The 52268-nt window shown below is 46.2% G+C and overlaps 7 protein-coding genes across 7 annotated transcripts; 2 read left to right on the top strand and 5 right to left on the bottom strand.

Moving 5' to 3' along the window:
- Window positions 1-6299: 6299 nt before the first annotated feature.
- Window positions 6300-7946, bottom strand: LOC128298271 (solute carrier family 25 member 45). The gene is made up of 6 exons (XM_053034017.1): window positions 7862-7946; window positions 7670-7782; window positions 7186-7292; window positions 6979-7112; window positions 6544-6905; window positions 6300-6466 (listed from the first exon to the last, which is right to left on the bottom strand). Exons 1-6 carry the CDS (start codon window positions 7902-7904, stop codon window positions 6335-6337), a joined length of 891 nt encoding a protein of 296 aa, XP_052889977.1. The 5' UTR covers window positions 7905-7946; the 3' UTR covers window positions 6300-6334.
- A 1537-nt stretch (window positions 7947-9483) lies between these two features.
- Window positions 9484-10185, bottom strand: LOC128299734 (uncharacterized). The gene is made up of 2 exons (XM_053035779.1): window positions 9923-10185; window positions 9484-9805 (listed from the first exon to the last, which is right to left on the bottom strand). The coding sequence occupies exons 1-2, from the start codon at window positions 10047-10049 to the stop codon at window positions 9615-9617; spliced, it is 318 nt and encodes a 105-aa protein (XP_052891739.1). The 5' UTR covers window positions 10050-10185; the 3' UTR covers window positions 9484-9614.
- LOC128299732 (autophagy-related protein 2 homolog A) lies at window positions 10090-39723 on the bottom strand. Its single transcript, XM_053035777.1, has 10 exons — window positions 39399-39723; window positions 26170-26554; window positions 25410-25512; window positions 22769-25342; window positions 22471-22691; window positions 18996-22391; window positions 18763-18917; window positions 18538-18684; window positions 17160-18467; window positions 10090-10195 (listed from the first exon to the last, which is right to left on the bottom strand). The coding sequence occupies exons 1-9, from the start codon at window positions 39564-39566 to the stop codon at window positions 18237-18239; spliced, it is 7380 nt and encodes a 2459-aa protein (XP_052891737.1). The 5' UTR covers window positions 39567-39723; the 3' UTR covers window positions 10090-10195; window positions 17160-18236.
- LOC128299735 (uncharacterized) lies at window positions 11303-11705 on the bottom strand. Its single transcript, XM_053035780.1, has 2 exons — window positions 11579-11705; window positions 11303-11502 (listed from the first exon to the last, which is right to left on the bottom strand). The coding sequence occupies exons 1-2, from the start codon at window positions 11703-11705 to the stop codon at window positions 11312-11314; spliced, it is 318 nt and encodes a 105-aa protein (XP_052891740.1). The 3' UTR covers window positions 11303-11311.
- LOC128299736 (uncharacterized) lies at window positions 12287-12680 on the top strand. Its single transcript, XM_053035781.1, has 2 exons — window positions 12287-12413; window positions 12490-12680. The coding sequence occupies exons 1-2, from the start codon at window positions 12287-12289 to the stop codon at window positions 12678-12680; spliced, it is 318 nt and encodes a 105-aa protein (XP_052891741.1).
- On the top strand, window positions 15200-17818 carry LOC128299733 (uncharacterized). The gene is made up of 2 exons (XM_053035778.1): window positions 15200-15341; window positions 17210-17818. Exons 1-2 carry the CDS (start codon window positions 15200-15202, stop codon window positions 17704-17706), a joined length of 639 nt encoding a protein of 212 aa, XP_052891738.1. The 3' UTR covers window positions 17707-17818.
- Window positions 39724-41714: 1991 nt separating the features above from the next.
- On the bottom strand, window positions 41715-43322 carry LOC128296691 (28S ribosomal protein S5, mitochondrial). The gene is made up of 2 exons (XM_053032155.1): window positions 43050-43322; window positions 41715-42974 (listed from the first exon to the last, which is right to left on the bottom strand). Exons 1-2 carry the CDS (start codon window positions 43258-43260, stop codon window positions 41824-41826), a joined length of 1362 nt encoding a protein of 453 aa, XP_052888115.1. The 5' UTR covers window positions 43261-43322; the 3' UTR covers window positions 41715-41823.
- Between the last annotated feature and the right edge of the window lie 8946 nt (window positions 43323-52268).

Genomic DNA, 52268 nt, shown 5'->3' with positions numbered 1-52268 from the left:
GTGAGGGCAGATCTTCTACCATATAGGCTATCGATATCACACACTATCAAACTCATGAGAACGATCGCTAGAGGAAGTGCGACACGGGTGGAATGGAAAGTGTTCTTGATCTCTCTCAAATTCCTCGTCGACGGATATGAAATTCCATACAAACAGCCCGTTTTCAGATTTGCGCTACCAAGAGAGCATCCAAAACAAGAGATAACATCACTTCCCCTCCAGCGTGCACATGGTATCACGTGAGGGCAGATCTTCTACCATATAGGCTATCGATATCACACACTATCAAGCTCATGAGAACGATCGCTAGAGGAAGTGCGACACGGCTGGAATGGAAAATGTTCTTCATCTCTCTCAAACTCCTCGTCGACGGATACGAAATTCCATACAAACAAGCCGTTTTCAGATTTTCGCTACTAAGAGAGCATCCAAAACAAGCGGTAACATCACTTCCCCTCCAGCGTGCACATGGTATCACTGAACGTGAGGGCAGATCTTCTACCATATAAGCTATCGATATCACACACTATCAAGCTCATGAGAACGATCGCTAGAGGAAGTGCGACACGGGTGGAATGGAAAGTGTTCTTCATCTCTCTCAAACTCCTCGTCGACGGATACGAAATTCCATACAAACAAGCCGTTTTCAGATTTTCGCTACTAAGAGAGCATCCAAAACAAGCGGTAACATCAATTCCCCTCCAGCGGGCCAACAGCTGTTCCAAAACAAGCGGTAACATCACTTCCCCTCCAGCGTGCACATGGTATCACGTGAGGGCAGATCTTCTACCATATAGGCTATCGATATCACACACTATCAAACTCATGAGAACGATCGCTAGAGGAAGTGCGACACGGGTGGAATGGAAAGTGTTCTTCATCTCTCTCAAACTCCTCGTCGACGGATACGAAATTCCATACAAACAGCCCGTTTTCAGATTTTCGCTACCAAGAGAGCATCCAAAACAAGAGATAACATCAATTCCCCTCCAGCGGGCCAACAGCTGTTCCAAAACAAGCGGTAACATCACTTCCCCTCCAGCGTGCACATGGTATCACTGAACGTGAGGGCAGATCTTCTACCATATAGGCTATCGATATCACACACTATCAAGCTCATGAGAACGATCGCTAGAGGAAGTGCGACACGGGTGGAATGGAAAGTGTTCTTGATCTCTCTCAAATTCCTCGTCGACGGATACGAAATTCCATACAAACAGCCCGTTTTCAGATTCGCGCTACTAAGAGAGCATCCAAAACAAGAGATAACATCACTTCCCCTCCAGCGTGCACATGGTATCACTGAACGTGAGGGCAGATCTTCTACCATATAGACTATCGATATCACACACTATCAAGCTCATGAGAACGATCGCTAGAGGAAGTGCGACACGGGTGGAATGGAAAGTGTTCTTCATCTCTCTCAAATTCCTCGTCGACGGATACGAAATTCCATACAAACAGCCCGTTTTCAGATTCGCGCTACTAAGAGAGCATCCAAAACAAGAGATAACATCACTTCCCCTCCAGCGTGCACATGGTATCACTGAACGTGAGGGCAGATCTTCTACCATATAGACTATCGATATCACACACTATCAAGCTCATGAGAACGATCGCTAGAGGAAGTGCGACACGGGTGGAATGGAAAGTGTTCTTCATCTCTCTCAAATTCCTCGTCGACGGATACGAAATTCCATACAAACAGCCCGTTTTCAGATTCGCGCTACCAAGAGAGCATCCAAAACAAGAGATAACATCACTTCCCCTCCAGCGTGCACATGGTATCACTGAACGTGAGGGCAGATCTTCTACCATATAGACTATCGATATCACACACTATCAAGCTCATGAGAACGATCGCTAGAGGAAGTGCGACACGGGTGGAATGGAAAGTGTTCTTGATCTCTCTCAAATTCCTCGTCGACGGATACGAAATTCCATACAAACAGCCCGTTTTCAGATTTTCGCTACCAAGAGAGCATCCAAAACAAGCGGTAACATCAATTCCCCTCCAGCGGGCCAACAGCTGTTCCAAAACAAGCGGTAACATCACTTCCCCTCCAGCGTGCACATAGTATCACGTGAGGGCAGATCTTCTACCATATAGGCTATCGATATCACACACTATCAAGCTCATGAGAACGATCGCTAGAGGAAGTGCGACACGGGTGGAATGGAAAGTGTTCTTCATCTCTCTCAAATTCCTCGTCGACGGATACGAAATTCCATACAAACAGCCCGTTTTCAGATTCGCGCTACCAAGAGAGCATCCAAAACAAGAGATAACATCACTTCCCCTCCAGCGTGCACATGGTATCACTGAACGTGAGGGCAGATCTTCTACCATATAGACTATCGATATCACACACTATCAAGCTCATGAGAACGATCGCTAGAGGAAGTGCGACACGGGTGGAATGGAAAGTGTTCTTGATCTCTCTCAAATTCCTCGTCGACGGATACGAAATTCCATACAAACAGCCCGTTTTCAGATTTTCGCTACCAAGAGAGCATCCAAAACAAGCGGTAACATCAATTCCCCTCCAGCGGGCCAACAGCTGTTCCAAAACAAGCGGTAACATCACTTCCCCTCCAGCGTGCACATGGTATCACTGAACGTGAGGGCAGATCTTCTACCATATAGGCTATCGATATCACACACTATCAAGCTCATGAGAACGATCGCTAGAGGAAGTGCGACACGGGTGGAATGGAAAGTGTTCTTCATCTCTCTCAAACTCCTCGTCGACGGATACGAAATTCCATACAAACAGCCCGTTTTCAGATTTTCGCTACCAAGAGAGCATCCAAAACAAGAGATAACATCACTTCCCCTCCAGCGTGCACATGGTATCACTGAACGTGAGGGCAGATCTTCTACCATATAGGCTATCGATATCACACACTATCAAGCTCATGAGAACGATCGCTAGAGGAAGTGCGACACGGGTGGAATGGAAAGTGTTCTTCATCTCTCTCAAATTCCTCGTCGACGGATACGAAATTCCATACAAACAGCCCGTTTTCAGATTCGCGCTACTAAGAGAGCATCCAAAACAAGAGATAACATCACTTCCCCTCCAGCGTGCACATGGTATCACTGAACGTGAGGGCAGATCTTCTACCATATAGACTATCGATATCACACACTATCAAGCTCATGAGAACGATCGCTAGAGGAAGTGCGACACGGGTGGAATGGAAAGTGTTCTTCATCTCTCTCAAATTCCTCGTCGACGGATACGAAATTCCATACAAACAGCCCGTTTTCAGATTCGCGCTACCAAGAGAGCATCCAAAACAAGAGATAACATCACTTCCCCTCCAGCGTGCACATGGTATCACTGAACGTGAGGGCAGATCTTCTACCATATAGACTATCGATATCACACACTATCAAGCTCATGAGAACGATCGCTAGAGGAAGTGCGACACGGGTGGAATGGAAAGTGTTCTTGATCTCTCTCAAATTCCTCGTCGACGGATACGAAATTCCATACAAACAGCCCGTTTTCAGATTCGCGCTACCAAGAGAGCATCCAAAACAAGAGATAACATCACTTCCCCTCCAGCGTGCACATGGTATCACTGAACGTGAGGGCAGATCTTCTACCATATAGACTATCGATATCACACACTATCAAGCTCATGAGAACGATCGCTAGAAGAAGTGCGACACGGGTGGAATGGAAAGTGTTCTTCATCTCTCTCAAATTCCTCGTCGACGGATACGAAATTCCATACAAACAGCCCGTTTTCAGATTCGCGCTACTAAGAGAGCATCCAAAACAAGAGATAACATCACTTCCCCTCCAGCGTGCACATGGTATCACTGAACGTGAGGGCAGATCTTCTACCATATAGGCTATCGATATCACACACTATCAAGCTCATGAGAACGATCGCTAGAGGAAGTGCGACACGGGTGGAATGGAAAGTGTTCTTCATCTCTCTCAAATTCCTCGTCGACGGATACGAAATTCCATACAAACAGCCCGTTTTCAGATTCGCGCTACTAAGAGAGCATCCAAAACAAGAGATAACATCACTTCCCCTCCAGCGTGCACATGGTATCACTGAACGTGAGGGCAGATCTTCTACCATATAGGCTATCGATATCACACACTATCAAGCTCATGAGAACGATCGCTAGAGGAAGTGCGACACGGGTGGAATGGAAAGTGTTCTTCATCTCTCTCAAATTCCTCGTCGACGGATACGAAATTCCATACAAACAGGTCGTTTTCAGATTTTCGCTACCAAGAGAGCATCCAAAACAAGAGATAACATCACTTCCCCTCCAGCGTGCACATGGTATCACTGAACGTGAGGGCAGATCTTCTACCATATAGACTATCGATATCACACACTATCAAGCTCATGAGAACGATCGCTAGAGGAAGTGCGACACGGGTGGAATGGAAAGTGTTCTTCATCTCTCTCAAATTCCTCGTCGACGGATACGAAATTCCATACAAACAGCCCGTTTTCAGATTCGCGCTACCAAGAGAGCATCCAAAACAAGAGATAACATCACTTCCCCTCCAGCGTGCACATGGTATCACTGAACGTGAGGGCAGATCTTCTACCATATAGGCTATCGATATCACACACTATCAAGCTCATGAGAACGATCGCAAGAGGAAGTGCGACACGGGTGGAATGGAAAGTGTTCTTGATCTCTCTCAAATTCCTCGTCGACGGATACGAAATTCCATACAAACAGCCCGTTTTCAGATTCGCGCTACTAAGAGAGCATCCAAAACAAGAGATAACATCACTTCCCCTCCAGCGTGCACATGGTATCACTGAACGTGAGGGCAGATCTTCTACCATATAGGCTATCGATATCACACACTATCAAGCTCATGAGAACGATCGCAAGAGGAAGTGCGACACGGGTGGAATGGAAAGTGTTCTTGATCTCTCTCAAATTCCTCGTCGACGGATACGAAATTCCATACAAACAGCCCGTTTTCAGATTCGCGCTACTAAGAGAGCATCCAAAACAAGAGATAACATCACTTCCCCTCCAGCGTGCACATGGTATCACTGAACGTGAGGGCAGATCTTCTACCATATAGGCTATCGATATCACACACTATCAAGCTCATGAGAACGATCGCAAGAGGAAGTGCGACACGGGTGGAATGGAAAGTGTTCTTCATCTCTCTCAAACTCCTCGTCGACGGATACGAAATTCCATACAAACAGCCCGTTTTCAGATTTTCGCTACCAAGAGAGCATCTAAAACAAGAGATAACATCACTTCCCCTCCAGCGTGCACATGGTATCACTGAACGTGAGGGCAGATCTTCTACCATATAGGCTATCGATATCACACACTATCAAGCTCATGAGAACGATCGCAAGAGGAAGTGCGACACGGGTGGAATGGAAAGTGTTCTTGATCTCTCTCAAATTCCTCGTCGACGGATACGAAATTCCATACAAACAGCCCGTTTTCAGATTTTCGCTACTAAGAGAGCATCCAAAACAAGAGATAACATCACTTCCCCTCCAGCGTGCACATGGTATCACTGAACGTGAGGGCAGATCTTCTACCATATAGGCTATCGATATCACACACTATCAAGCTCATGAGAACGATCGCTAGAGGAAGTGCGACACGGGTGGAATGGAAAGTGTTCTTCATCTCTCTCAAACTCCTCGTAGCTTTCGCATGTTCCGTGTTCCGCTCTCGCATATTATCACTGAACGTGAAAGCAAATGTTCTACCATATTGGCTATCAATAGCTCATACTCAAGCTCAAGTTAAAAAATTCAAAGTTTCTATGAGCCAACCTAAGAAGAAGAGAAAATTAAAACAACAAAAATTATTCGAATTTGTAGATAATGATTCCATTTATGTAGTAAATAATGTGGTTCCCAATTGCATGTTATATTGTTTCGGATTTCGTTTACCAATTGTCGTCATGACAGATGCGGATTAGGTTCAGGATATTTCTGAAGGATTGTTTTGGATACAAATCCGTATGATCCTGGAGTAAGGATTGAATCCTGGTTTGATCCGATTAATCCGCCGAACACTAGTCTCAACACTACAACGAGGAAAGAACACCTGAGTACACTGTTCGTTCAGCGTTAGCGCCAAATATCGAGCGCTGTATGATTTATTACACAGACTTAATAGTAGATTATTGGATATTAAGGTACAAATATTATACATCATGTAGATAACCGTAAATTTCTATCCACTCTATATACAACCTTGATATTATTCGACACTGTAAACCTTTCCATTCACGCAACATATTAGCATATGTAGAGGGGGGAGCTGGGGATGATCGATATCGATCGGCGTATCTATTCACTTCTCATCTAGCAAGTGGTGACACTTCTCCAAACAGTACTCATACCCGAGAAAGGTGGCCGAATTGACGGGTGCCGCACGGGCAATAATGACCAGGCTGCCCCGAAACAGTGAGCGCCATCCATGTTTCTACAAGTGGTATGAACATTCTAGTGAGCAAAACCCTACTTCCCGGCAAGTACTGATGCTCCCATCCTACTACTTACCTTGATCATCGATCGGAAACAGTGCATCATGCTCTTGTGCACGGAAGGATCCGTTTCTGCCTGCATGACCGTTTTCACCACGTCGAACGGCACGATGAACATCCACGAGGCAACACCGGCAACGGCACCGGCCGTCGCTATCAACGATGCTTGGAGAGCACCACCGATCGGTACCCCGGTAAGCCGTTCCTTGCTGAGTCGGTGCAACCGTTCCTCAATTTCCAGCATGTACTCATACACGTACATATACACGCCGTACGGTAGCACGTCACGGAACATCATCGGCGTGATGCCACGATAAATTCCCGAGAAGCCTTCACGCCGGAAAATGTCCTTCAGGCAGGCCCACGGATGACCAATAACTGTTAAAAAAAAAAACAATTGAACGCATGAGCACCGTATTCGTTATCCATTTAGAATGTGGCTACTACTCACAGGATAGGGTCTGCAGGCGTACCTTTACCACCTCGATCGGGCAGGCAAGAAACACCTGAGCCAGTCCGGCCATGGAACCTGCCAGGAATACATGCTTTCTCCAGTAAGCCTTCCGGAGACGATCCGATCGCGTGCTGCAATCACACAACGAAGGGTAAAAACATCATCCGAAAAGGAAGATCTGCGCTCCGATCGTCCGCTACTTACTGCTTCTGTAGATAGCGCAAATGAGAACCGTACACGGCAAAGACGACCGAATTCAAGCCGCCGTTCGATAGGAGCGGGAAGTACATTCCACGATAGAATCCTCGGAGCTGCGGCAAATCAGAGGGGAAGGAAAACAAAACAGATACGTGAGACACATCACCACAAGACGCGGACCAGGCGACGAATGAATGAATTGGGAAGCTGCGATCGACCCTGACCGTCGTCATCATCATCACCCATCGGGGCTTGGATCTGACTGTGTGTGTGTGTATGTATTGGCCGGTGAAGTTCTAATTTTGGCCCCGTAGGAAGTGACTTCCGTGCGGCGGTGGCGTTGGGGTTTTCATACGATGTTTATAGCGCTCCCTCGCTGCTGCTGCACGCGTCCACAGCGCTAGGATTAATTTCGCACTGGCGTCGTCTGTGTCTGATGAGGTTTTGTGAGGACCGTTTACCGTGACGTTTGGCCGTGCGGACCACTTACACCGTTGTTGCGTATAATGATGTTGTACATAGCGCTACCCATGCCGTAGTTGGAGTTCTGCTGCCATGCCTTAATAGTGTCCATCGGATGGCCAACCAGCAAACCGCAGGCCCCTGTACGAAACGAAACGAAAGCAAGAGACGTTTTGTGTTGAGGAATTCCACCAAATAACGAACATCCCGCGTCACTCACCACCGAAGGAACCGGCAATGAAATCGCACAGCACCGGATTCATTTTCCACAACAGCGGGACACAGCAGCAGCAGCAGATCGACAACACTGCTCCGATGAACGATCCTCGGCACAACTGTCCGCCACACTAACGCCACACCGGGTGCGCTGGGATGGGTTCGTACACCTCGTCGGCACCAAACATCGTTCTCACGTGTTCCGAACAACATCATCACCTACGCCAACGCCAACGACGACCAACAACATACGACAATGGTGTGTAGTGCGCTCTCGCGTGTATGTTTATGTCTGTGTCGTTTGTCGTGAAATTTCGCGCTTTTCACAGGACACGATTCTCAGTCCGTTTGGTTTCGTGTGCGGTGTGAGCGCGTTGGCGTCCGTTTCGCAGTTGCCGTCAGCTGTTGATGTCTCAAGTACATACTGCGCGTTGATAAGTAATTCTTCGCCAGAGCTTCTCGCACGTGATCGCGAGCCGATGTGCAGTGCGGTGCATTCATACGCGCGCAGTGCAGTAGAAAGGTGTAAGAAGGTGCCATTTGGATGCCGCTTGCGAAGATGCCATTAACGTTCTGTCTTATCTCTCCCCGGGTGCTATTGCGAGTGTGCAACACAATTAACTCTCGTTTGATAGTGAATCATGCTTGGTGTTTAACAGATTTCTACTTCTACTTTCGACGTGTGTCCCACCAGGAATTCGTGTAAGGCGAGGATGTGTGGCACTTCTTCTACTCCGAGTTATCAGTGCTAGTGGGGACAAGTGCTATGAGATACGGGATCGCCGAGGAAGCGATAATTTGTTGTGCGATACGAGTAATTACACACCTGCCACCTGCTGTTCCATCTCAAACAAGGCCTCAGTCTCTGTGCTTTCTCTTGTTTTGCTTTGAGGTGACGGAATACACAAAGATCTCTAAGTTCTCTAGAAAGTATCTCTAGATTCGCTCCGGAAGGTGTTGTGGAAGGTACAAAGCTTCATAGCATGTAAGAAACTGTGGCCTTAAGTTGCTAAAAGAACCTCGAAAGGGTTGGAGAGCACGGATTGTGATCAGTGAAACAGGAGATTGTTTCCCTGGGAAAATCCGTAGGACTGCAGGTGGACCGCGAGAGATTTAAAACAGCCGATATATCGGGTCTATATTCACAGCAGCAGTAAATGAATTTTGAAGAGGGTTGATAGAGGTCGTCCGGTGACTTTCTCTACAGGATTTAAAAAGTGGAAGAATGTCTATGCAATGCGAAAGAAAATGATTGTGATTTTAACAAACTACAAACCGGTGATGTTTTGATACTTGAAACGTATCTCAATGGACAAAAACATACATTGATGAAATACGTGCAAGATTAGGGGACTTGAATTGAACTTGTATCTCGCGTAATCCGGTACTGAACTTCTTTTGTGATATTAGCACCTCAAGAAGCTTTTCTTTTGTTCATCTACACTCATGGCTGCCTTATCGACTTAAATAAGACTCAGCAGCTGGTAAGCAATTTTATATAGGAGGCGCGCATAGGTACAATCTTAACATGTTAACTACTAGCTATAGATCCGCTTTCGAGATTACTTAAGATCATTAATGATGTACTTGTAAAATGGTTTTAGTACAACAAACTATTTCAGAAAGTCAATGAATGTTTGGTTTTGATTTATTTAAAAAAAATCAGCAAATTCCACACAACAATCAACCGAAGAATGAAGGAGTCGAAGCGTAAGGTCTTTAAATCACAACGGAGATTAAGGAGTTCCACCGTCTGTCTAGATGACTTCGGCCAACTTGGCAGCCAACGTGGCATCACCCTGAATCTCAAGTTTACCCTGCGTTAGCGCATCGCCCACGGACAGCGTACGGGCACTGACCGCGATCAGGTCCTCCACGGTCAGGGTAACAGTCACGTCCGGTGTCGCCGTCGTGCCCTTCTCCACCTTCAACTGCTTCAGATCGATCACTGCACACGCAACACAGCCACGCAGCAAACAAACACACACACACATACAAAACACATCGATTAGGGAAAAATAATTACTACACCACTGCGCCCCGAGGGGTTTCCCTTCTTGCTTACCATACTGCTCAACTCCGGATGCGGTTTTGATGTTAAACTGGAACACTCCCAGCACCTTCCGGGGTCCGTTCGGATCGACGGCAGCGACCCGAGCCTTCACCTTTTCGATAACCGTTTCGAGCGACATGACGACTGCGCGGTCTTATTACTGTTACGTGCCCAAAGCGCAAACAACCCGACTGGACCGCGAGGATCTCCCGATGGTGGTTTTATAGCACCTTGCAACAGTCGCGTACCCCTAGGGGCGGTTCACTTGCACCCGCGGCGTCGGCACTGAGATGTAGGTAGACACACATATTAGATTGGCCTTAAGATCTTCGACCCAACCCAAACCGTTGATGATTAGTGAACAATCGACCGATGGGCGGAAGACGCCAAGCTTCACCCGGCTCCACAAACACACCTTCCGACGACACATCGGTGTGTAGACCCACCCCTGGGCTAAGATGGCTATCTTATCTTGTTAACTTTTGGCCAAACAGATAACAGAACATGGCACGTAGGGGAGACCGCATCGTCTCTACTGAAGTGGTTGCACGGTACGAACAAGTCATCATCCACAATCGGGTTCCTTCTTCGAGTACTCCCGCCGGAACCGGTGTACTTTTAATTGGATTATTGAGCGTGAATTGAGCGAGCGACCCAGGTTCCCACCAACCGTGGCCGAACCATTCCGTCGTCAGTCAATTGGATGTCGTTTGTGGTGCGGTTCACGATGTTCGGTAGCAGCAGGTGCATGCACTACTACCACACTGTTGAAAGATCGTTGTTGCGATCGTACACACGATCGTTGGATGAGATGCAGCAGCATGTGTGAAGATTTCTGGTGGGTTTAATGTCCGCTGAAGAAGTACAAATATAAGCCTCGCTTAATCCAATTATCAAATTAAGGTTAAGCTATCGCCCAAACACCTTTATGCAACTGTCGGCGATGAAGATAAGCTTGCCGCATCAGCGCTAATGAGACAGCATATAACTGTAACGAAAGTCGCACACCGGGTGATTTATTTGGGAGCAAGAAACTGCTTATGATAAGGCCCTTAATTTGGACAATTACTCGCTGCAATTGATTATCAAAATTGCAATTGGTTCAAGGTAATGTCCAGCTCCAGCCGGTTATCTGATTAGCGCAATCACACCAAAAAAAACACGCACACGGAAAGTTGAGTTTGAGAATGACAGGCAGAAAACTTGGAACAATACACGATCGATAGAGCTTGAGCTGTGGAAGCGTGTGACTACACCGCCCACTCCGTTACCTAAGAGCTGCATTTTACATAGCAAATACACTCTCGAGAAGCCCCAGAACGCGATTCGAAGTAGCTTGGAGATGTAGGAGAAGGTACTCCAAATATTTTTATTTTTAACCAAATCAGTCAGTCTCTTCGTTTAGATCGCATCGACCAGCGCCTGGAACAGGTTCTGATCACCGGTCATGGATACCTTGCCTTGGGCAACGGCATCCTTCACCGGGACCTGCTTCGTACCGATGGCGATAAAGTCCTCATCCTTCAGGTTGATCACCACATCGGGCGAGCCGGCCTTACCATCCGACACCTTCAGGGCCTTCAGGTCGACAACTGTTTGGGGATAGAGAAGAGAAGCCTTAGTACTACGGGATCTGAAGGGACATCCCGATAATGAGCAGCTACTTACTGATTTCGTGCAAGCCGTCGGCAGCTTCAATGTTCAGCTGGAACACACCGAGTACCTTGCGCGGACCGTTCGGGTCAATCGCGGCAACGCGGGCCTTAATTTTCTCGATCACAGCGTCGCACTTCATGATGATGCAGATGAGGTTGGTGGTGAGTTCTTTGCACGAAAACGTCCTACAAGGCACTGTACCCTGCCAAACGGTGGACTATGCTGTTTTATAGCAAACGAAACCTGCAGTAGACAAACACCGCAAGGCCTAGGATAATCCGTGGGGGGGGGGATGTCTATTTTTATCAACACCCGTACACCCTTGTTCTTAACCCGCACCGAAAGAGGGATCCAAATTCGGAAAACCTGGATTAATGCATGTCTTCAGCTCCGAACGCATAATATAATCCATGGTTAATCGGACACGATACACGGCTCGGGATTAACCACCTGTAGACAAAACAAAAAACATCCTATGGTACGATGTGTGACTTCAATGCCAACGGATTTGCAGGTGCACACGTCATCATCGGGTCGTCGGGTGTGTCGGACCTCTTGCCACTATCTAATGACGTGTTGATTTCCGTCAGTAAGATATTGCTATAAAAAGATGCACAAATTATGCAGCAGAGCAGATCGCAAACGTGCCACAGTTCCTGTTCTGTCTTCGGTTATTAAAGGTTTCCTTCCTGAACGGCATATCACTACTATATCCTCACCATGAAGTGCGACGCTGTGATCGAGAAAATCAAGGCCCGCGTTGCCGCGATTGACCCGAACGGTCCGCGCAAGGTACTCGGTGTGTTCCAGCTGAACATTGAAGCTGCCGACGGCTTGCACGAAATCAGTAAGTAGCTGCTCATCATCGGGATGTCCCTTCAGTTCCCGGAGTACTAAGGCTTCTCTTCTCTAACCGCAAACAGTTGTCGACCTAAAGGCCCTAAAGGTGTCGGATGGTAAGGCCGGCTCGCCCGATGTGGTGATCAACCTGAAGGATGAGGACTTTATCGCCATCGGTACGAAGCAGGTCCCGGTGAAGGATGCCGTTGCCCAGGGCAAGGTATCCATGACCGGTGATCAGAACCTGTTCCAGGCGCTGGTCGATGCGATCTAAGAAATGCGGGCAAGCATTAAACGTAACCATGTACTGGCTTTTTTTGCAATAAACGTCCTTATTTTTATGTTCATAACTTGATTCGATCATCGTGAGAGATCGTCTACATTCGAAACGCTACTGCTGTGCCAAGTCATCTCCGTCAGACATTCGGTTGTGCATGGATCGGACCGATATCAACGGGTTGTTTGGTGTCATTTTAATGAGCTCACTAGAATATCACGAGTATTGCCTGAGGTACGCTCTAGTACAATCATCATTGTGGCGGTTCCAAACACTTAATACAATGTTGAATTAGTGTAGTTCTTTGAAAATTTGATTTGGAAAGGGAAGGAAGACAAGGTTGTATACATTGCTTATTTACAGAGATAAGACATCAGGCATACAATCTCCAATATATCAACGTGCAGAGTGAGTCACGCTGAATCGATACATTAGCCGTAAAGCAGCTGATGCTATTTGGCTTTATAGTTTGACTAAACATAACTATATATGTTTTATGAAAATATCGATAAGCAACTAAGCACTTCAAACAAAAGGAAAGCGATTCGGTCATTATGGAAGATAATACCGCCAAATCGAAGATGTATTTTATTTATTGAAATAAAACAAAAAAGCACAGCGACCAAAGAATCGCACACAAAGAAGGGAACTAAATGAAAATCATTCATTAACAACTAATTTCCGTGCCGTTCGATCGTGCCCCACCGATGATACCCATTTAACGCTTATCGTTACGGTTCTGCCATCCACTTAACGTTGCTTCCTACCAACAGAGTGTGTGCCCCACACAGGTGTGCATGGTTAAAGCTTTGACCACAAGAAACCATTTTCCCACCATTAGCTCAACATAGCCCAGCGAAATAACTAATAGGAAAGGAGCTAGACAAACAACCGGCGCAAACACACGCACAAAAACCAAAAACCCAAACACATCGACATATGCGAACAACCCGTCCGTCGGTCCACAGCCACAACCTGGCCACCTGGCTGGGGGATGGGGATAAAGGAGACGAAACCATAACCTATTCCTAATCGGCAGCGGAACGATGCCGATGTGATCGGTCGTGATAAACAACACAACCAACTCACTCACTCCCATCATTTGTGGCCGCTTCTCGTCCGTTGATCCATTTCCAATTAGCTAATCGTCGATCATTCTGACAGGTTGAAGGGTTAAAACCTCGTACGGATTTTACCTCTCATAGCGGCAAACGGAAGCTGTTGATGGAACAAGAACAGCAACGAGATAGGGGAAAAGTACCGCTAGCCACAGACACAACCTGATTGCGACAAGAAACCGGTGCCGTGTGTCCACAGCAGCTAGAACACGCATTAATTCCTCCCCCGGGAGGTGAGTGGCTGTCGGTGGTCGTGGATTAGCGCGTCGTCTTAACGGCGCACGGCATATTTTCTAATAGAAAGGGGATACCGAAAAACAAAAGATGAAAAAACACACCATCCGGGTGGAAAAAAGTGACCCAGCATGCCGCTCCATGCCATGTTTTCCCTGGAGCGAGTGGAGCACCGCGGCACTGAAGGTGGATGATCACGCTGTCTCCCACCGTCTGGGATCGGTTCGGTTAGATTCTTCTCTTCTTCTGTGGGGGATGGACGAGGCGATGGTTTTGTGGAGAGCGTGTAATGTAGTGGCCCGAAAAAGAGTGCGAAAACGATCATCTAAAGATGGGATGGATGATGATGATCATCATCATCAGCGAGAAGCCGAAGGAGACGACGATATGCTACCGCCCCCCAAACCACGAAGGAACGAGTGGAAAACGAGGCTCCAGAAATGCGGCTTTCTTTGCGTCAGGAAATTATAATAAACATGCACAGCGAAAAAAACATCCACACACACGCGCTTGCGCTCGGGAGATTGGACTGGGGAGTTAGTGACCCGCCGGATCGGAACGTGTTCGCGCGACTTCCATGGCAAGCGGGAGTGGAGCGATAGAAGGCCTGAAGGAGAGAAAGGCTTCGGGGGGGAACACCGATTGAGGGTGAAATTCGTTGCCGAGCACGCGATCTCGAATTGACGTTGCATCCGAACGCGGACGGGTTTTGGGCCCCGGGAAGCCCAGCTCACCGCCCATGTTGAAGATCGAACATTGGTTCTCGCGGGTTGACACACTTGGAACGGGCATCAGTCGAAACGAGCTGCTTGAACCGATCGGTTTTATCGCGATCGCGCCTACGGAAGACTTTCGCACAATTCGCCAACGCACCCCTCTGCAAAGTGAGCGATCATAAAGTAAAAGGTTGTGCAGTAATAAAGGTGCATTCCCAGCGTGGCTGACCAGTGACGTGAAGATACGTGCGCCGGTGTAATCGTAACGTGACACACAAAACAACTGCAAATCGCTTGCAACGGGAAGGACAGAAAATAAAACAAACAAAAAAAGCAAACAACAGTGTTAACCGCAAATCCCCTACTTTCGCCACGGGACGATTCTCCGGCGAGAATAAAGCGTGAACGGTTCATCGGGTAGCGGGTTGCAGTCAAAGCAGCGTTGCGGATGGCATCGATAAGGCACACGGTTCGACCGGCATGGCCGTTACCGTTGCAGCTGATAATCGGCGGCCTTTGTGTGCTGCTGATGCTACAGGATCATCCCCATCATGTGGCGGAGGCCACGATACCGACGATTGATAATATCGGTAATACCCCTGACTGAAAACACCTGTCGGGTAGGGAATATATTATTCGCAGCCCATGACGCCACACGGTGGACGACACGGCGCTAGGTTTTTTGTTGTTATTTTTGATTCGGCTTGTAAGGCCCGTGACTAAGACGAACCCACCCGAACTCATCACGGGTGGGAGGAACCGGGATCAGTGGAAACTTGTGGCAATGAAATCAAAAGCTTGCAAAAGCAACACTTTCACTGCGCCCGCTTGCAGTTTACTGAAACAAACCGATAATGAAAATACTTCGTGTCCATTTGAAAAAATGTGGTGTTACCGTGTTTAGATAATTGAATCAAATTTAAATTCTACAAAATACGATTAAAATCTGGTTACGTAACACACGCCGTTGGGTTATAATTAAACCCCTTTCTGAGTGTGTTTCCAACTACGGACAATCTTATCGGAATGGAGAGTGGTGCAAGTGCTATAACATTACGCTGGTACTACAACTCATTGGAACTCTCAAGTGGCCCCCGGTACAAGGGATCAATAAAAATTTACAGCTAGCCATTGGTACAATCATATCACGAGACTTTCAAGTGGCTGTACTTTGCACCACAATGCACCAGCAGATAGTCAGTTGCTTTGGGTTCACCAACGCGAGGAACACTCTGGAATCGATTCAATGCATCTAGAAGTGTTATAAAATAGGCATCACCAGGAACAGGTTGTCAGGAACTGTTCTTAGACCTCGCGACGCTGCTTGTGTGGTCAAGCATGTATGTAGGAAGTAAGATGTAGCATTCAAAGCTGGAGTTATACAAATTAATAGACGCGAGATGTCCTCGATGTCCTCGAAAAATGTTTTGGTGATGCGGATCTCACAACTTCCTCGCACTCGTGGCAGAGGTTAGACAGTATCCGTTGCATCAGTTGCTAGGACATCAACGCCCCATTATTACCGGTGAAGAAACTCTATTTAATCCAAAATTCCCAATCTCCCAGAAGACCCTTTTTCTCCCTTGGAGAAGCAATTTCTCTTGTGAGGATTTCACGATTTCACGAGAGATTTGCAATATACGCGCTTTCCTTGGTATTTCAATTAATCAAAGATGCGCTCACCCACACTGTGCACTTTCTATATAAAGAAAGAACCCGGAACTATAACCCCGCATTTTGGGAGGGACATCAAAAAAAGGAGAACACAAGAAGAAACGCACCTTTTACCGCCGACTGGTGCGTTGTGCGTGGGATGAAGGAAAAAGTTAATTGATTCCGGCCACACGAAGTTGCACACAAAATGTTATAAAAGTACAAGGAGAGCAAGAAGCCATCTTTCGAATGTGCCAGATATCGGAGTAGCGACAGCATCCGGTATGGCCATTCGAAGATTACTAGAGAAACCAAAAAAAAAACTCCATCTTGGCGTCGTCAACCGGCTGCTAGTGTTGTTGGTTGTTTTATTTTTGTGCGTCGAAGGTTTTCTTTGCAGCTAAAATCCGAATGCGATGATGGTCAAGGTTTTTGTGTGTTGACGAACTGTACGGGAGTTCAGACGACAAGGTGGTTTAGTAATAGTAGCATCATTCCACCACACGATAGAACGAACACCAAACAGTTCTATCCAAACACAAGGAATTAAAGTTAAGAGAAGGACACTAAAAACTACAAAGGCTAGTTTTGCCTAACTCTCTTAATTGCAGAAACCTGGAGCAACTTTTCAAAATCTAGACATATCGGGATATTATTCAAAAGCTTAAAAATCTAACATGGGACGGAAACAAAACCACAACGACAATAATTCTCTTTCCCACCACCAACTGATAAGTTTCATTAATATCACTTACCTGAAACGGCGTGACTCCCTTCGTTCCTTCGTTTCTCATATCCTTCGCAGTGAAAATTCTACAATCGCCCGTCGTGCAGCAACTGATTCTTCCGCGACCACTGGTAGCCGCCGATCCGAGTGTTGTTGCAGACGAACCAGCAGCAATGCCAGCCCCGGTCAAGATGGATCCCAAAAAACCATCGCACATGAGCGACGAAAAGGCAAAAGCGTCTTCGAAAGACGGTGCCCAGGATGAAACGGTCCGCACGTTCCTGATACCGCGCACCCGCTCGCTACCGGGTTGTCCGCTGTGCGATGCATCGGTGTACAGCTACTGTGACGAAAAGGTGTACCATGATGCGTGCTGCTGCGGTTCGATCAATGGTGCGGCACCGTTCGGCGGTGGTGGTGGATTTGGCGGGTTCGGTGGATTCGGTCGGCAAGGTGTCGGTCGACAAGGTTTCGGTGGTGGCGGTTGTGGATACCAGGGCTGTTCGTTCCTGTACGCCAACTCCTGCTACGAACACCAGTTGATAGTGAACTGTTGCTGCAATTCGCCATACTAGGCTACATCGGATGCAAGCGTGCTGCATATTCGGATACCGTCAGTCAGTGGGAACGGGGTTTGATTTCACGAAATTACTTGCTCCTGACTTTAATGTTCTTCAATTTCGCGGCCCTGCCTGTCTCGTATCTATCACTTACTTCTCAATAGGGGTGGTTAGTGTTTAAGTTTCGTTTCGTCGCGTGCCGAAAGGGACAAAGTATTATTATGAATCTTGGTGGATTCCTATTTATACAGCTGCCTTAGTTTAGTAGGGTTCTTATCCACCCTTTCATCAGATAGAGAGAGATAGAGAGATAGAGAATGCAAACATTGAAGCCCACACGCACTAAGCTAAGGAGTAAAATAAACAAATAAAAGCGATCATCGATCGCACTCACTCTCTATGGAACACATTCTTCTTTTTCGTCTTCTCCTTCTGGCTAACATAAAAATTATATCTAATTAGAAAAAAAAAGTTCGCTTCGATTGCGAACATGATCACCGTTATCTTCCCGTCACACGATATATATCACGTGCCTTTCACAGCAATTACTCCACATCGTCCTTATACTTTTCCCGCGCTTCAGCACGTGCATCCGGTACGAGCTGATTTTTGACACCGCCGAGCACGTTGCTCGTGGCTTGAGTGGCCAACACAATGGGCTGCACCACGATCGGGGGTATTTGACGCATTACCGCACCAACGGCTCCCGTGTAACCTTTCTGATCATGCTCGAGGGCAGTGATCTCCACTAGATTGTGTGCCGTCTCCGTGATTCCCTGTGCAATAGATGATGCCAGAAATAGATTATTATGCTGTCCGATCCCATGCGCTACGAGCTGTACTTACCTCTCGTACTATCTGTATGGCGTTCGACATGCCCTCGCGTATATCTTGCGGTGGATGTAGACGCTTTCGCTTTCCCTTGCGATTGCCCCTACCGCGACGGATCGATGGTCCGGGCGAAATCATATCGTAGGCCGTTTCGGCCGTAATCTGCAGAATGATTTAAGGTTGATTAAAGATACGTCCTTGCCCTGGAACGAGGAGTTTGCAAAAGCATCGTTACATTACCTGCAGAAGGTGTATGATACGGGTGGTTATTTCCAGTGCTGCCAGTGCCGTACGGGCCGTAAAGCTTTGTGCTCCGCGTTGCAATCCTCGAACGATTCGGCCATCCTTTTGATACTGCTCGATGGGTAACCAGAACAGATCCCAAATGCCTTGCACTAAAGGATGGAACAAGAAAAAAACGTACTTTAATAGAACTCAAAAACAAGGACCACACAAAACCACCGTCTACTTACAAAGCTGCACCAGCGAGTACATTGGTCCAAAACCACCGATAATCTTCGGCAGCTGATGTTTCTTAATATCCTGCAACCACTCTTGCAGCAGGAAGTTCAACAACCTATCCACACCGAGCAACCCGTGACGGTAGGAGATTTTCTTGAGGCGAATTTCCGAACACTGCAACTGTCCCAGGCCCATGAGCAAACCGGCTAGCGAACCGTGCGATAGCTCCATCCGCTTGCCGTGATAATCGATCCGAATCGGTACGTCCGGACTGAAGATCACATTGCGGAAGTAAATCGGTGCCGAATCACCCGCCTCACTGTAAGCCGCACCTTCCTGGGTGTCCTTCAACTTCTCTTCCTCCTCTATCAGCAGCATCAAATTTTCGGACACCATCTTTTTTGCCTGCAGTTCCTGCACCGCATCCGGTATGGATTCTACCGTCATTACCGGTGGCTGATGGGCCGGTGTCGCTGTCTGAGAGGCACGACCACCGGTTGGTCCCGCGGTCGGCAAATTTGCTTCGTTAATATCGCCCCCACCACCGAGCTGGTTGAAGTAGTTTATCAGAAACAGCAGCGAATCTTGATCGATGTTGAGCCGTATCGGTAGTACGGAAACACGCAGACAACATTCCTGGGCCGACAATGCCGTATTGGGACGCATATGTAGCGCCTTGATAACGACCATGTGATTCGTGCTCTGTTTGCTCGTTGGGCGGCTGGGCAGTTTCGGGTGGTATAGAAATTTCTTTATATTCGACACGGCCAACCCGTCAACGATCTCCAGCTCGTTGATCAACAGCACCTGCCGGGATGCTTCCTTAGTATTGGCTGGGTAAGTTTCGTGCGAAAACTGTACCTTGCTGATGTGAATTTCCATCGTCACATCGTGCTTACGATCCGGACCGCCTCGCGTTTTCCACGTTAACTTTGCCAATGCTGCGCTGGTGGGCCCACCGAAGCTCACCGAAGGCGAACCCTTCGAATAGCTTACACCCGATTTATACGCTTCCGACATCGGCAATGCGGTAGGAAGATGGACGGTACCCGCCGTGCTGGGTACGGTTGTTTGTTTTTCTGCTTTGCTCACCGTCCCACCCGCCATCGGTAGCTTCATCTTACGACGTCGGTCCTCTTTCGTGAGAAAATCACGACCACCGTAAATGTGCCACGTTACGGTCATCTCACAGATTGTGTACCGCTCCACTGCGCTGGGGAAATCTTCCGGAGCTTTTAACAGATCGGGCTTTCCGTTCGGTATGCTGAAATGATTGTCCACAATGCGAATGGGATCTTCCGAAACTGGCACCTCCTGGTTGTGTGAATCATCCCGATGGGGACGTTCCTCGTCAGCGATGATACAGAAATCATCGTCGGTATCCGAGCTGATTTTACGCTGAACGAAATGAGACCCACCGCCAGTAACGTTAGATTCCACCCGCTGCTGATTCAGTTTGTTTACGTCGCCAAGTTCTTTCGTCACCTGTGGCAGCGCCTCAACACCCGTATCATCGTCATCATCATCTCCTATGCCGTAATTGATCGGATGCTGCCCAAGAACCGATCGCTCAAAGTTCATCAGCTCACGCATATTCACGCTCGCGTTATCATCGTCCACATCAGCTCCGGTGAGATTAGTGGTTGCGTGATGGTGGTGCTGTTCGTGCTGTCTCAAATAATGATCATCATCATGGTAGGATGACGGAATGCTCGAACCATCATCGATGCTTAGCGAATCATCATCCGAACCGAAGCGCCGCTTATTGCTATTGCTGTCCGACACAATCGTACCGCTACGTGGATCCTTTTCGTCCTTCGTTCGTCGCTGCCGCTCGTCGGGGAAGAAAAACATTTCCACCCCAGCACCTCCCTCAAGCAACGCGTCATCTCCCGTTCCGTCACCGCTTGCGGTGCTTTCAATGTACAGGCTTTCTTCCATTGCATCGGCCATAAGGGTGTTAACGTGCTGTTGCTGCTTCGGCGTCACAACCGGTCCACTGGCGCTAGATGGTGGACGTACCGGTAACAGCTCACCCTCCGATTCACCGCCCATCGGCAATCCTTGCATGTTGCCAACATCTTTCTGCTCTAAAGCACCACTTCCACTGATCGTAGAGTCCGATCCGCCCACTAACGAGATTCCACTGCCACTCGCAGAAATGTCACCCGCACCAGCATCATTTTCTGGCAACAGAAGATCACCTTCTGCTGCCAGATACCCGATCAGCTGTGCCAATGCGCGGGCAGAATCGGCACACGTCCGCACGTGAACATCGTTGATGGCAGTGCGCAAATCAAACTTGGGGAATTTCACCGTCACCCGTTCATTAAGCATCAGGGAAATCTCGAACAATCCTACCTCCAGCACGCATACCAGTTCGTTCGACGGTAGCACGGTTATCTTGCTGCTGTTGTGTGCCACTTGATGCCCGCTACTGCTGGACGAATCCTTTCCACCGGTGGACGAGATAGTGATTTGTTGCGGCGCGAGGCTGAGCGTTACATCTTCGGCAATAAAGTTCAGCGTAAGACCACTGCTGGCCGTCGTGATGTTGCTGCTAATCATGAACGAACCAATCGTTATGACCGCACGGTAAGGGAAGTACAGTGGTCGATAATCGATTGCACAATCCCACAAATGTAGATGCATTTCCGTAACGACACCGAGCGGTACGTATCCCTGCACGGGATAATCCACCACATCTAACATGTCGAGCAGCTGCGTAAGCCACGCATGCTGCTGCAATGTGGAATGGTGCCGCAACGTTGTCAACTGAATGCCGGCCGCTAGCCGGATACGTTTGATCGCCAGATCGGGCACAGATTTAATCTGGATTGCAAGCGAAAGCATCTCTCGATTCGCACAACCACGCTGTTCGTGTAGGGTTAAGCTTTTCGGTGTCGGATACAGCGTACTCTGCAGATACGATGGTAACACACTGTTGATCAAACGCAGCGGCGGATTGTTACTGGGTGTCGGAATCAACCCACAATGGTAGAATTCGGCAGACTTTGCCTGTATGCACAGGTAACCCAGATTCGTATTGCCGTGGAAACCGCTCACGGAGAATATGTACGCCGAATTCAGTCGAATCACAAACTCTCCAAACTGCCCCGGAATGACATGCTTTTGCGCGTCCCGGACGGGTGCGAACATCGTTAGCACACCTTGGCCGATATTCAGCCGGAATGCTATACTGTTTGCATCTCGATCAACGCCAATGGCAGCCAGTGTCTGCTTGCCACCGTGCGATGAGCTTCGATGTGAATGTGAAGACGATTTACGTCCGGCTCCGCTAGCCCCACCAGTATCGAGGTTGCCGCTGCGTGTACGATCGTACACCGAGTAGAAAATACCATCGGAGTCAGACTCGGATTCGGAATTTGTTGCAGACGAGCTGGAATCTAAAAGTAGGAAGGAAAGAAAATAAAACCATATCATACACATTCACATTCATTCGATGGGTTGCCCTCCACTACTTACCCAGTTGGATACCACTTTGGCACATTGTGTAGGGCATGTATATGGAGTCCATCATGCCCATACCAGCCAGACTAATTTCTGGCTCGCGGAAAGAAACTCGGGCTGTATGTTGTGCATTAAGTTGCGCTTCAGCCGCAGCCGTCGCCGATGGAGCACTAGGTTCCCAGAGCAGCAGATCCGTACTGATGCGATTATAGATAACCTCATACAAATGTTTCGATCTAGGTTGTGAACGAAATCCATACATTGTAGCACATTAATAAACGCTTCATATACCTAACCAGTAAACGATACTCACTTTAGCTGCAAGCTAACAACAGGAAGATCCACACGAATCTGCAACTTTGCCCGTTTCATCGCACACGCACAGAACGTATTCATTTCGTCCGTGTCACCGGGTAGTGTGAGTGTCTCCGGTGTGTCCGAAATACCTGACGCGGATGACTTCGAGTGCGGTGTATCACTTTCCCTGCACACACGTTTTGCGCTGAACGGTGTGTCCTCCTTACATCGTCCTGTAGTGACACCGAAACTTTCGCCAGACGTTGGATCACTGTCACTCTCTTCGTAATTGCGATGTCCAGCATTTGCTTTCGGTGCGTATGATTTAGTAGCACCAGTGGTACACTTTGAACCCTTGTCAGTGCCACATTGAGCGGGTTCTTCCAGTGCTTTTTGTAACGAACATTCGCTCGGGATCTCGATTATTATACGCGGATATTCAACCGCTGGAACCTGCCCGGGAGCAGCATTCTCTTGCATCACAGTTTTGCCTATATTTACACCTCCAACACCACCCGAACCGTTTGATGGTCCTTTCGGTTCCGCCTCGTAGTAGAACAGTTTGATTTCGTTCGCCGAAATGTCATACACCGGGTGCGGACTTAACGCAATCCCTGTGCGCACCTGTTCCAGCTTCAGTAGTAGAAAATCGGGCCGAATGTTACGCCGCCACCATGGTACTCGCTGGGGATCGTGAATCGGCCGTAGGTCGGGTATAGGAAAACGCAATCGGAAGTCTACCGCTAGCGATTCTAGCTGCAGGTCAGTTTTGGCTTCCAGCTTAGAGCGACCAGAAGTGGGACTGCTTACTGATGGTACAGCGGTCGAGGCGCTACCCGTATTATGATAGTAGGATGTGAAAGGCGCTTGGTAGAGCAACGAACTTAATCGATCCAGAATAGTAATGTCAAACTCTGTCAGGAACGGTGCCATCATGACGTGTATTTTCGTACGAGGAGGTGAAAACCGTTTGCCACTTGAGCCCCGTAAAGCATTGCAGCTTTGCTCGAAGGTTATGCTAATTTCTGGTCGCTTGGGCAACGAACTGCCGGAACTGTTGGGCCGCTGTTCTCGATAAAATTCCACCAGCGGAACGGATACCTCCAGCAGTACCTCTCGTAGGTCGGCTCGGGCGATGGATATCGAAAACCGTAGCAATGATCCACACCTGTTCCGTTGCTCATCACCTTCGAGAATAAGCGGAGCAAGAAGTAACCGCAGATGGCTACAGTCACACCCACTGTCCAGGATAAGCCCGGCATTATTAATGTCATTAGCACCGAGCCCAAGCCCCAAGTTACCGATGGAACGGAAGAATCGATCCGCCTTCGTTTGCAGCTGCTGAACGCTTGCTTCGGAAAGCGGTGATTCCAACGCACCTAGCTGGCTACTTTCCAGAAGAATGTCCTCATGCAGCAGTACCAATGCGACGGCCGCTACGCGAACGTTGAACTTTGAAATGTCTGCATTCGCGTCCGGATCGATCATGCGTCTACGGCTAGCGGCCGATGTTGCCGTCGTTCTCGACGCAGTACTGTTCGACGTGAACGAGCTGGTCATGGAGCTGGTGGATGATATGATTGATTCGGAGTAGTCTTCACCGCCATCGTCGCCCCGGTACGCGTCCCGTTGCAAAAATTCAGCCTGCTCCTCTATCATCGTCTGCATCGGATCGGCCAGTGACCAGCCCTGATTGATGCCGATTCCACCGCTCATACGTGTCATGTTTTGTTGGAATTCCATTTCGGAAGTCAATGTTGCTTCATGCCGCCTGCCGGCACTAGTTTTCATCTCCCGACCCGTTGGCCGTGGCGGTGGTTCTTCATTTCCGCCCAGAAAACTATCACAAACCAACACTAGCGAATGCAGCTGGCGCGGTGTCAGGAATAGCTGGATCGAACCAACGGACAGCTCCAGCTCCACGTTTGGACCGGGCAGATTGTCTGCCTGCTTCATCTTTAGTCGGATCTCCTGCTTTGACGTGATCTTCCCAACAATGATCTCTCCAGACCGATACATTCGCATGCCTGACTCCCCCAGTTCGTCTTCGCTTTCTGGATCCTCCTCTTCGCTAGGATCCGTTTCACGATCCGTACCGCTACTGTTGCTACGCCTATAAAACTCCGTCCCTCGGCTGTTTGGGCCACTATTATCACATGCGCTTGTGTTGCTATAGCTAAAGTATCCGTCCCCATCGATGCCACCGGCACCACCGCTAGCGAATAAGGTCGGCGGTGAACCACCACCTTCCGACATGTGTGAGATCGTGCTGCGGAACTGTTCACTGTCTATCATACTTTCACCGTACGATGGTACCACTGTCGATTCCGCATCCGCCGTACGCTGTTGTTGGTGATGGCGGCGCGTACGCGGATTGTCTATCCGAAACTCTTCCGTGTAGAATGTGATGCCTTCGATCGTAATGTGATGCGTGGCGTGTGTCGCAATTAGGAACGATTTTTGCTGCTGTTGGTGCCTGCCACCACCAGTGACGGTGTGATCTGACACATCCGATCCGGACGACGATGAGGTGGACGTTTTCGGGCTACGATCTGGCGGATCATTACCAGCTTCATTCTGGTAATCGATACTGAAAAAAAGGTACGCATAATGGAATTAGATCAATTGTTCGGCAATGATTTTCTTCGACTGCTTACCTTTTGATTTTCACTATCACAGCAACTCCTCGGTCTCCTTCTGGTGACAAATATTCTATTCTAATTTCGCTGTCATAAAGTTTAGCCTTAATCCTATTTAGCACTGTAAGGGAGGAATAAAAGGAAACAAAATTAATATAGCATTTACAATAAACTATTATTAACTAACCGAAAGAAAACTACGCATGAAAGCATAAGTATACGCTCAGATATTAATTTACAATCAATTAACATAAAAGCCGAAGAAAGGCTAAGCTGCGTTTTGCTCCATTTTTTATGTGCGCGTGTGCTGTTTAGTTACCGCCGTTACGGACACGGCTGAGATAACATACATACAAATAGCGTCACAATATGTTCAAGCCGTATCGCGGCCAATGCCCAAGAACTTTCAACGCAGCGTGGCGGGTGCGCGCACTCACACTTCTCGGTTTTAAGGAAACCGAGAAAAAATACACGAAAACACAAAAAGGTAAGCAACGCGGCCAATCTAATCATCAGCGACTTTGCCCGTTGTTGCGCACCGTAAATTAGGTCAAACCGATGCCTGTTTACCGTCTGAACGCAACGTGGCCGTTGTGTACTTCCGGGACACGAGGTTTAGACATCACGTTTGCTGTATGGCATATCTTAAAATTCGTTCCTCAATCTGTCATGGTCAGCTTAACATTCTACCCCAACTGTATGCGCGTTACCTTGACCCTAAAGAATTTAATTTCTAATTTCGAAAACACGCCCTAATTCCCATGCAAACGCTACTCACCGTTGTCAATGATTTGTGCGAAGTTTTCCAACCCGTCCATGGCACTCGCGGGCAATTGTTGGCCAGTGACGGTCGCACTGCCACCCCGTCCGTGGCCACCGTGTGTGGAGTGACCGTCCGCTATGCTGCCACCGGTGCTTTCCCGTTCCAGATATTCCTGTGCCAGCTGCATGGAGCTGGACATTGACGACCACATGGATTCCAGCATCGAGGTGCCATCGGTTGGTCGTGCCTTCGGTCGCAAGCTTATCGTTAGATTCGACACCTCGATAGAGCTGTCCTTGGCGAGCAGGGAATCGTACGGTACGTTCACCGTCACCGAGCCAATGTGGCCTCCCGTTACCTCGACGCCCCATCCTTGTCCTTCGCACAGTTCATTTAGGGCCTGTAAAGAATAGAAACGAACGATAAGCGACTTGTGGCGTGCGATGACGAATAGGGTGGGATTGGATATGAAATGTAAACTTATATAGATAGATTCAATACCGTGACAAAACAAAAAACAAACAACAACTACGCTCAAGGATACACACGTCTTTGGGTCAATCACCGCATACATAATAGCTCAAGTTCATCTTGAAGCTGAACTTGGAACAGCAGAAAACAAACACATTTCACATGTGGAGATGTTTCCACACTAAGCATATGATAAAAATATTCAAAATGGAACCAAATTTGTTCCGTGTTCCATCCCCGTACTGGCTCAGGGTCAACGCAGAGAGTCAAAATCTTAACCGGACGGTGTTTCCTCCGAAGCTGAAAGACTTCTCTCTCTCTACAACGAAATGAAACTGCTGAACCCTCCTGCAGCGAGTCGTTTCTGATAAGTTTTTTTCTTCGTTCTTGTTCTAATCTTCTGTGCTTAAGCGTAAAACGTTGCGTGGTAATCCTGAAGACGACGACACACATCGATTATGAGCACTTCCCCATCACGTGAAGGCAGAGGCAGAGCGATTCCACTTCCACTTTGCCACCACACTTACAACAAAACCGTGGGCAGACGACGCGCAGAGATTGAACCGCTGGGCGGGTTTGTTTGAATGGCGCGTTTTACACCCTTCGCGTCGTTATTGCGCGCCACGTGGTTGGTGCGTGCTAATGCCGCAAACGATCGAAGCGACAGACGACGGATGGATTCGCTCGCTTCGCTGCTTCACAAAACGTGCTAGCTGCAAACACAGATGGCGAAACATCCACACAAAGCCTGTCTGCGGTGTTGTGTACTGGTGATGCTGGATGGTGTATGAGGTTAGTGGGTTTACTAGTAGTTTTCAGTGGCGCAAAAGCATCGGAAATGTCTTTTTCCCTTCGATTGTTGAGAGTATGTCGATCTTGTCAAACTTTAAATACCTGAACTATGCACGCCATTTTTACTAAACATAATCATTACCGTACATGCAGGAAGAGCATAGGGTTTGACCTGTCAAAGCTGGAGCTAGTAATTGTCATTCTTGTCTAACAACGTTGGGATTTGGTCTCAAGGAAGTGTTTCAATATTTTTAACAACTTAACTCAGTTTGACGATACACTGTTCTGAGATGTAATATTTGTCCTTTTGTCTGCCATTTAATAGATGAAGTTTTATAGCAATATGTTTGCAGACTAAACACAATTCAACAAGACAGATTACGCTGGTAAACGTTTGTACAATGTCCAGACACCCTAGACGAAGCAATCTCCCTCCTCCCGATTAGAAGCAAGAGTGTGCGTGTGCCCACGATTACAATGTATCGCGGTGCGACGTTCAACTGAGCAAACGAAACGAACGTACACCCTTACGGAACGGGTCATTCTCCCACTTGACGCTTAGAAGAAGAAGAATGCTCCAGCGTCGTTAACGATGTGCGGAACATCCCCGCATCGGAATCATTGAAGCTGTTGCGCGCTTTGCAGCGAAGCGCAAACGGAAACAAACAACAGCATGTGCTTACTGTATCACCCCCAAATTGGATCACGTTTAGTTTTGCCACTGCCCGAATAGTACTTCAAACAAACAATGTTACTAATCGTGAGCGTTGGAGTTTTGTCGATGGTTTGTGGTCGATCGACTGAAGACGCATCATCACTCACGCCCTCGATCATTTGTGGATCGCGATGTTGCGGTGTAAAGCTATGCCGCACACAAAAATAGCAAGCAAAGCACAGAAGCACAATCAAGCCTTTAATCAAACCAAATGCAGGGGAAAACTGACCCCACACCCTAGATTTGCTACCCAAACCAAACAATAAAATGCATCCATCCCGCCGCTAAGTACACACGTGCCAGAACAAAGCGAACCGGGAAGGGATCGAGATGGGCTGCGGTGGGTGGTGGCAATGGTCAGTGGAAACCCGTGGCATATTAATCATCAACCATTTACGTACACCATCTTCCATGTGTTTGCATAATTTCAATGTCTTCCGCTGCACAGTTCGTCCAGCCAATCCGACCGTCCCCCTGAGCCACTGTGTTTTGGCATTATGAATTTAAATTCTGGCCACCCCGTTTGGACTTTGGAGATTTTGATACCCTCACTGTGCTGTGTGTGTGCTGTGTGTGTGCTAAACATTCCTCATAAATGGACGAGTTAGCTCACAGCGCAAGTATCGGTGTAAGTTTTATTAGCTGCCACACAGCAACGGGGTTAAGGCGGATCGTTGCGTCTTTGGCATAATAATGAGCAGGTCGTCGCGTCCGATGCCAGGCACAAAATCGCGGAACAGCGAGCTATAACGAATCGATTCGAGAATCCAAACTCTTTTGGCACTTTGCATCAGCCTTATTCCGGATCGCGGGAATGTGCTTCGGTGCTGAAATGACAATAGAGCGACAATATTATGGGTAAGGAAAATTATTTTATACTTACCAAACTCGTTGGCAAATCAAACTCTCAACTCCACCCGAATGACTTGCATTGGACAAAATGTCAATGCCTTGCAGCAGCTCATTTTGTTTTGGAAAAGCGGCTGCTTTCTCTATGCGCCGTATTTCCCCCCAATGCCATACCGATTGGGCAAGGTCAGGTTGTGCGGAATGTGCGCGATGTGCCAATTCTTTCTTCTTTTTTTGCAAAACAAACACAAACACACAGAAAAACTCCACCGAAAACGGTTGGAACGTTCTTTACGTTGGTAATGGGAAGAGACGTGATGTATGCCGATGATGATGGCAACTGGTGAAAGAAGCTAAGTTCAAGTTTGGAGCTAAGAAAACAAATCGCTAGTAAACAACACGCTGCCGCTAGACGGTCTAGACAACACGGTTGTTGTGTTGTACGCGGTTTGGGAGTTTTGTTGGGTCATGTTAGGAAAATGCAATTGCGTGCGCACACGACACACACAATTGCTTCCCGTTTTTTTCGCTTTTTTTTGTATTCTCTTCAAGGTCAGTGTTGACACGCAAATTGTGTGTGTGTTGGGTACTGTTTTTGCGGTGACCCATCAGGTCCATCTCAATCGCACGCCTGTTTGTCAATTCCCGGTTTTGAAAGGGTCACCATCACCCAAATTCTCATTGCGGTAGCAATAGCAATTATTACATCCATCGTAGTCGTAGAGGAAGTGTACAAACCTGCCCCCTATAAATCAACTGCGTAAGCAACGTTCACCAACGGGGGGGCTGTTTTTTTGTGTTGTGTTTAACAAATAATCCACCTTTTTCGCAACCCGATGACGATCCGTCCGCATATTGGCGCCGCACGGAACACACCGACCTGGCTGTGGCGAGCGAAATTTGCGTCGCAATCGTCGACGAACGACGAACTTCCACCGACGAATCCGCACGCCGCTCGGCTGTGTGTTTGCAGAGCTCTTTTACAAGGTTTTCGTTCCATTTTTGGATTGCCTGCAAAGAACCGGACCCAGGTCCGGTTACTATCCACACGCACACGGAACACACACCACCACGATACTACACCATTGCTCTACTGCTGCTAGATGGTGGCAAAAACCAAAGGGGCTGCAACCAGGTTCAAGGAGTTCGGAACAAGACGCCAAATTGCGGGGACATTACCCGCAACGTGGTGTGCCCCTCTCAATGCCCCCCTTCCCCCTCGGCATCCCGAAACAGTAACGGCCGCTTCTCGCGCAATCAGCTGTTAATGAAGCGCACGCGCTTACGTACGTGTGCTTTAGCGTACATGTGTTTGTGGTTGTTGCGCGTGAAGAACGATACGCGTACGATCGCGATCGCGCACTCGGCCAACCTTCAACTTGGTGGTGTGGTGGTGTGTGTCGCTGAGTTTGCATGTTCGGACAGCATCAGGAAACCCCTTTTTGAGCGGCACACTCCAAACATGGCATTAATAAGGCCCAGTCGCCCAGACCAGACTTTTTCTTTGCGTATGATCTTGAACTTGGACCGAGAAGCTGGATGGCAGGGCCGATGGATGTGGTACGGGGAAGGGGATGACAATATATATATTTTCTTTAACTTTGACTTCCCATAAAAACCGTACTCCTCTTCGGTTGCATCTTTAACCATCATTTATACTCAACGCGCGGTCTACTCTTAACGCACGCACGGCCATGGACAAATTGGTGGCTACCGCTACTACCCTCGCTGGTTTTCCTGGTTGCAGTTACCTCGTGCGCGATCGCAACGGTACAAACGGTTGCAATTTATGTTGACCTTTACATCGGCTATCGAAAGCTAACGGTCGGAAGTAGACAACAGAGCGCGGTGGTACCGAGATACTACAGCATGTACTTAGACAAACACGTTTTGTCCCTCACAGACACCGATAATTTACCGTCGAACCATAGGGTGGTGAGTGGCGCTGTTCTGGTGCCATTCTGCTGCCTCTGTGTGATCATCACACTAATCGATTATTGCACTTACAGTGCACTGGTCGATGATATATCTCCCCACTGTGGCGGTGTGGCCTGGGAGCTACACAGGAGAGTACTTCCACAGCCATCGACGATACACAATGCAACAGGCGTCAACAAAAAGCCGGGAGACTCTGGAAGTGAAAGCTCCAATAAAAGGAAGTGTGTGATTAGTTTTCTTTGTTCAAGATTTCTCTCTCCCAAGGCTTTGTGAGGCTCAGACCGTGCATGCATTTCCTCTCTAGTGCAGTTTCACATCCAACTCCCCCTCGCCACCTAAAAGAAGCATTAGGGTGCTTGGTTGGCCATTATCTGGAGTAATCGTAGTCATCGCAGCTCACAAGTAGTGTGTGCTGGCGTCAAGTGAATGCCAGCGCTGTTGGCACCATTCAGTCTGCATTTGGGTGGCAAAAATGCTCCTGAGATGGGCGAAGATTACAATCGGTTGAAGTTGTGCAGGAACACGCCGGGCCAGTGGGGATACGTAGAATCGATAGCAATCCTTTTTGTAATAGTACTATGTACTACTTGTACTACTATTGCACGTGAAGAAGATACGCGCGTTATTAATAAGCCAACATAAAATTACAAACTTGTAGAAGTTTAAGAAAATAAAATAATAATAAAAAGATGCATATACGTGTAAACGCGTATTGAGCGACGACCACAATTTTGACAGCTGTCATTTAAAAAAGAACAGAATAAAAAAGACAGTGAACGAGTAAGATCGTCAAATCAAAGTGTCCTCGTATTTAATTGATTTTAAAAACTCTTTTGTTTTTAGCACAAAATGCTCGTTGCGGTATGAAACTTTGGGTCGTATTATCGTTGTCACGAGTCGCTCTCAAGAAAGGGTCATTCTGGCCATGGGAGGGAATTAAGTGAGGAGAGTACATTCGCACGAACGTCATCGGGAGGAAGCAGGTTTTTTATATGGTTAATAGAATTTGAAAATTAAAATGGGCTAGGCAGTAAGCACTTCATACAAACTGGCTGGTGAAGATAATTTAGGCATAGAACATTAGCTAATATTTAATTGCGTATACAGTTAGATTCTTTTCCAATCAAGGCCATTTAAAAAAAACCAAGCACCTGCTGACCTGCTGCTATTTAAAGACCATTTGCAGTATATTTTTCATTGGAAATTCTTCGGGAAAACTGAGTACCCGTGAGGAATGCCTTAAAACAGCAAATCGAATGAATTTCTGTAGCTGTATTGTTGCAAACTTTCGGTTTTTGTAAGTAAAATCATTTACAACCTCGTTTACGGTGAGAGACGTTCAAAATTTACTACTAGTAATGCGATACTCTTTGATTTCTTGCGCATTAAATAAAAGAACACGTGATTTTGCCTGTCGTTGATGTCGCTGTGTGTCCACTCAGATTTATTTCCGTCTGTCACTGAACTGTCAAATTTTAGCTTGACTGACAGTTATGTTACGTTTACGTTTATATGCTATGTTTGGTTGCTGGAGTTTAACCGCTACACTAGTCTTTTACTGATCCGCAACAGGAATAGGGCTCCTCGAAATGCAACCCTTTTTATCCTCAGTGACGGTGGCGCCCTCTTCCGTCATTCGCTCTGAACTCTGATTGTTAGTGACACGCGCACACACCAAATGTGTCAAAGCAGTGAGGAGCCAAAGAAAGAAAGTAAACAATATCCCATCGTACACGGTAGCGCATTAGGTGTCCAAAAGGGTTTATACAAACTCCTTACAACATTCTCTCTTAGAGCACCCTGGATGAAGAATTAGTGGTGGAGATGCGCAGGGAACCAAGGAAAGCCGTAACCGTTGACAGATAACGAGTAAGCTCCAGCCAGAGTGTCCGAGGGTTTGTAGTTCGCTTTCGTCCACCCTTCGCTCGCGTGGCACACTGTTGACTATTGCCGCCACTGCCAATCCATCGTTCGCGCGCCCGTGCCCGAAGTAGGGTAGTAGGGTAGGGCTGGCAGTCAACCCGTATCACTTCCAGACGATTGGCTTACGAGGCTTTGTTGGTAAACAGTGCTGACCCGGCACTGGTCGAGTGTGTGGCAAAGTGGTTACATTATACGGCGCTATTGAGCGGTGTTGGCAGCGGTCCATCCAGCAGGACCTTGGGTACACTTTTAAGGAGTGGTGTTAAGTATGCCCAGTATGTACAACAAAAACAGAGATCGGCACCGATTGGAGGAGCAAACATTCGAAATAAGTTAAGCGAATTCTTCGACCGAACATCGGCACGGTTTCGTCGGACGGACGAAGCAAACGGAGCGGGATGAAGGCACGCGAGATGAATTTGATTTAGCGCCGCCCGTCATTAAACTGGTAATGAATTTGACCCCCTTCCCGGTAGTGAACGCTCAAAAACGGTATCAACGGGGTGATACTGTGGCCCAAGGATTCCATGAAGCAGTTTATTGCACGGGTTTTATAGATGCTGATTCGCCAAAGTGTTTTGATTGATTTGATTGTAACTTTGGATGAGCAAACTAATGTAATGTATTTTTGTTTAACGTTACTACATGCACCAGAATGAAATCCGTAATGAAATTAAACAACTTCGCTCTTTTAAAGCCGAGTTCCGGGCTCGGTACGGCTGGGTTGCGAAATTAAAATGCATCCTTCTGCAATGGTGCAACAACACAATGGCCAGAAGACTCATTTATTAATGGTTTGCGAGTTTCTTGGGTTATTATTTATTTTTTTTTTCGTTGTAATCATCCACATCCACACCAATTCCTTTGTTCGTGTTATGTACAACCGTACGGAAAGCACAGGAAAACGGTTTGCTTAACGAACAAAAAAAAGAGACTAAAATACGCAAGAGAGCATGCACTCTGACAGCGATGCGCTTCATCTAATGCCATGGATGCTCTTTTCCGGCATTGGCATTCCGGTGGCCACAGTGTAAAGTGAGGAAGCAGTTGAGCGGGTGCGAGAAAAACAACAAAGACCTTACCAGAAAGGGCGAAGGAAGATGGTAACTTTGAAGTTTTTGTGGCGCTTGCGAGCCATGCCGCGAAGGAAGCTCCCCAAAGGAATATTTATAATTGATCCCACTATATTGCCCCCTAATATCCATCCATCCATCCATTTTCAGATGCCATTCGTATCACGTCATGCAGGGCTATATGGTGCCACCTACTGCGTAAAATGGTCTTTTAGAACACTTCCCCGAACAAAGACTCCTTGAGACGAAAGACGCCCGTTTGGGTGCAAATGTGATAAAAAAAAAGATATTCGATGCATGACGGCACTGACGGAATGGACGGGAAAAGGTACAAACGAAAGCAGTCGCGCAACGCGTGCGTTGTGCGGAACCGATGAGCATTTGTGTGGCGCATCCGCCGCCAGACACGATCGCCAGACGACGGCAACGACCGAGATGGCATAGACAGACCGGGGCGCGACTTCTTGATAGGTCGAAAGCACGGCGATGATTATCAATCGAACGGAACCGGACGAAGGGGGGTGGGGCGGAGTCGAAACAAGGATGTAAAAGCAAACGTTTGCTAAAATCCACCATCAACCAAACCCAAACCCAAACAACAACAACAAAAACCACCCCCGAATGAAGGAATCTCTAAACTCTGGGAGGGATGAATGGGACGCTATAGGACGACGGTCGCGTTGGACAAAGAAAATGAAAGGAGCGCTAAATCGAAACGGGAGCAACACACGAGAAGGGATAGTAGTCCAGACGTTCGGTGGTATTTAGGGAAGACCGACCGGGAAACACCTGAACTCGCATGACCTTTTGCCAACTTGACGAATGGCGCGAATTTGTTACCAGTGGTTGGATAGGAACTACACGATTTGGGATTCACGGATTCCACGTTTAGGATGGATTTAATATTCATTTCAGCTCAAGTGAAAGCAATATAACATAATATGCGATAAACTTTCCATTTAAAACGAGAAACGAGACACTCAGAGTCTCGGAGAAAGGTTTTTTTTTGGACTTCTAAAAAGGAAAATCTATCACATACTTTGGATAGCGATAAATCAAGACTACGAACGCATAAAAAATTGGCATTTTTACAGCTCTTTGTTTGGAGCCCTTCAGCAAAAAGAAAAGACAATAAAGTTTGCCGTACCCAATGGAAATTCGTCACACCAAACGCGTGTGAGTCTTTGCGCGATTTTTGTTCCTGGAGATGTCTTAAACTTCAAGAAAACGCCATAGTTTTGTTGTTGTCTTTTCTATCTTCGAACATAATGACTATATATCGCCCCTTAAACACCACTTGTGAATAAGAAAGCAATCAGCTGGAAGCGAAACAAGCAAGCCCAGCTCTCCGGGCATGATCATTTGCCTGCTTGCCTGTCGGTCAGAAAGATCAAACCAGTAGTTGATCTGGAGCAGCGTGAGATCAGCATCAACCGTCAACGAAGCAAAACCCCCCAAATCATATATTCATCAACGCCACACACACACACCTCTAGCTCCCGGCTTGAGGTTGTGCGTGAAGATCTTTGAACCGGTTTCGATCAACCATCGTTAAATGGGTGTTGGTCGTTGATTTAGTTCTTCGTGGAATGGTAAAACCTGCTGCAGCAGTGTTGCGTTGACACGGTGCGAGAACTGAGCATGAATTGTTTACGGACGGACGGAGTCGTTTCTAAGTGTTGTTCCGCAAACTTCTGCACAATGACTCACACAGAGTCAGCAGCAGAATCTCCTCAATTACGAACGAGAAGAGGGATAAACAAGCACATTCACCACCAAGAAACGCGATGATGCGTAAGCGAATATTTTAAGTTCAAAGCGATACTTAGTGCGTGGGTATGTTTTAAACTTCGAAACAACGCTGCGGTGATAGTTTGACATTTAAATCAAACAGGATCCATAAATAAGCATTCACATAAAAATTTAAATTATTAGTCTCTTATTGAGCAGTACATTACAAATCAATGTATTTTTTTTTAATATTACATAGTTTGAAGTTAAATTGTGGAATAAAATATTCTACTAAATTCTAAAAAGCGATTAATCATAATTAATCACATTTACGACAATTCCAATTATTTGGTCTGCAAACAAAATAGCGTTCGAATTTGATTAGTTTGCACTATAAGAAATTGTCACTCGTGTTTTATTTATCCAAAACACCATAAATCAAGCTGTATCATATGATGAATAATAACATTTTGGCTCGTTTCGTTGATTACTTTAAAAGATAAAGAACAATTTCAACAAGAAATTCAAAATTTAGCTGAACGTGTGGCTAAATGCCACTAAGTCATAGAAGAGTAGGAATGATTCGAAGTAAACAAATATTTCAAACATAATTATCATAATTCGAAAAAATTTACCAATAACAGACAAAATCAGTTATGCTACTGTAAGAAAGGTCTTCTAAGTCGCTTCTACTGATCCATTCTATCGGTACTAAACATGCCACTTCATACGCGTAAAAACTCAATAAAACAATCTCAAGAAACGTTAGAGCAAAAAAAAAATAGTTCTGCCCGCTGAAGGTTAACACCTTAGAACCCCCTCAAGCGGTGCTTTTGATGGTAAAAGCTATGCAAAAACCGACCAGCCTAAGTGCGGAAACGCAAGAAAAACAAAGCTTTAACGCATGATAAACGATCGGACGAGCGCGTAACCACCATCAAGGTGCGCTTATCTTAAAAGGGAATGGGAAAACTGAACAGCAATAGCAACAATAACAAATATCACACCACCAGTTGCGTAGTCTAAAATGAACGGCCTAATCATTGAAGCGTTTCATCTTGAAAAGGTATGCGTGTTTGTGTACCGATGAAACGGTGCGTAGGTTGGGGTCTCTTTGCTGCAAAATCAACCGTTTGTGTGTCTGTGTGTGTGTGTGTGTGCGTAGGGGTGGGGGTAGGTCGATCGCACACCGAAGAAGCAATAAATGTGTATAGATGTAAAATTGATTAACGACATGCGATAAAGTTTAACAATTCTTCCTCATACTTCCCGCAATAGGTTAGTGTTGCGTAGTGCACACACTCCTTTGCTTTTGTGCCATAAATTCTTCTATCACCCAGTACCCCCCCGTACAACGCTTTCCCAAATTCGCATCAATGTTTTTTTTGTTTGTTGTTGTGTGGTACACATCGTACCATTTTAAAACTTTGCAACGAAACGGAAAAAATTAACGGCGCCATCACGGGAAGCGGGTAACGCGCAATTGATTCTCGTTGGAAACACACCATCCGAGCGAAATCTTAACAGCAACAACAACGCCTACTAATACAGCCAAACCAAATCAACGCAACACTGTTGGGGCACCGGTTGCTGTGACCATATAAACACACAGCTGGTGCTGCATACAACTTTCCATCGAATCAAAACAAAACTTCTCGTCTTGTGCCCCTGTGTGGTGTGTGTGGCGGGGTTTGGTTTGTTCAGCATTTTCCGATTGTTTTGCCAGTCGCAGGAGAAACAATTACCTATACCATCACGACAATCTCGCCAGGTTCATCGGCAAGGTGCACTCGGGAACCGCGTGACGAAAGATGTCGCATCGCCGCATGGCTGGGTATGTCGGGGAATACTTTACATGACACGTTCCTGCTACCGCCAAACCTGCAGCACTCTATTTATAGCCGCGTTCCCTTCGCATTCGAACTGACCGCTGATCTACTTCGACTAGGCGCACGGTTTGTACAGGACAACTCTAAAATTATAATATTATACATCGATACCCGTACGAGGTAGACAGCGCGGACAGATCTGCTCGTACAGACAGTCTCGGATGTATTTCATTCCGAACGCACAGCTGCATCATCATGCTAACATTCATACACTGTTGCAAATTCGCAAAAATGGATGATTATCGTAATGTACGCGTTAAAAAGAAGACTGATGCTATAAGGAAATAAACTGCTTTTGGTTAAACTGTTTCTTGAACTTGGTGTTGATCTTCCGTTTGGGGTTTGCCCTAAAAAGTTCTGTCCATCTGAGTGCCGTTGGGAGGGTTGGCGATGTTCGGTTTACTTTAGCCAGTTGAAAAGAACTATTTTTTCAAACGTCGCGTCTTCTGGAAGATGCTCAAATACAACTGTCCCCGATCAGCACTTCTGCGTAACCAAAGTCCATCTTCTTCTCCAGATACTTCTTCATTATTTAGTCAACTGTTTACACTTTCTAAAGAGCATGCAAAGAGATGGTCTGCATTAGAAGCTCTTCGATGTTCTTTCTTCATTGGCACAATAACCGCAACAGGTTTAAAGTTCTGTCAGTTCTTACTCTCTTTGACTCTATTTAATACCGTTTCCGAATATTAACTCCGAAGGATTGATCCGAATGGGATTTTGGACCGGTCCTGGCGTGTCCGGCACCGCATTTTACCACCCGATCGCCCGTTCTTCGATGTTATTGTTTGCAATTCGTAATCCTAAAAGGCCAACATTTCAACTTGAATTACAGCTCTATTTTGTATGTTCTGGGCAGCTTCTGTATATGCCATATTAGGTCACATAGTATGTATTTGATAGAAAATCATATTGGATGCCAAAATACATATCACACCCTGTACATAGATAGCCTGATCATAATGAAGAAAAATGTGTCTAGTTCATTAATTGATCTTTTGGTACAATAGTTTCAGACTGTGCACTTAATTTTAATTTACTACCTTTCAATTTGTCCAGATAGAAACAACAGCAATTGCTGCGGGTACAAGAGGAAGCGATAGAGGAACACTCGGGGCATAATAAACAATCTGACATCCGTCACCCAGTCACGGAACACACCACGAACGAGTCGTATTTGCTTGCGCAAATAAGCAACAAAATCAAGAAAAAACACAACGCAATTGCAAACTGGCCAACCAATCCCACCGATATAACAGCTGGGTTGGAGGTACGGTTGTAATTCGGTGTGCTTACTGCTTACTGGTGTTTGTTGTTTCCAGCTGGATCTTGTTTATCTTTCATTGCGGTTGTAAGTATGATTTTTTATCGCGTTGTCTGGTGTAGTTTTAATGGTGATTTGATTGAATTTTCCAGCTTCTTCGGAGAACACGAGGTTCTTTCTTTCAGACACACAGCTGATTACCGCTCCGTATCAACGCTATTCGTTTCTAGGTCAACTGGGGACTTCGTCCAGATTCCTATTGCTGTTTTCGTATAATTATTTGAAGTGAGCTCCCTCCCCAGCCAGACACCTAAATCCCCATTCGCGATAAGACAAGTAAGTGTGTTCCACCAGTCACTCTGTGCCATCGACACATGTAAAGCGCCAACTTTCTGTTGTCGATAAAATAGAAACAGACGAAAGGTTGCCCCGCGTACGGTAATATCAACTTGATGATACATCGTCACCGTCAATCAATAATAACGTTTCCCGATCGCACCGATCCATGAAAATGGCACAATATTCTACAACTGACATTACCATCATTAATTAAACATGAACCGTAGGGCCCAACCACCCTCTTCAAACCCGCAACTCACCTGGCAGTAAAGTGTGACGTTGTGCACGGTGCCGGTGCCATTGTAGAAGTCGACGTTCAGCTGATCGAGCGTCAGCTTCTCCTCCAGAAACTGGCCCAGATAGCGCTGGAGCAGAAAGCGGCAGATCTTCTTCTTGATCACGTCCGACCAGGGCGCATACCAGGGCATGATGACGCAGGATGCTCGTCCGTGGCTGATTGCAAACCGTACACGGGTATCGGATGACGGAAATACGATCGAGTATTGATCGAGAGTGCACTAGAGTTCGCAGCCGGAAACCACGATTGCGGATTGTATTGCGCGAAATTTCGTCGCTACACGTTAGAACACGTTTGCCTGTTTCACGTTGCCGGTGCTGTGTGTCGTTATCGCCTCGCGGCTCTGTCTTGCACGATAGGCCAATACACACCTTTTGCTCTAGCTGTACGCACCACTTTACGGTTGATAAGCGAGCTTTAGTGTATCCACAACGATTCACCGTCGGAACTGCTTAATATTAAAACTTAAATGAGCCACACACTGCACACAACACCACCGCACGGTCGTACATAGATATTTTAGCAAACAAAGAAAACAAAACGTTCACCAACACTACACCACCGTGGTGCCTAGCAAAAGGGTTGAACACTTGTACGAACACTTGACGAGATGCGATCACTTCTTCTTTGCCGTTGCTAAGGGATAGCTTTATGCAGGAAGATATTGGTGGATGTGTAATTTCTTCTCCTATTTCGCGTTAGTTAGATATTATGGCGCTGTTAACGTTTCCAAGCGGCTCTGAACTGACCGTATTCCCGGGATAAGCAGCCGTTGACGACGGCTCGACGGCGACGACAAGGTCTGCTCCCAACGGCTGGCTACTGTGATCTGCGATGCTGCTGCTAGTTTCTGCATGTGTTTGTACACTTTCCGTTCTCTTCCGTTTCGTTCTCACTCTTTCGTATCTGGAGCGAATCGGACCGATTTATTCGCTCTTTCGTGCGCTCGGCTTTGGTGTTGCGATTTCTTTGTTCACGCTCGCAGCACCCGCGCTCACCACACAACGTTACGCGTGCTTCTTTCTCTTCCTACCAGCTGTTCACCAGCTAAACAAACGGCACCATGCGCGATCTGTCAAATATTCCAACGGGTCGGTGTTGGTTTTTTTTCGGCAGCGAAGGAAATTGTATTGTTTTGTTTAGAGCCTAGGCCTGCAAAGAGAATGATAGAAAGAAAACAACATTGTTTATCACATTTAAGCATCATTGAAAGATGCTTTTAGCGATAGAATCTCTATCAAACATGAGACGGATAGATAGATATATTTTTTTAAATAACAAAACGTAGAAGATGAAAAAAAGAGAAAGGAAAAGATGTAACATTCTATCTCACTTCTGGTTCGGGAATTACACGCACTTCATGTTCCGGGCACCCTTTCCCTTCACGAACACAACACACTACCTCTTCAACACTATTGCAACACCGAACGGTTTTGTGCACTGCACTGCTGCTGCATGTGTGTGCGTGAGATCGCGCACTCGCTGGTTTCGTCGTAGTTTCTGTTTCTTTCGTTTCGATGAAAACAACCCCCGTGTCGCAGCTTTTCCCGTTTCGTCCATATACACACAAACGGACTGGAATGGCCCCCAGGAGGAAATGCGGAGACTACTTTGTTTGAATGCTGTCGTTCAGCAAAATCTCCGTTAATATATTTAACGCAAAACGATTATTGTATTTTAACTTCTCAAAGGGATCTTACCTTCGGAAAGGTTCCACCACAAAGCACCAACCAATATCACCTTTTCACTGTTTACTCACACCTCTTTCGAAATGCATTTGCGTCGCTCGCTATCGACCACCTTCTTCTCCACGTCGTTGCGGATCTTTGCTGAGAGAGGGCTGATGAGTTATTAAACTTATTATTTACGTAATTAGCCAACTGTGCATTGATTTACAACACATCTAATCGCTAGGATTGCGTTGTTTTCACTCGATTCTTTGGCTGCCCTTTACACTGACGCGATTTTGCCATCGAAGCTGGCAAATCATACTTTTTGCGTTGTTGCTTTCTCAGCGAATGTTTCAATGCTGCGCTTTTCTGCAAACTGGCTTTGTTTACCACACGGTTCAAGATTCCATTCCAAGTTTACCAGGTCAGCACATGTCGGAGCAGCTGTCATTCTGCCGTGTGACGTTTGGGCTGCCAAATAAACCGTTTATTTTTGGTATGATTGAAGAAATGTTAAACCAATTACATTTCATACTTATCTTCTGTAATTACTAATGGTTTTTAAATCGTACTTAGTCCAAATTGCCTTTAAAATTTCACTTGTACAATTACTTTATTAGTGCAATATGCTTGCGGCATCTTGTCTCGTAGGTTCTCTCCAGGGATGGAACTAAGAAAGAACATCCCACGATCTATCCTAATTCACACCGCCGTTCTTTACTCATCCTTAGGACCAGGTCCCATCCTACATTCGGGATACTTTTCCGTAAGATAGCTGCGCACCTCTCCCGTCTCGGCCATCATCCGTAAACGCACGTTGTCCTGATTGCGTAGATACTCCTGCTTCTTCAGGTATATCTCCCACGAACGGAACTTGGTATAGAAAGGTGGAAACTTTTTCTTCTGCAGCTGAATCTTACCATCCATGCAGTACTGTGTAAAGTCGAGAATTTCATTATTTTCCAGCTCTCGTTCTGTGCGACACACGGTTGGGCTGGCCACCACTTTCGGGAAGTTCCTATTTTCCGGCCGGAATTCCACTACATGGAGACCCTTTTCTTCCGCAATCTGTTGGTGATCTTTTTGCTTTAGCAATCCGATGAAGAATGCTTTCACCACGTGCTGGACGTTGGTGGATCCTTCACATTTGGCGCGCAAATCTTTAATGCCCAGCACCTCGCACACGGTTCGGATTGCCCGGTGACACTTCAGTCCGAAGCCCTCGGGTTTCCGCTCGACAAACAGTTTCGTGGCACCGAACTGACAGTGGAAATCGTGGAATACCGTGTGTCCATTGCAGAGATCGAAATGCATCAGCTTCTGACCGGCACGGTTCTTTGCCTGACGTAACGCGGCACGTCCTTCAATTGCTTTCCCGAACCCAAATCCGGCCAAACCGTTGCCATTGCCCGTTACCACCATTGCAGAAACGCGTCGCTTACGGCCATGGTTACCCTTCATGTTGACCACCGCCTTCAGCTCCAAGCACTTCGTGTCGAATCCAACGAACTCATCCTCACCGATCGCATCCGGTGGACCGATGCTACGGCCAGGCATTTTTGAACCAGACCAGCCTCGCTCGAGTGGACTCAGCTTGAGCCGCTTAAAGTTAACCATCTCATCACGAATTCGTCTCAGCTTTGCCTCACGCTCTTTGTCTTCTGGCAGCTTTTGTTGCTGTACCAGTTCGCGGCCTCGTATGACCGGTGCCGACAATCCGGGCCATACGATGTTAGCCTTACCGAAGCCTATCATCTGTCCCCTATTCAAATCCTTCGCAGTGATCCGTCCTGATCCTTTGCCACGGCCGCGCTTCTTACCGGCGTTACTGACAGAGATGACACCCTTCCATATTTGTTCCGCCGGAACTAAAACAAACAAAGCGTGGTGATTTTTTACCAAATCCACAGTCATTGCAACTCAGAAACAATCATTTCACTTACGTTTGTTAAAGAAACTTGTTTGCCTAACATTACATAATGTAGGAACGACCGGTCGCAGTAATGCAGGGCCGCGATGTTTCTCATTTGCCGGTTGGTGATTGCAGACCAAATGGTTTCTCGGTACACTACATATCGAAGCTGTTTGGCGACCGATACTTAATGTTGCAAAAGCACGCAGTAGCGAATCACTGGACGACGCTATTCGAAACATGTAAAATTTGTAAACGATCGCGTTTGTAATCAACAAGAGAATGGTGGAACGAACGAGGAAGGTGTGATTCTCTTGCAAAAAGCAAAACAATGATTTTTTGACGTTTGTGACAGTCCACTGGTTGGACGTTCATCTGCTCTGGCGCTGCTGTCCGTTAATGAAGCTTTCACTACTATCCGCTATGGCGCTGCTATCGCCGAAAAGAATGTTTCTAAACGCTATTCAAATGAAACGTTACTTAGAACGCTATACTGCTATAGAACGTTCTGTATACTGTGACTGTATAAAAATGCATAGAAACGATTTAAATGATATCAACAGGATATTTAAATTAGAAACAGCATAAGTTTTGTTCTCCAATACACTACTACGTAAAAAATAAGCGTTACCACTGTTGTATCAATTGTTAACATAAACTTCAACAGCAAACCCAATTTCGCAAACTCGTTGCACGCTTCCATGGGACCTCCCAAACAACTTCATTCCGGCACTCTGACACGGTGCGAGGTGCGTCATCGATTTCCTAATTCGCGCTGTATTTGTCAATTTTCCAACGTTTCAGCAGCAGTCGCATCGTTTACCGACGGATTGTTTACCGTACACTTGAATGTTAATTACTTTTTTTCACCCTCAACAACATGCCTATCCATTTGCTGTTATGGCCAACCTCTGCTACGTTTACCTCCCCCCCGTTTCGCCTATGTACCAATGTGTTTGTGGTGGCTAGGTGGCTGTCCGTGGCCACCGTTGGATGGTGATTTGTTTCATTATTATTGTTTCTGTCCGTACGTGCGTGGAATGGTACGCCCTCGGACGAATTCGTAACCCAAATTGTATCCAAACACAGCGATGCCACGGTCCAGCCACTCGGTCCCTAATACTGTCGATGTCTATCCCTGATGCTGATCATCATCGATCGAAAAAGCTCCCCTGCGCACAGCTACAGAACTGGCAGAGGAGCGGTTCGAGCGGGGAAGTGGAGACTAGGAGCGGGAGGGGGATGGAAACAAAATAAGCAAATGCGGCACACGTGGCAGGAGCGATTGGGGGAAGCTGACGACTGCCGAACAAACAGTCCGTCCATCAGTCAGTCAGCCAACAGTCAGCCCCAGCTAGAGTGCAGTGTGGCATACGAAATGCAAACAAACAATAGGAACGATATTTTTCAAATTAATATTAAAATAGTACGCTCCCGCTCGGCGAGTGCTCTGTACACTTTTGGCTGCTCCAAATAAATGTGATGCCACTTTCGGTTGTTGTCATGGTGGCGAGAGCTAAGGGAAAAATGGTAGTTGATGATGGAATTGAATACCGTTTAATAATTGCATCGCTGCATCACCATGGTACCCAAGTACGGCAGGCAACGGTTCCTAGCTGAGCTGAAAACAAAATGGTTCAATGAAATATTTAAAACCAAATGCTTTTCAGATTAGCAAAGTATGTCAGTAGTAAAGATTTAACATGGTAAGGGGGTAGCACCGCCTTTCGCGACCTATAAAGACGGGATATAAATATTAATATTCGGCTTACATTATACAATTATTACATTATTATAATTAAATATAAATAATTGTCTTCGGAGTCTCATGAACTTCCGGTAAATTTAACGATAAAATTAATGTCCTAACGGGATTTTTTTATACCAAAATAAAAACTTTTTTTTAATTTGCACAGTGCATAACCCCCTTAAACAAATTAACATTTTTATAACGAATAAAATTCATCTCCTACCTACCCCAAAAATACACTTTAAGATCGCACGTCAAACAAATTGTGCAAACATTTTAAAAAATGCCTATTGATTCAACCATTCCGCTTGATACCACGGTCCACACGGAACTAAATCCAGCAAAATGCTTTAACTGCTATCGATTTGAGAATTTTCCATCCTTTCAAACAGCAGCCCTCCACAGTGTTAGCGTCCCTCGGGGTTTTTTTTGTTGCTTCACACCAGCCCACCAGACCGAACACTAAGTGATGTTTGTTATCTTAGCTACAGTTCAATATTTACCCCCTTATTGAAACAATGTATGCGTGTGCGATGGCGTCCTATTTGTCTGGGAACTGTAAAACGGCAATTTCTCCCGCAATGCAGCTCACTCCGCCCAAAAGGGAGGGGAGGCAAAACTGAAAACGAATTATTCGTCAACGCATGCTGACGCGTGGATGGATACGGAACGATTTGGTTCTTGTGGTTGGGTTTGCAATTAATTAAATTTTCATGATAACCGTACCGGTCTTTTGCAAAACTCAACTACATTCAAACGCACATCCACGCGCATCCCCGACATCAATCATTCAGGACATTTACCATCACCATTTGGACAAACGCATTTGACACGACATTTATGGGAGCTTCTGCCCATCGACACACTGGGTGCTGTGTTTGCAAACCGGGACTAATGAGACGGTATCGTAATCGCATTCCGGTACACTAGATGGGCACGCACTGGTGAATGCTATCTGTCAATCGCATCGGGGCCAGCTCACCGAGGTGCTGCTTCATCAAACACCGGTGCCGGATGGGCGGTTACGGGTCCATGTTGTATGAATGTTTACATTTCGTTCTGCCACTGTGTCGCTATCATATCGTAAATCTTCATCTACAGTTCTACCCTAGGCGGCTTTCGGAAGTGTCGTCCTTCTTTTTGCACCATACGTTACGGTCGGCAGTCCACGGCTCATTGCACAGCGATGGGACAACGATACGCGGACGTAAAGAGTGAGGGACCCAGATAGTGTCGGGTCGATTTTCCGTAAGCATTGCGATCGGATAGCGTGGATTGCCTTTCGGCGGGTACCATGCTCCAACAGTGCATATTTATAAAGCATTTAAGATGGTAAGCGTACTGATATCTAAAATCCGCACAAGAACCGAGAAGAGAAAAGGGAGAAGGCTGAATGACAATTAGCAACATGGGTTGTGTTTGCACACAGCAGAAAGCAACTGTGGAGATTGTAGGAGATTTGTGTAACTTCAAATCGAAAGAGTCCTTACAGTGTACAGCGCTATCAGTGACCGGATTATGGTGATTTTCCCGATGTTTTTGTGCCTTTTGTTAAGCGGTTAATTGTTAAATGTGGCCTAATCGTATTCCATTTTGTTCTATATTATTATCTATTTCATTGCTCTAATGTTAATCCTCTATTGTTTCACTTTTATTAAAATTGTTTCTTGCTTTCTTTACCTTGTTTTTATTTATTTTTAACAGTTTAGTGAAGTGTTTATTTATTTCTTTTTTGTTATCCAAATTTTCAGAACTTTCTCAGACGGTAGAATGATCGACATTGCGGAGGACACTCTAGAGAAAAAGTGGCGAGGGCCAAACCATAATATGGTAAATAGTTAGGTTAATTGAAGAAGCAGGAATAACCCCAAGAAATACGTAAGAGACGAGTAAATGACTCTCGCAGTCGAAAACATGAGAGAGATTTTGTCGTTGAAGGTGGTTGAGGAGTTGGGAACTTATGTGTCATTGAAGCTTTTGAGCCACTCCCGAAAACGGGTGAATAAGTCAAGTCCTAATAACAATTGTGTTCCTAATAGTTCCTAATAGTCAAGTTCTAATAACAAGGTATTTATTCGGCTTCAAATTAACAGGTTGGATAGGTTTTAGTTAAAGTACTTCCTTTAACATCCACCCCAATAATGAGAAATTATTAGGTCTTTTTCTTGTTCTATTTTAATCTGATTAATTTAATGCTTTAAACTATTTTCTATTGAGTAAGCTTCTACACACAAGAGATCTTAAATTGTTATCTAACTCATACTTCACTCTTTACTTCAAAATGTTTTAATAAAATAATGCCATCGAGAAAGATTATCCCAACCCGAAACATTCAATTCATCAACAGCATCTTTTAGTTAACCGTTCTCACCAAACACACCGTAGCGCGGAACAAAAAAGGGGCAACTTTATGCGCTTAAGTGCTTTGTTCGATACTTCAACCCATCAAAGTGACCAGTGGGGCGCCATTTGGAGGAGTTAGCAACAACAAAAAAACTAACCCCAAACCCAAACTCGTGCCCCGAAAACCGGACGAAATGGAAATGAAACAAACAGTCTTAATCCTTCCCAAAGCACACCTAAGCGATGGGATGATGATCGTGAATAAAAGAAAAAAAAGGAACACCTAGAAACAAACAGAAAAATGCACCAAATAAGTACTGAAGGGCGTAAAACACCCCACTCTATCATTCTGTTCTCACTCACTCACTCTCGCTCTCTCACTCTTTTCCTCCCTTTGTCTCTCTCCTGCTCTCTCTCCCACACACACGCACACATACACTCTTTCGCTTTGTCTGTCAAACAACACAGCAATGGCGCCGATAATCCATGCCGTGGGCGAGACCTGCGCATCGAGGGTGTTGTGGTGTTATTTGTAACATATTTCGCGATTTCACTTAGTTGGGCCTCGGGCACTTACAACTGCTTCACCGCATGCTGGCTGCTTCACTTAATATGCTTTTTTATATCGTGTACCGGCAAATACAACTGCTGCTGCTGCTTTTCGCACTTTTCTCGCTTTCCTGGCTTTCCCCAAATGGGACTGCATGGAATCGAACAAAACAACAACAATGCAACCGTTCGCCGCACCGGGTACAGTGACCCTTGGCAGGGATGGTGGAGTCAGAGGGATGTGGGCTTTTGTCTGACGCAGAACCGGAGCGGCTTTTTCCTGCTCTATTGTTGTGGATGTTGTTGTGAGGTTTTTTTTCTGTTTTGTTTTGTGTGCTGCACTCGCGGGATCTCGCGCAGAACTTTCGAGGTGCACCCGCGGGGCTAAAATCCTGTCCTCAAGTGTGCTAATCTTCATCTTTCAATCGCCGAACCGTTTAGCGAAGGTATCGTTGAATTGTTGAGTTTTTATTCTACAGTTTCTCCCCCTTTTGTGTATATGTGTGTGTTTGTGTGTTAATAGTGTAGGTTTTTCCACAGTTTTTTCTTCATTATCTACTGTCATTATTTTTGGGTTGAATTTCGCATGACCAATGTAACTGATTGAGTGAGTAGTTGGCATTGATTTTACTAATTCTGTGATTACTACGATCGGTTGGTCAAGGTAGAGGACTAATAAGCCTGGTTTAGGTAAAGTTCACGTACACATAAGCTTGATAGTTGAAGTTGAAGATAATCCTGCGTTTAACACACTTAAAACCAAGCTGGGTTATGACCTGTTCAAGATGGAGAATAGTCATTCTTTCTGATCAGAAGATTGAGTTATTTAATTTTGAGCCTATAGTTTACAACACTGGTTAAGCATGTGCTCGTTATCACTAGCGCAACAATTGTGCACGTGGTTAAGCAATCAGGATTAACTCTTAGTATTTGTGTTTTTGTGTCTGTATACGTAAAAATGGCGGTTAATTTTACATTTTGGCTGCTGTTACGACGAAACTTTCGACGTCCCTGGCGTTGTGACATCTCTGGCGCGGTGACAGGTGACAAGACGAAATGATCGCAACGTCAGGGATATGCAGAACGACCACGTGAGTAATAAGGATCACGCGTGAAAGTAAAACAAACGAGGAAGTAGTGGTAAAGCTGTTTTTTTTCAGGGTGTTGCATTGCATGACACTCAAGGCTGTAAACCGTCTCTCCTCATTTTGCTAATTGTTTGAAGGTTTGATAGTCGTGCCCTCTTCAATATTCGTTTACATTAGTACATGTTGCATGTCAGAGCAGTGAATATATATATCCAATTTCAATGAAACAGCAAGAAAGTAAACAAATATAAGATATAAAACTTAGTTTTTGGAGGGTTTAATAAAAATTATAGCACTTTTATAGCACTGCTTACAAACGAATGGAGCAGCCTGGTAGTTTACTAATAGCATACTACGAAAGAACCGGTACGTCCCAGCCAAAAAATTTAGGCGAATTAAATTATTACTCTTTTATTTTAGTTCGAAATAAACATTAAGCATATTTCTTACAGTTTCGAGCAACGAGGATATGTATGAAAAATTTATTACCGTTCTTCCAAATTATTATTTATAAATTATTGCAAATTCGTAAGATGATTGTTGTAAGTATTTGAAATATAAGGAATATTATTGCAATAAATAAATGAATCGACGTTAAATACAATAAACAGACATGCATTTTGATTGAATAGAAATGCAAAATGTTAGTAATATTGTTTAGCTAACCATTTTCAATCGTTAACGAATGTTTGCTAGTTTTGTCTTTGGCTAAGCTCCTTTCAATGTTAAAAGTGAAGGAATTCATGGCCACCCATCCGGATCCGACGGCTCGCAGTACTCAAGGTTATATTACCAACAGTGATTTATAGGAATATAAGAGCGAATGAGGAACGATCCCGATGATCGTGCATGAATAAAAGAAAGACACAAAACACGAAACTTTGACCAACACGTCCTAAATAAACATCCCAAAACAAAAACGAGAAAAATCACTTCATCACTCCTGTACAGCGTACAGATCCTCTCGCACCTTTGGTCAGCAATTGAGCACAGGAATTTCGAGCCAATCACATATGTTTCGCCTGTGCGTGTGTGGTACTGGCTGACTAGTTCACAGCAATTTCGTCCTTACCAGCGAAGAAATTGGAGACTTTTGTGCCACCCAATCATCATTACTTTTCCACGCTTTCCACTCGTGCCCACTTCAACACCAAAAGCGCCCAGGAGTTTTTTTTCTCTCCCTCGATTCTAATCTCAAGTTTGTTTGTGCACGAGCGAGAAAGTTCCTTTCGCCGGGGTGCTGCTTCGTGAAGGTGGTCACACAGTCAGTCAAAATAAAACAGTTTTAAACGCAACGTGCTACGCAAAACGTAACAGAAAAATCCTGTTTTTTGCCTTGCTCCTTCCATTCCTGGGGCCCATTTTCAAGGTTAGCCCATTCCGGCTGGGCAGGTTCGTGTGTCTGCAGGATGAATCAACGCGGCCTGTAGTGTGTATGTGTGTGGTAAGAGCCACTCTTTCGGTCAACAGTACTCATCCTGAAGGAGTACGATTTTGTTGTAAAGCGAGCGAAAGAACCGTTTTTTTATTATATTCTTTAACCACACAAAACGAACACACACACTCACAAGTTCACGAGTGTGTGTGTGTGTGTGTGTGTGGGGGGGGTGTGTGACAAGTGTGGTAGCAAGTTTGAATGATCGTTTTGAATGGTAAGGATCGGTGTGTTTGCCTGCTGGTACGATCACGGCATGCTCGAGATCCTTCTGGAGGACACTCTTGGGGCGGATGTCAAGGAGCGCATCAAGTGCGCTGTCAACGGTGGGAACCTCTGGTCAGTGCGAACGAGTGCGGTAGGATCGCTTTCATTTTGATTAACTTCAAACAAAGCACCAGATCAACATGTGTGTGTGTGTGTGTATGTCATGTTAGTGGTCTGTTTAAAAAGGATGCTATGGGGAACTTAAGCACTTTGGTATCTCTTTCTGCTTACCTCAATCCGGAGAGGGAGAAAGCGAGAGAGAGAACCCCTTAAACATGGTCAAAAGGCTTCAAGGATCTACAAGCGATCATGTTTTACACTATCCTTCCATTTTCCGCATGTCTTCTTCCGACTGTGGGACGTACAACCACACCTTAATAGTGACCTATTTGTGTGGCACATCTCGTACCGGGGGTGGTTCCTTCAGTTACTTCCAATGGTAGTGCTTCTTGGTAATTGCGAGAAGAGCGCACACTCCACCTCTGTTCCGGTGGTTGGAATTTTTCCACCGACGACGATGCAAACGACGCGCGCGGGAAACACTATGAAGAGCCCTTCCAAGTGAACAGCATGTTTTGACACCCTTGAGCGAGGCGTATCAAGCGAGTCATCGGTAAAATGTACGGAACGGTATGGTCCCTGTGTGCATAGGGGTGCGAGTGTGTGTGTGGATTAATCAGACCGCGTTTGCATTTTGGTGGTTGCGCACTAGAGCCTAATGTGACGAGAAGTGCATTGAAAGTTGGCTACTTCTGGCTCACTCAATGGGTTTTTGTCGGGAGTACTCTCAACAGTTTCTCCGAAACAAACACTCCATCGGCTCGTGGGTGTTAGCGGGTGGGTAAGTTTCGACCAGAAATTATAGCACAATACGAATGTAAATGTTTAAACTGCTAGTTGCACTTTGTTTCGCAAAGCTTTACATTTTTTGTCATCAACAACCTTAAGGGAAGTATTGAAAAGCTCCCTTTTGTTTGGTGGAAATTGCTGCAGATACTATCGGATGCAGTGTTCATTAGCATCGAACGTAAAACAAAACGCCAAACAACCACCGGGCGAAGTCCGCAATGCGATTTTTTCCCCCACGATCGCTTACACTTTATGGCTAAATAGGCAGTGTTGGTTTTTCTTTTCTAATTATCTGACATTTGTGTGTGGTGGGCTTTAAGCCCACAGTGCGAAAAAGCGTCCGTGTGTACCGAGAAATATCTGAAAAATATTCCGGCCCCGGAGGGAACGGACCGGAACGCTAGTAATAAAATCAGAAGCACCACAAACAACAACTGCGGGAGCGAACCTGGCCAGTCCGGGGGGGGGGGGGGGGGGGGGGGGGGGGGAGGGTGGTGGTGGTGGTGCTATAAAAGCAGCAGTCGCAGTCGCCGGTGGTAAAATCAACTACGCCAGATTCAGCATTCGAGCGGCATTAAAGTGGCCACTCCAAAGTTCGCTAGACCGCGCTCAAGCGTACTTTATTGACACCTAGTTTTCGTACCGTATCTCTATGCGGCTTGTGCTGGCTATGCTGGCTGGCTTGGTGGGTTGCTGCTGCTATGCTGGTGCCAGGTCAGGTCCACGCAAACTTCCACAAAACACCCTTCCATCGGCATCAACTTCCTAGCGGCTAGCGGCTAAGGGTAGCAGCAGCAGTGGTAGTAATAGTAGTAGTTGTTGTTTTTGTAGCAGCAGAACTAACACTATTCTGTCTGCTTCTAACACCATTACAGGAGGCGGCCTTGTTTTTTTTTTCTTCGTTCGTACCACAGTAGTTTTTGTTTTCCATCGGTCCTTGCCATCCTTCAACTATCGTTCATCATTATT

Source organism: Anopheles moucheti, chromosome 2 (assembly GCF_943734755.1).
Source record: "Anopheles moucheti chromosome 2, idAnoMoucSN_F20_07, whole genome shotgun sequence".
Taxonomy (NCBI): Eukaryota; Metazoa; Arthropoda; class Insecta; order Diptera; family Culicidae; genus Anopheles; species Anopheles moucheti.
The sequence above is the reverse complement of the archived record's forward strand: the minus strand, read 5'-3'. Positions and strand labels throughout refer to the sequence as shown.

Excerpts from the sequence above, each read along its gene's own strand:
- LOC128298271 (XM_053034017.1), bottom strand. The coding sequence starts at position 7,904 with ATGAATCCGGTGCTGTGCGATTTCATTGCCGGTTCCTTCGGTG. Across the intron at positions 7,293-7,669 it reads TCATTATACGCAACAACGGT|CTCCGAGGATTCTATCGTGG; the intron begins GTAAGTGGTCCG and ends GATTTGCCGCAG. Across the intron at positions 6,906-6,978 it reads ACGCCTGCAGACCCTATCCT|TTATTGGTCATCCGTGGGCC; the intron begins GTGAGTAGTAGC and ends TTTTTTTAACAG.
- LOC128299734 (XM_053035779.1), bottom strand. The coding sequence starts at position 10,049 with ATGTCGCTCGAAACGGTTATCGAAAAGGTGAAGGCTCGGGTCGCTGCC. Across the intron at positions 9,806-9,922 it reads ATCCGGAGTTGAGCAGTATG|TGATCGATCTGAAGCAGTTG; the intron begins GTAAGCAAGAAG and ends TTGCGTGTGCAG.
- LOC128299735 (XM_053035780.1), bottom strand. The coding sequence starts at position 11,705 with ATGAAGTGCGACGCTGTGATCGAGAAAATTAAGGCCCGCGTTGCCGCG. Across the intron at positions 11,503-11,578 it reads CGACGGCTTGCACGAAATCA|TTGTCGACCTGAAGGCCCTG; the intron begins GTAAGTAGCTGC and ends ATCCCCAAACAG.
- LOC128299736 (XM_053035781.1), top strand. The coding sequence starts at position 12,287 with ATGAAGTGCGACGCTGTGATCGAGAAAATCAAGGCCCGCGTTGCCGCG. Across the intron at positions 12,414-12,489 it reads CGACGGCTTGCACGAAATCA|TTGTCGACCTAAAGGCCCTA; the intron begins GTAAGTAGCTGC and ends AACCGCAAACAG.
- LOC128299733 (XM_053035778.1), top strand. The coding sequence starts at position 15,200 with ATGGCATCGATAAGGCACACGGTTCGACCGGCATGGCCGTTACCGTTG. Across the intron at positions 15,342-17,209 it reads ACCGACGATTGATAATATCG|TGAAAATTCTACAATCGCCC; the intron begins GTAATACCCCTG and ends TATCCTTCGCAG.
- LOC128299732 (XM_053035777.1), bottom strand. The coding sequence starts at position 39,566 with ATGCCCTGGTATGCGCCCTGGTCGGACGTGATCAAGAAGAAGATCTGC. Across the intron at positions 25,513-26,169 it reads CGCACAAATCATTGACAACG|TGCTAAATAGGATTAAGGCT; the intron begins GTGAGTAGCGTT and ends CCTCCCTTACAG. Across the intron at positions 25,343-25,409 it reads GTGATAGTGAAAATCAAAAG|TATCGATTACCAGAATGAAG; the intron begins GTAAGCAGTCGA and ends CCTTTTTTTCAG.
- LOC128296691 (XM_053032155.1), bottom strand. The coding sequence starts at position 43,260 with ATGTTTCGAATAGCGTCGTCCAGTGATTCGCTACTGCGTGCTTTTGCA. Across the intron at positions 42,975-43,049 it reads AACAAGTTTCTTTAACAAAC|TTCCGGCGGAACAAATATGG; the intron begins GTAAGTGAAATG and ends TGTTTGTTTTAG.